Source organism: Helianthus annuus, chromosome 8, assembly GCF_002127325.2.
Source record: "Helianthus annuus cultivar XRQ/B chromosome 8, HanXRQr2.0-SUNRISE, whole genome shotgun sequence".
NCBI classification, from domain to species: domain Eukaryota; kingdom Viridiplantae; phylum Streptophyta; class Magnoliopsida; order Asterales; family Asteraceae; genus Helianthus; species Helianthus annuus.
In genome coordinates this window covers 137886134-137958222 of record NC_035440.2, presented here as the reverse complement: position 1 = coordinate 137958222, position 72089 = coordinate 137886134, and the positions used below count along the sequence as shown (strand labels likewise).

At 38.0% G+C, this 72089-nt stretch overlaps 1 long non-coding RNA gene and 1 pseudogene across 1 annotated transcript; both read right to left on the bottom strand.

Moving 5' to 3' along the window:
* Positions 1–30801: 30801 nt before the first annotated feature.
* Positions 30802–32810, bottom strand: LOC110905199 (annotated as a pseudogene).
* Positions 32811–33230: 420 nt separating this feature from the next.
* On the bottom strand, positions 33231–36732 carry LOC110907925. Its single transcript, XR_004865291.1, has 8 exons — positions 36573–36732; positions 36449–36493; positions 36299–36380; positions 36092–36200; positions 34658–35846; positions 34051–34582; positions 33724–33939; positions 33231–33636 (listed from the first exon to the last, which is right to left on the bottom strand). It is a non-coding gene; the product is annotated as an uncharacterized LOC110907925 (long non-coding RNA).
* Between the last annotated feature and the right edge of the window lie 35357 nt (positions 36733–72089).

The following is a 72089-nucleotide window of genomic DNA, read 5'->3' as shown; positions in this document are numbered from 1 at the left end:
CTAAAACATTCAACTATCCGATTTACATGAGCATGTAGCCGATCAACATAACCCTATTCACTAGCACATCAACAAGCTAATAGTCTGAATCATATATTGTAACAACAATTTAGCAAGCATCATCGAATCAGTCTTTGGTTATTCTCATGCAAATCCGACCACAAGAGTATCGATATCAGTTTACATCATTAACAATCATGCATTCTCTGATTACATTTATCATCATTCTATTCGGTTCATAGCATATCATCATATAACTCAATTCACAGGAACATCGCTACATAAACATCATGCAAAACACATAGATCATAGCCTCAACAACATACAATCAAAAGACACAAGAACTAACCGATTAGAAGGAGGAAAGGGGAATCGGCCAAGACAAGAGCTTCGAGAGGGAGAGAGTTGTGGCTGCCGTCGAGTTCCAAGCAAAACGAGAGAGAGGGGGAGAGAAGAGCTAGGGTTTTGTGTGTGTATTATGTTTTTGTAAAAGTGTGAGGTAGTTGCCCTACCCTAAATGTATACGAGTAAGGGATGGGCCGGATTCAACCATGGGCCACCTTTATGTCCGGTTACAAGCTTTACGGCCCAAAGGGCTTGTGTGATTCGTGGTTGTTGTGCGGTCGAGTGGGTGTGTGGGTTGTTGTGCGATCAATGAGTCTTATGCGATTACCACATATATACAAGCATTAAATCATAACATTCAATAAAAGTACATATCCCATGATCACATATAGTAAAACATAACATTCATACATTCATTTAGTTTCACGTAAGCACGTAGCGTTACACAAAAGTAGGTTCGAATTACGAGTTGTCACATAGTATCTCGATCGGAGATAATAGACACAGGTATGCCATGTAAGGCTACAATCTTGTCAACGTATAACTGGGCCAAAGTGCCGGAGCTATAAGTCTCCTTGATGGGTAAGAAATGAGCTGACTTAGTCAGTCTATCGACTATAACCCATATCGTGTCATTTCCTTTGCTCGTCTTGGGTAACTTGGTGATAAAATCCATAGTTACACATTCCCACTTCCATTCAGGAAGTTCAGGCTGTTGTAGCAAGCCAGACGGCTTTTGATGTTCAGCCTTGACTTGCGCACAAGTTAAGCATTTGGCTACATAAGCGGCTACAGACTTTTTCAAGCCTATCCACCAATAATTTGCCTTTAGATCCTGATACATTTTATCTGCTCCAGGATGGACAGAATATTTGGAACTATGGGCTTCCTGGAGGATAACATCTCGTAGTCCTCCATAAATAGGAACCCATATTCGCCCATTCAATCGCAAAATTCCATCCTTGTGAAGAGTTAACTGCTCCTCAGTTACTCCCAGCTTCTCCTTAGGATAGTTAGCTTCCAACACAGCTTCTCTCTGTGCAGCTAACACCCTTTCAATCAGATTATTCTTTACTTCAATGCTCTTAGCATTGATCCGGATGGGTTTCACCCTTTCTTTCCGGCTCAGGGCATCAGCGACTACATTCGCCTTGCTGGGATGGTATCTGATCTCACAATCATAATTATTTAAGGTCTCCATCCAACGGCGTTGCCTCATGTTTAGCTCCTTCTGATTAAACAGATGTTGAAGGCTCTTGTGTTCTGAATAGATCACAAACTTGATTCCGTACAGATAATGCCTCCACAGTTTTAGTGCGAACACAACGGCACCCAACTCCAAGTCATGGGTGGTGTAATTCCTTTCGTGCACCTTTAACTGTCTCGAAGCATAGGCAATCACCTTGCCTTTCTGCATGAGCACACATCCCATGCCCGTGTGTGATGCGTCGCAGTAGACTACGAACTCCTCGGTACCTTCCGGTAGTGTCAGCACAGGAGCGTTGCTCAGCCTCTGTTTCAGAATATCAAAGGATTCTTGCTGCTTAGGGCCCCAAACAAATTTTATCTTCTTCTTGGTTAGAGAAGTTAAGGGTGCAGCAATCCTTGAGAAATTTTCAATGAATCTTCTGTAGTATCCTGCTAACCCCAGGAAACTACGGATCTCTGTGGGCGTCTTTGGCTCTTGCCAATTCATGACCGCCTCTACCTTAGCGGGATCCACCTGGATACCACGCTCGCTTACGACATGTCCAAGAAATTGGACTTCTCGTAGCCAGAATTCGCATTTAGAGAATTTGGCATAGAGTTTCTCGCGATGCAGCAATCTGAGAATACAACGAAGGTGTTTCTCATGGTCAGCTTTGTTCTTTGAGTAGATAAGAATGTCGTCGATGAACACGATGACGAATTTGTCTAAGTACGGCTTGCAGACACGATTCATGAGATCCATGAACGCAGCCGGTGCATTTGTGAGCCCAAAAGGCATCACTAGGAACTCGTAGTGACCGCAACGAGTCCTAAATGCTGTTTTATGTACGTCTTCATCTCTGACTTTCAGCTAATGGTAGCCCGACCTCAAGTCGATCTTCGAGAAGTAGCTAGCCCCTTGCAACTGATCAAACAAATCGTCGATCCTTGGCAATGGGTATCTATTCTTTATCGTGACCTTATTAAGTTCACGATAATCGATGCACAGACGCATCGATCCGTCCTTCTTTTTAACAAACAGGACAGGTGCTCCCCAAGGGGATGAACTCGGTTTAATGAAACCTTTAGCCAGCAGTTCATCCAGCTGGGTCCTTAATTCCTTCATTTCAGTTGGTGCTAGCCTGTAGGGTGCTCTAGCAATAGGAGCTGCTCCAGGGATGATATCTATTCTGAATTCCACTTGCCTATCTGGTGGCAACCCAGGTAGATCTTCGGGGAAAACTTCTGGATACTCCGAAATGACGGGAATGTCTTCTATCTTTGGTTTGGGCTCTTCAATAATCACTTGTGCCATGTAGATGACACAGCCTCTTTTTAAACATCTTGAAGCCTTGAGCATAGTTACGTTTTCGGGCAATCCATACTGCGTAGCGATTCACCAGTCGGTGTCTTTAGCACTATTTGTTTTCCGTTGCAGACGATCTGGGCCTGGTTGTGGGATAACCAGTCCATACCCAGAACGATGTCAAAACCAGCCAGTTTGAAGGGAAGTAGAGATAGTGGAAAAGAGTGGTTCTTAATGGATATCACACATCCATCTAGTATAGTGGAGACGGTTTCTACTGTGCCGTCTGCTAGCTCTACCTCGTAATTCATATTTAAGGTTTTGACAGGTATATTCAACAGTTTGCAAAATTTTTGGTCTACGAAGGATTTATCAGCGCCTGAATCAAAAAGTACTCTTGTAAAGATATTATTCACGAGAAAAGTACCTGTGATTACGTTGTCGTCTTGCAAAGCTTCCTTCACGTCCATCTTGAAGCCTCTAGCATTGTTCTTCTTGGTTTCTTCAGTCTTCTTGGCGAGCTTGGGGCAGTTGCTTTTAATGTGCCCCTTCTCACTGCAGTTATAGCAGGTTGCATCCTTTATTTTCTTGCAGTCCACAGTCTTGTGGTCCTTGGACTTGCACAGTCCACAAGTATGCGACCTCGACTGGGACTGTGAGTTCGACCCAAGCCTACATTTCCCAAAGTGGAATTTCTGGCAGTTTTTGCACTTGGGCTTCTCTCCAGATTGTTGCCCATCTTTCTTCGACTCTGTCCCTCTCTTGCTATCACCGTTCCCACGGTGTTTCTTGCCCGACCTTCGTGAGGTATCGTCCTCACGCTTCCTCTTCTCGGCCTCTTTGTTCCTCAGCGATCTCAGTCGGACCGCGTCCATTGTGAGGGACAAAGAGAGGTCAGTTACAGACCTGAAGGTCGTCGGCCGAGAGGCCTTCACACTTGCCTTTATTGCGGGTTCTAACCCCCCGATAAAACGAGCGATTCTCCTTGGCTCCGGGGTTACCAGATATGGAACCAACCGAGACATCGTGTTGAAGCTCGTTAAGTAGGCTTGGCAGTCCAGGTTTGTCATCACTAATGATACAAAATCGGACTCTATCTTCTCCACCTCATGTTGAGGGCAGTAATTTTCTTTGATGAGAGAAATGAATTCCTCCCATGTCATGCTGTAAAGCACAGTCTTTCCCGAGGCCTGAACCAACGCCCTCCACCAAGCCAGGGCCTCGCCCTTAAACGATTGCGACACAAACTTTACCACATCCCTTTCCGCACAGCCACTGATGTCCACCACAGTGTCCATCTCATCCAGCCACGTCATACAATCGACGGCACCTTTCTCCCCCGTGAAGTCTCGGGGTTTACAAGACACAAAGTACTTTTAGGTGCAGCCCCTGGCACGGGACGCATCAGTATACTCCCTTTCACGACGAACACTGTTTTCATTGGACGAGTGGTTATCGTCATCCTTCTTGGGCTTGGATAGTGGTTTGCTGTGGGATTTTGAGTGTGTCTTCGGCTTGGAGGGTGGTTTGGAAACGGTTCTGCTTCGAGATTCGGTATATTGTCGATCTAGAGCTGCCTGAACAGCGTTGTCGACGAGAGCTTTTAATTGAGCGCCCGTTAAATGTACTTGGGCATTATTATATTCATCTTCACTCGTATGACTATTTTCTCCATTAGGATCAGCCATAGTAGCTTGTATCTGCTGCAGAAGATAATGAAAATTCTATTTAGGAGTTTATTATTGAATTGTCTTTTATGGCAATTCATTAACCATGGTAACGAAGACCACATCCGGTTAATTTGTTACTCACTTTTTATTTAGGATTTGAACATACTTATCCTAATTACAAATAATATTGCTAGTGGCATAAAAGCCTAGTCACGAGGACGTTATTATAATATTAGCCGAGATTTCGGAGAACCAAGGTATGAAGGTTTGAACCGTAGTTCTTTTATCCCTTCTGACAGGGAGTCATAGACCACCACTGTCTTTTGTCTTATCATGACAATAATTATGGCCCATAGGCACTACATCACTAATGGATGCTTAATAATTCGGCCCGTAGGCACTACATCGCTAATGGATGTTTAACAAGTGATCATCTTCATTGATGATTTAACCCATGATTTATTATATCATTGATTTGGGCTTTGGAATCCTTAGAAGGGTTCTTATATAAGAATGACGTGTGCGATTTTAACGAATCACATCTGCCATGATTGTTAACATGCTTACAGAGGTTAACAGGGAATCGGAATCTTTTAATTAGGTCTTACCATCTTGGCCGGATCTTAAAAGACACCTGGCTAGGTTTCACTCTTAAGATTCTTTATTTAGGCAGATCAAATTAAAAGGAATGATTTTGATTTATTTCATATATAGTAATAACAAAAATGAAATTCAAAACATAACATTCCATAATTTCGAATACGATTACACGCTGCCCTAAACGGGACTTTTAAACAAGTACATACCTACATAGAGGTTAAAATAAGAGACAAGTCCACGCAGGGACTAATACAAGATATATGTCCGCGCAGGGACTAAAAGATAAGTCAACGTAGGGACTGAAATACGATAAATGTCCACGCAAGGACTTTATTTAAAATAGACATTACATTTAGAACATATATAAGAACTAATGGTCACGTTTCTTCTTTTTGCCTTTCAACAGGTTCGCTAGACCCTTAAGAAATCCTCTGTTGTTCTTTCGTTCTTCCTCGAAATCCCGTTCCACACGAGTTAAGCGGTGGAGGATTTCTTCTTGTTCGGGCGGAGAAAAACGTGGTTGTGGCGCCGGTTGCGGAACTGGAGGTCTAGGAGGTGCTGGATACCCATGAGCTGAGTAGTCCGGTATCCCCATGTTTCCAAAAGCTCCGTCGGGATAGCGGGCATTATACCTAGCCGCTACCACATATGGGTCGCGCTCATAGTTGTAATTGTAATGTGCATGCGACGACGGTTCGAACGGGTTGTATGCCGTTGGACCTGTGTACGCAGGTATTGGGTGGCCATACCCAAATTGTGGCGAAGATGGTGCAACTGGTGCGGAGTTCGCCTCCTGTACTGGACTTGAAGGTCCTTCTTCTTGTAGTGGCGGGTAGTGGCTACTACTAGAGTGTCGAGGGGTGCTGAAGTGGAATTCCCCTCCTCGGGTGGACATACGAGCACCCGATCTCCTACGCCTTGGCGGATCAGGCATTGCTGGCTGAACCGGTGGCGGAGGTGGTGGCGTAACTGCCACGAAACGTGGATCCTCAGAGGGATCTTGTTGTTGTTGCTGCTCGTGTTGCGATGTCTGATGAGATGGCGTGAAGTACCACTCATGTTGGTTGAACAACGCCTGGAAGCTATCTGGGCCCTGATAAGGTGTGCCATGAAAAGAAGATCCATCAGAGATCTCGATAGGATGTGTGGGCGTACCACGAGCAGGTTCGATTGGATCAGTGTCCTCATCCATATGGTCTTCTGAGAAGTGATCCTGTGGTCCTAACGGGACAAAGCCTGCAGGTTCCTGAATGTAATCTGCGGGGTTAAACTGGCTCCTGAAGTAAGGAGTGGGATCGTCAAAAGCACGGTGCGATACCGAACGCTGTAGAGGCATGTAGGAGGGTTGAGGGTTGTTGGGATCATTTTCGGAATTTGGCCCGAACGAGTGCCGGTACGATGGTGTCGAGCTATGCGAGGTAGAATGTCTCGCAGGTTCTAAAAGGTCTCTTCGCCTTTGCGGTTCTTCACTCCTTGTGGTCGAAGGAGCTCGCGTATTCGATGGTCCAGCTTCGTGATCATGGTGAGTAATGATCTCTCCTCTTCCTCTTCTTCCGCTTCCTCTTCCTCGGAAAATCACAGGTGGCATTTTTCCTGCTTTTTAAAACTTTAAATAATAATAAACAATAAAAAGACAAACTTGGAATAACAATTCGAATTTGTCCTATGTTCTTGTCTAGACTCAAGTATGTGCAATTGTGTCACTGAGATTAAACACATTAGGATAGTGTTTAATTCACTCAATGTTGGCTCTGATACCAACCTGTCACACCCCGATTTCCACGTGTCTCACCGGTGGGCCTGGTGGGGGATTATCGTGACGTAGTTGGCAACATTATAGTCAAACCACACAATATATGAATGCACAGCGGAAGCATAAAGATAATTATAATTCAACCATTGATTGTAATATCGAATGTATAACAAATAGTCGAATGGTATCCACAGGGGATCAAAATAATAATAAAAATATTGTTCAACAGACAAGGCATCAAAGCTTGCGAGACTCTTTAAGACGCTAAGGAGCTAAAGCCAGCCGATTTCGTTTAGTACCTGCAGTTAATCTTTTTGGGAAAATACGTCAGTTTACACTGGTAAATACATTCAACCGACACTTTGTAAAATGTTTATTAAAATTGATTTGAATGCACAAGGCACAAATTCTTTTATAACTTGGGATAATTTATAATTAAATCTTGTAAAGAATTACATGTTTGCTATGCGTTCGGTCGCCCGGGTCGTGCCGGGTTAAAGTTTAATAGACACACCACATTGCGTAAAACCGAGGTGGGTAAACCAACGGTTACGTCTTTTATTAATATAGACATAATGCCGGGTGTACGCCTACACCGGGATGTCAAGGTCATGGCCATTCGTAAATGCTGCCAAGGATATCCGGGACATGGTCATTAAGCCCCCAAAGGCGTTAAGCCAACAAAACAAGTTTTTAAACGGGTCACATTGATAATACCCAACTACAAATGAGTTGGGGTCAATCGCCCGACCAAGCGGTATTTTAGATACCGTAACCCAAGCCCGTAATACGGAAAATAAGTTAAAAGTATTTACCTTTGCAAGTATTGTCCTTAATTGATTAAATCACAATATCTTTTACTGGGGCTCCTATTCTGGAACGAAGGTTTTAAAATAACCTATTAGAATCCTAACGGGTCTTTATATTAGCCGTAGCCTAGACCGGTCAGTTTCAAAGGATAGATACGGTTTAATCGCGTGAAAGGCGAAAACCGAGAATGGAATGTGATTCTGACCCAACAAGTTCGAAGACTTGTTTTATATGGGTTTAATATTCACACTCTGGATTTTGGGGTCAAAATAATATGGTTTAACCCGTATCGGCTAATTTATGTAAACTAGTCACATAAGCCGAACCGTGCGCGCAATAGGCGCAACGGGTAACCGTAAGAGTCCTACACTTGTTTCCTAAGTCAATATGCCTTAAAGAGGTTGTGGTATCAGTAGGATACCTTCCGTGATGCCCGTAACGAGTTTAAGTTTATTATACGCCCCGTAGGGGTTTTCCGGTCATTTTAAGGACTTTTAAAAAGGGTTTTAGAGTTCTACAGGAAATCTGAGTTTCCCATTCAGTTTATAAAGTCCAAAATACTTTATTTATTATTTAAAATCAGTAGCAACTGGAATCGGGTCAAAAGACCTTATAGAACTCAATTTATGGTCAAAAAGGGCGTATTCGGTATTTACCGAACCGATGCCATAACCGCAGGTTATGAGCAGGTAAAAAATAATTAAAAATCTTTAAAATTCTCAAAATATTATTTTACAACAGTGAGTAAAAGGTTTGGTGACGAAATCTTGGTTTAGGTAGGCGTTATGCTAATCGCGCCGTTTATTACAAAAGTTTCCTTTAATTGCGCTATTTAGCATAACTCCTTTTCTAGACCTCGGATTGGCGTGAAACTTTAGGGACATGCTTAGAATTTAGTAACCAAGGTTATGGTCCCTTCACGTGTCCGAAATACTCGTTTTATTTTGAAAAGGGCGTTACGGTCAACTTTTAAGCAATTAACGGAAATGCGTAAAAGACTCGGACAAACAACGAACCGGTCACAGAGGGTGATACCGTCACGTGACCTGGTCCTAAGAGAGTCCTAAGGCATATCTACATTGCACTAAAACGGGTCAGAACTGAAGTCAAAGCAAAAGTCAAAGTTTTGCGACTTTCGGCTCCGAACCGGGTCAATATAGCAAATGGCCGAATCAAACGAGCTTAGACAAGTTAGTATACTTATTATCATGTTTTATGAGTGTTCAAACAGGTTACATATCACCTATATTACAGATTATGCAAGAATCACAAAAATGGCTTTCTGTTGACTTTTTAAGTATATGTTTGACTCGACATTTGACCTAGTTAGAGTGGTGATCAGGGGGAACCCTTTTAGGGGTTTATTACCCACATAAATACCAACACATAACTACTTTTGATTCGACAATTCACTGGACCATTCGTGATTTATCGCAAAGTCAATCGTTAGTTACGACGGATTGACTTTTAAGCTAAACTAAGCAAAAACAAGGCCATAGAAGGTTTGGCATACTTACAGAGACTTAGTGCACGACTTAGGATTATAGAAGAACACTTGGGAGCTTCAGGAATGATCAGAAGATGTGTTTTGAGGTGTGGTGAACTTATGCACAATGTAGGCCTATTTATAGTGAAAGAATGGCCTCTAGATCATTACAACTCAGGCTACAAGTGAGTATGGATGTTCAGCAGGTGGCCCTTGATGCTAGGAGGCAAATAGGGGGCGCCCATGCTTCACTTATTGCACTTTTGATCGTTCACAACTTCAAACAACAAGTCTGTCCAAAGTTTCTGCATCTGGGTGGTTCACGCGGCCCGCATGGGAGATCAGGCAGCCTTGTACGTGGGCCGCCTGAGTTTTCATATCAGAACGCGTAACTGCAGGAGGCTCACGGCCCGCATCAACTTACCCATGACCTTTACGCGGCCCGCATTAGGTCTATTTTTCAAGATTTTTGAATCTTTTATAATCATTGCCTAAATCTTTGTAATTAATAACGAAATCTTCGGTAATTAATAACCTGACCTTTCGAGTTTGAAGGGGTAACTTTTGCGATTTGGCCCTTGATTATTTACAACTAAAGGCCTCGTGTTATTTACCCGCATTGTTAAGTCCCCGGTTAGTTTGTTAGTTATCCAGAAAGCCTTAACTTTCATTGTTGACGCTTTTAACCCTTCTCATACGAATTTGATCATAACTTTCTCGTTTTAAAACGGAACTTCGCGGAATTTGTATAGTAAATTCTAGTGAGCGTATTTTACTGTTACAAAGCCTCGGGTACGTCAAAGGGTCACTCAGAGGTATAATTAAACATGTTGACACAGTTAACCCCTGCAGCTCGTAATCTCTCACTTTCTTCCGCGTTTCGCTTCCGTACGATCCATGATTTATTCGTTCGAAGGTACGAGCATCGTTTAGGGTTATTATACAGTATATTTACCTTTTGTTGACATTATAACCCTCGAATTTACATACTTTCAAGGTTTGTCAACTTTAGTCCTTTATTTAAATATTAAATGCCACGTGTAACTCCAGACACGTGTCAATACATTATTGGACTCAAAATTTCGAGGTGTTACAATATATGTCGTGTATTACGTCTATGCATGTGGAAATTCGCAGCACTTTCAATCTATTATACTATTACATATCAAACCTGTATACTCGCCAATACTTTTGTATTGACAATATTTTAACGTATGTTGCAGGTTTAGTTGAAGTCTTCATCAAATCAAGCTAGGAAGTCTAGGAACTCACCTAAAATCTAGGTTGTCGGATTTGAATTGTTCGAGAGGACAAGAAATCTGTGATGACTTATGTGATTGTATTATTTGTTAGTATGGGATAACGAATGTAATAAATATTATCGCAATATAGTTGCTATGGATTCTCTTGAGCAATCTGATTCGCCCAGCGCCGCACCCCGATGATTCCGCCATCGGTTGGGGTGTGACAACGTGGCAGCTGATGTGGCAGTCTACGTGGCATTTTTGATGACGTGGCAGCTGATGTGGTAGTTGATGTGGCATTTTTGATGACATGGCAACTGATGTGGCAGGTGACGTGGCAAGCCACATCAGCAAATTTTTAACCTAGTTAGTGTTTTTTTTAACTGGGAGTATTTTACAAACAAAGGTGAATAGTTCGGATTATTATTGGTGATTAAATGAGTTGGAATTATTATTGGCCAATAACAGTGAGTTGGGATTATTTAAATCCAATTTGTCTAAAATAAATGTAAGTGTTAATCACACATTAAAAGAAAGTACCATTGCATATAATTAAATACATTAAAATTAAGATGGACTAATTGAATTTACATTTACCTTCAAGTGAACATTCTGAATTTTCATACTCTGGAAAATGTTAGATGTACCTGAAAAACTTAACTCATGAATAAATATTAAAATATGACCATTGGACCACTAAACGAAAACAAAATGGAAGAGGCAGTACATGAATTTAGGCTTAATTTGTGTTTGTCATTGTTATGTGATTCTGATCCATCTTTCATGAGAAAAAAAAAAGGAAATGTTGATTACATTTATAAAGCTGAAATTTATCGTTGAAGGTTGATCTTTTGTTTTCATAAGCTTTTGCTCTTCTCAAGTTATCTTTAAATTGCCATCTTCCTATAAAGCTCATAATATGACAATTAAATCAAAAGTAGAAAATAGGCCACATGAACTTTAACTTTGTCTTTAGGAAACGTTTGTCATCTTCAATCAAAACTAAAATGATGTTATGCTTGATCCATACGAGGTTGCTGTTGAGATATTGGAGGTGTTGATCAGACAAAAAGTATGTCCCTGCTCCCCTTTATATAGGAATATAAAGAAACTTCTAGTAACCATATAGGAATATAAAGAAACTGCTGGTAACCAACCAACTACCCACGAAACTGCATTTGTTTTTTTTAAATTGCTTCCTTTTTTGTCGGAACTGATTTAAGTGGAGAATGTGGACAGAAAATCATGGGGAAACTAACTAATTAGCAGTCTTTAATTAGTTTTATAACTTTTTTGTTAGATCGTGGACTGTTATCTCCTATTTATTAGGCTGACCAGGTCAAAGTGTCCCTGAACTGTTTCAATTCAGGTACTAAATTTCCCGTACCGGTTTTTTCGCTACCGATTCGGTACCCACCTTTTGACGTTTTCGTTACCGGTTCAGTACGGTACTGCTATTTTGGCGAATTTTACATACAAATACCAGTACCGGTACCGTACCGAACATTTTCGGTACGGTACCATATTTGATAATTTTCGGTACCGATACTGGTATGAGCTGATCCCTAATTTTCGATCCTCATTGGGAATATCTTTAACTTCCATCTCTTCCGGCCTCTAAAAATACATAATTCAATTTTTTACGATCTCTACTCTAATAGATAAAATACATATTATAACAAATGCTACAAAAGAAAGTATAAAGAAATGTAAAAAGAAAAGAGAATTAGAGAATACTTTACCATCTCTACTCTAATAGATAAAATACATATTATAGCAAATGCTATAAAAGAAAGTATAAACAAATGTAAAAAGAAAAGAGAATAAGAGAATACTTTACCATCTCTACTCTAATAGATAAAATACATATTATAGCAAATGCTACAAATAAAAGTATAAAGAAATGTAAAAAGAAAAGAGAATAAGAGAATACGAATGCGGTGCTTAATCTATGGGTAAATTACTAAAATAGACATGTCAACCAATTTTTTTTCAACACAGACACCATTTTGTAGCCTTTTCAAAACTATTTTAAACTAAGCTCCATTGACCTAATCGGCTAGCCTCGGATGTTACTTTTTGGCGAAAGCGCCGACTCACCCCCTGCTTTTTGGCGAAAGTGCTGGTTCAGCCCTCATAGTTGGATGTCGGCGCTAAGACTACTTTGAATAATGTTGAAAATCATAGTCTATTTTGGTAATTATTGGTTAGATATATACAGTCTGGTCATTTTTCCTAATCTAGGAGCATATCTCAAGTTTTAAACGATGTGTGTAGCAAGTATAAAAAACAATTAGATTGTAAATCTCAAACTACAGGTAATCATGAACTTCAATTGAGACAGTTGGATTGTGATTGATTTCATTTGTGATCCATATCTTCGCATTAGCGAATTGTTTCTTGGCTTCATAAGCAATCTGCATAGGGGTGCTGAATGGGGCATGTTCGTGGGTTCAACCAGACCCGAACCGAAAAATTTTAGACGAACCCGAACACGACCGAAACCTCAAAATCGTGTCATAATTGTGAACCCGAACATGACACGAATATTAGCGGGTTAACCTGAACACGACCCGTTCATCCCGAATTTTTTATTATATTTTTTTCTGTAAATTTATATATTAAAGTTAAAATTTACTAAAAACACAAATATATATACTACAATTACATTTAAATTATAAAATCTTATGCTAATTTTTCTTTTTAAGTTATGATTATGGCATAAACCTAATTTAATTTATGGCATAAAACATATTGTAAAAAATATAATATAATATAATATAAATGGGTTAAACGGGTCAACTCGCCAACCCGACTAGGTTGACCCGAACCTAACCTGTTCAGCTAAACGGGTTCCCGAGTTCAACCTGAAACTGACCCGAACTCGTTTAGACTAAATCCAAACCCGCGAATTTGTGTTAAGTTCGTGTCGTGTCAGAAATTCAACCTGAAACTAACCCAAACCCGTTTAGATTATCTGTACAGCGTGCCAACACCCCAACATAGACCATAAGCTTCTGTAAGCATTTACAGTAACATTAGCCCACGCAAATTCATAGTTATATATATCTTCAAGAATGGATTGTCCACAATTTTTTTTTTTTCTAATTTATGTTCTAAAGGTAAAGTAATTCCAAGTATATATCTTCAAGAATGGATTGTCCATAATGTATTTCCTAATTTATGTTCTAAACGTCAAGTAATTCCAAGTAAAACAAATAACACATCATCCAAACCCTTTACCCTCGGGTTTAGTTGTGGTAATATTACAATTAATTCAAATCACTATATTAGATAAAAGGCAAATTGGATTTAAATAATCTCAACTCACTGTTATTGGCCAATAATAATCCCAACTCATTTAATCACCAATAATAATCCGAACTATTCACTTTTGTTTGTAAAATACTCGCAGTTAAAAAAATACTAATTAGGTTAAAAATTTGCTGATGTGGCATCTGATGTGGCCCTTTTAGCTGATGTGTCATATGACATGGCAGTTGATGTGGCATTTTTTGATGACGTGGCAGCTAATGTGGCAGTCTACGTGGCATTTTTTATGTCGTGGCAGCTGATGTGGCAGTCTACGTGGCATTTTTCGATTACGTGGCAACTGGTGTGGCAGGTGACGTGGCAAGCCACATCAGCAAATTTTTAACCTAGTTAGTGCTTTTTTAACTGGGAGTATTTTACAAACAAAAGTGAATAGTTCGGATTATTATTGGTGATTAAATGAGTTGGGATTATTATTGGCCAGTAACAGTGAGTTGGGATTATTTAAATCCAATTTGCCTAGATAAAATCATATAACATTAACGTAAAAACTCTCCGATCAAGTAACCTCTGTTTCTTTCTTTCTTTTTTTTTTTTTCAGATGACACCTTTCATATCAGTACTGATCCTTCAAATCGTCAAAATTGGGAACTCGTACCGGCATTGAAATGCTTGGTTCGATACCGGTAGGGTGCAGTATTTGAAGGTAAAAATCGGTAAAATCCCAGTACCGAACCAAACATATTGATCCCAAAAACGCCAAAATGTGAGTACCAAATTGTTATTCGGTACGGAAAATTTGATACCTTTACAAGTACGAGACTGGTGCGAAATTTGGTAACGCTTACACATCCTATTTTCGGATTGTTTATTTTTAGCTATATTATTCATCCAAAACAGTTATTCAACTAATACACATAATTGGATTTAGGGATCACTCATGTCCAATACCGTCTCGAATCGAACCGTTTCGACCGTTTCGTAGGGATGAGCAAATGGTACCCGGTACCGGTACCGAATTTACCGAACCGGGTACATTTTCGGTACCGATTCGGTACCGAATTTTGACATTTTCGGTACCGGTCCGGTACGTACTTTTGGGGATTTTCGGTACCGGTACTTTCAGTTCCGGTACCGATTCGGTACCAAGCTCATCCCTACCGTTTCGAATCGAATCGTTTCAAATCGAACCGTTTCGACGCGTACCGTTTCGACGCGTACCGTTTCGACGCGTACCGTTTTGTACCGTTTCGAATAAATGATTAAACAGAGATTAGGCATGATATGTCAAGAAAAATCAGCTAATCAACACATCTAAAACTTATGATTAAACAACTTTCGTTTCGTACCGTGCCATTAACAAACGATTTGCTTGTTTGTTTAGGCATGATATATCTTGACATAGTATTTTGTGCATACCTTAAGTAAGGGGAATTGGCCTGTAATAATCTCACCTAGACCTTATTGGCCATTAATAATCCCACCTCAGAATATTCCTCCCACCAGTCCCACATTTCACCTATTTTTCCTATAATGGTCCCTCGTTAAAAAAACTCAACGGAGTTAAGCTTTTTTCCAAATTACAAATAGATTCTTTAGGGCTTTCGATCAGAACAATGATACGAGTCCATTGATGTAAAACTTACTTCGAAATGGTGCTCCAAGTGACTTGATTTTGGTTAATTGGAAATTTAAACACCCGAATTGAAGCGTCGTTTTCATTGTTGGGAGCACCGTTTCGAGGTAAGTTTTACATCAATTGACTCGTATCGTCGTTCTAATTGAAAACCCTAAACATTTGTTTGTAATTTGGAAAAAAACTTAACCCCGTTAAGTTTTTTTAACGGGGGACCATTATAGGAAAAATAGGTGAAAGGTGGGACTGGTAGGGGGAATATTCTGAGGTGGGATTATTATTGGCCAATAAGGTCTAGGTGAGATTATTACAGGCCAATTTCCCCTTAAGTAATCATCTGATTTGTTTGTTTGTTTGCAAAATCAGCTAATCAACACATCTGAAACATATGATTAAACATGCGATTCGAAAGATCTAGGCATGTTTAGTTCTGAGTCGAAAGTTGTTTTAACCGTTTCGACGCGTACCGTCTCGACGCGCCCGTTTCGACACGTACCGTCTCGACGCGCCCGTTTCGACGCGTACCGTTTCGATGCGAACCGTTTCGACACATACGTTTCGACGCAAACCGTTTCAACCCGTATCATGTTCCAAGAAAATAAGTTCCTCTCATCCATTTCAATTCATCAAACAACATTCGACGTCAATCATAATCTCACACTTTCAGGTGACACTATAACCACTTGTTTAAAAGTTGGCATTTTGTCAATCTATTAATTAGTTTTTAACTTTTAACCCGACAAAATTGCCCCTTGATGTACAGTCACTTTTTTTTTAAACATTTTTTTAACCAACCCGTTCCGACCCGAACCCGTTTTGACCCGAACCCGTTTTGACCCATGACCCTACCCGACCCGACTTTTGTATCCCTTCAAGTCTGCCTTAAATTTTGAACTTTTACATTTTTCAGGATTTTATTTTTAACTGTGGGGGTGTATCAGTAGCTTTCATTTTCATGATAAATTACGACTGCAATAATCCGAGGCCCATTTTCAGCAGGTAGCTGGACATTTTGTTTTTCATGTAGCTCCATATCATATATCTTAATTTTATGTTAGTTGATACAGAGCTGAAAAATTGAAGAGTTAGTTTGGACATCTGTATGTATGTGGTGGTCATCCTTCCAACAAAGGAGCAGAATGACTCTTTTTTGTACATTAGGTGATCATAAAAAACTGTGACACTGTCAAAAATGGTATATATTCTCAACACATAATACAAGAAACAACATTAACACAAAATAAGCGACAAAACGTGGAGAAACTTTTATTAACCCAAACCAGAAAAAACCCCCAAAATACCCAAGATCTTACAAGAACAGTAAGACCAGAAGAATACAAGATCCAAAGATCAAACGATAATCATCAATAGATGATTATCTATAGAAATACAGACACAAATCTCTCACAATACAGCTGAGAGATTCACAAGAACAACTACACAATTACAAACCCTAACAGCTGGGTCGAACAGACTGAGCAATAACACAATGAGAGAGAAGAATGTAAGTGATAATCGACTACACATAAACTTATCTGATTTGCCAGCAGAACGATAAGGAGACAAGAGCAAGAAAGGATGAACAGCAGAATAAAACCCTAGAAGTCTTCTTATCTTCTGGAACGAACATAAAAGCTATTATCTCTTCAGACTCTAGATAGAGAAAATATCTTGGTGAATAATTGAGAAGCATCTGGACTTTCTCTTAAATATCGCTCCAACTAACACTTTATCCGGGTTGATAATAACCCGGCTTCAACTGACAAGCCCATCTTCACACGAACATGCTTCTTTTAGCCCATCTTCCTATCTTCATGCTTTATAAAGCCCAACTCCATTCAGCCCATGCTCCATAGCCCATTCGTCCAACATACATGTGACAAACACCATAAACATACATTATATTATAATGATATTAAAACTGATCATAAATGTACATTTTAACATCTCCCCTCAGTTTTAATATCTAAACAAATTCATTACCAAGCACTTACACAACTCAGTATGTGACTTAGGTTGAAGTGTGCACAACAGCTAATCAAAGACTTGTAATCTGAACACCAATAAGTCTTTTATACTCGTTACAATTTCCTGGACATACACCTTAAGCCCCTTTGCTTCTAGACATCATACTGTACAACTCCAACCCCTAAGCTTTTTAACCAAACAGCCCTTTAGCTTGCATAGACTTTCATAATCAGCTTTCATAATCAGCCCTTCATCTTATTTATTATTCTTCAATAAGAATAACAAATACAATAAGCAATTAACTTTACAAAAATAGTAAACAACTGAATTGAAAAGAAAAGAAAAGAAAACATAGCTTAGCTACTTTTAACATCCCCCCTCAATTCAGTTGTCAAACATGCTTGATAACCCCAGCGCACTATTGTAGCAAGGCCCACAAGTGGCAATACGTTTCTGTTACTGAACAAACCAAAATCTATATAACAACCAAGCACTCCTTTTTATTGTTGCAGCTTAACCATCCTAAAGATGTAATGACTTACTTTCCTTTTTTTTAGAAGAAGACATCAAAACAAATTATATAACATATTGATATACGATTACAACAGCCTTTTTCATCACAGATTTTTAACCAACATATGAACATTAAATCCACCACTGAGAATCAAAAACACAAGACACATACCAACACAGTATACAAAGTAAATTTGTCATACAACTCGGTAAACCAACAACTTTCAAATGAATAGTGAACTTTAGATCCACATCAAAAAAAAAAATCATTAGCGAAAAATAACTAACAGACAAAACAACTTCTAGCAACAACCAAAAAATCAACATTTCTGAAAACATATTCCAACTAACAAAGAATCATATGATTCTACAACAAGATCAAATTCACAAATTTGATCAAACAAGACACCACAAGATTCCAAACAACAATCAGAAATAACCCAAATTTCAGAACCCGAAATCTGAGACCAAGATATATGATTTACCCATAGGCTGAACCAAATACAAATTTTAGACAGATCTAAAAAACACTTTCCCAGATCAAAGACATAAAACTCATCAATACGACAAGATCTAATTCCATACACAAAACAAATTTATCTAACACTGAAACGAATATCCAAAGATAACAAAGACATGAACTTGTTTGCAAGAGAATAAAAAATCTAGTAAAACAATGACTAAAGATTCACAAGGTTCTGTCACAATACCAGATCCATATAGAATAAAACAAAGACTCACTAGATTCATTAATAGTATCAGAAACATATCTGACCATACAAAGATTTACACATCACGGAAACATACGATTTTAAAATCAGATACACTCATACATATATGATGAAACATAAAGTCACACGACTTTTAAGACTTTAAAACCATTTCTAAATGACAAGACTTGTGAGGAACTTAAAGACTAATTTGATTCAATCAAAAACTTTTACAACCTCTCAACAAAAAATGAACCACACGATTCAATCAAAACTATCAGAAACATATCTGATAACACAAAAGTCACACGACTTCTAAAAAGGAATCACAAGATTCAAGAACAAGTCTGATCATAACGAGAAGTACACACTTCTACACCAGACAACAATTACAGCCTATACAAACTCTGGTAAAATAGAAAATCACATGATTTTAAGACCAGAAAAATATCTCTTACACAAGAGAAAAAACACAAGGCCATCATCATAAACATTCAAGAAATAATCTTGAGAAATACAACTAGTTAAACGATTAAAGTTGTAAACCACATAACTCAACAACCAAGAAAACAGATTTATGACTAGATTAAAAAAAACTTTTCACGAAATACTGAATCATAAGAATCATACCAAGACTGATAAACAAGAAGTACAAAATCACATGATTTAATATCTCACGCACAAGACAAAGAATAACAAGACAATAAGACATAGCCAAAAATATCTCACAAGAGATTACATATAAGGCTATCACATATACAAAATAATCTTGACAATACCATTAAATAAACATGAACCATACAGCTCAAGCTAATCATACAAACAAGATCATAGACAAGTAAACATCAAGACTACAAATACAAGACATTTAACAACATTTAGGACAATGATCCCCATCATACAGATATCATAGCTAGGCAGACACAAATATCAAGAACAAATAGCATTTTAGCAGTATTCAAGACAAACCACAAAATAAACTGCAAACAAGGCTGCACAACATATTCAAGAACACACTTGACAACACAGCTGGTTAGAAACACACGAACCACATAGTTCGACTAACCATACCACACAAAACAATAAGACATACGGCTATGCACAGAAGACACTTTGACAGCCAAAAAAAAATCAAATCACCTGATCCAAACCAAATATCACATAAAACACATAAAAAACAGATAACATGATACCCACAAGAAAACATAAACAGATTAAGACATAGCACACAAACCTTTTAAATTTTTTATTTATTTATATGGACAGTGAAAAGAAATCAAACCTCCATTTAACAATTTTAATAGTCATACAGGAACCGATTCTAAATAACTCCTTTACCATAATCCACAAAACATTTGAAGAAAAAAAATACAACTCATATGAAAGACATACATTTCGATTGTTCTCAACAAGAGACATTGAGCAGTCAATCAAAAAATCTTCACATAACAAATAACAATTATATCCTAACATAGAGTTAATGAACATAAGACCTCAACAAATGCTTTTATGAATCTATGCTTAGACAATTTAGCAATTTTAAACCAAGACAAAAAACAAGTAAATGAACACTATATACAAGAAGGAGAACACAAGTTAACAGACGGACAACTACTCACAGAAACAACAGTCAACTTATATGCAACCAAAAACCCTAAGGCGAAGCTGTATCAGTGTCCAGATTCCAGGTTCATCACTTATAGTGCCTGGACAGGTCTTAATACAGGAGCCACACTCTAAGACAAGGAACCAAAACACAACAGAAAATATACAAGTAATCAACAAGAAAAAAAAACAGATAACAACAAGCAACAAAAGAACAGATAACCACAGAATAGACAAGAATCAACAATAACAAACAATCAAGGGTGCCGGTCCTCACTACCCCGACTTCAACTAACCAACAACGAGAAAAAAAATGGAAAGATCTTACAGAGGGTGCAATATGCTCCAAAAAAAGATCAGAACTGTAGTTTTCGAGAACTACAAGAACTGACTAAGCCACAAACCAAAACCACCTGGTCAGTTTGCCCTGAACCTTCTAGGGTTCAGAGACCAACACAGGTCTTGAGAATAACAGATGATAGAACACCTCCTTGACCTCCAACAAACCCTAACTAGGATTTGTGCCATACCAAAAAACAACAAAACAGATTTCACCAGATGCGAGCCTGCACACACTCCAAGAAACAGGTCAAAACGTACCAGACAAAGAGAAACCCAAAAAAAAAATGAAACATACAACACAAAAAACACAAAGAACAACATGACCGAACAAAACTTCACCAGATTTTAACAAATACAAACACGATCTTGATTAAATTACCAAGAACATTTAATAATACCAGAAAACAGAGCTTTATAAAAAAATTCTAAATCCAAATCAATAACCCACAGCGGAAGAACCATAAAACGGAGCTTTATAAAGAACTCCCACAATCAAACACCAGAATCAAATGGCAAGGGACAGATCTAGAGACACTACAGAAAACAATCAGACTTCTTGCATACAAATACGACGATTAATTTTCATAAACCTGAACCACTGTACACAACTAATGTTTAGCAGATTAAATGTAAACCTTTCTTGACAGCGGAAGAATTTAATGATAAAAAAACCTAACCCTATATATGAAAAACCACCCAGAATCAACGAACCGATAAAAAAACTACAAATTATGAGCCTTACGGCTCTGATACCATGTCAAAAATGGTATATATTCTCAACACATAATACAAGAAACAACATTAACACAAAATAAGCGACAAAACGTGGAGAAACTTTTATTAACCCAAACCAGAAAAAACCCCCAAAATACCCAAGATCTTACAAGAACAGTAAGACCAGAAGAATACAAGATCCAAAGATCAAACGATAATCATCAATAGATGATTATCTATAGAAATACAGACACAAATCTCTCACAATACAGCTGAGAGATTCACAAGAACAACTACACAATTACAAACCCTAACAGCTGGGTCGAACAGACTGAGCAATAACACAATGAGAGAGAAGAATGTAAGTGATAATCGACTACACATAAACTTATCTGATTTGCCAGCAGAACGATAAGGAGACAAGAGCAAGAAAGGATGAACAGCAGAATAAAACCCTAGAAGTCTTCTTATCTTCTGGAACGAACATAAAAGCTATTATCTCTTCAGACTCTAGATAGAGAAAATATCTTGGTGAATAATTGAGAAGCATCTGGACTTTCTCTTAAATATCGCTCCAACTAACACTTTATCCGGGTTGATAATAACCCGGCTTCAACTGACAAGCCCATCTTCACACGAACATGCTTCTTTTAGCCCATCTTCCTATCTTCATGCTTTATAAAGCCCAACTCCATTCAGCCCATGCTCCATAGCCCATTCGTCCAACATACATGTGACAAACACCATAAACATACATTATATTATAATGATATTAAAACTGATCATAAATGTACATTTTAACATCTCCCCTCAGTTTTAATATCTAAACAAATTCATTACCAAGCACTTACACAACTCAGTATGTGACTTAGGTTGAAGTGTGCACAACAGCTAATCAAAGACTTGTAATCTGAACACCAATAAGTCTTTTATACTCGTTACAATTTCCTGGACATACACCTTAAGCCCCTTTGCTTCTAGACATCATACTGTACAACTCCAACCCCTAAGCTTTTTAACCAAACAGCCCTTTAGCTTGCATAGACTTTCATAATCAGCTTTCATAATCAGCCCTTCATCTTATTTATTATTCTTCAATAAGAATAACAAATACAATAAGCAATTAACTTTACAAAAATAGTAAACAACTGAATTGAAAAGAAAAGAAAAGAAAACATAGCTTAGCTACTTTTAACATCCCCCCTCAATTCAGTTGTCAAACATGCTTGATAACCCCAGCGCACTATTGTAGCAAGGCCCACAAGTGGCAATACGTTTCTGTTACTGAACAAACCAAAATCTATATAACAACCAAGCACTCCTTTTTATTGTTGCAGCTTAACCATCCTAAAGATGTAATGACTTACTTTCCTTTTTTTTAGAAGAAGACATCAAAACAAATTATATAACATATTGATATACGATTACAACAGCCTTTTTCATCACAGATTTTTAACCAACATATGAACATTAAATCCACCACTGAGAATCAAAAACACAAGACACATACCAACACAGTATACAAAGTAAATTTGTCATACAACTCGGTAAACCAACAACTTTCAAATGAATAGTGAACTTTAGATCCACATCAAAAAAAAAAATCATTAGCGAAAAATAACTAACAGACAAAACAACTTCTAGCAACAACCAAAAAATCAACATTTCTGAAAACATATTCCAACTAACAAAGAATCATATGATTCTACAACAAGATCAAATTCACAAATTTGATCAAACAAGACACCACAAGATTCCAAACAACAATCAGAAATAACCCAAATTTCAGAACCCGAAATCTGAGACCAAGATATATGATTTACCCATAGGCTGAACCAAATACAAATTTTAGACAGATCTAAAAAACACTTTCCCAGATCAAAGACATAAAACTCATCAATACGACAAGATCTAATTCCATACACAAAACAAATTTATCTAACACTGAAACGAATATCCAAAGATAACAAAGACATGAACTTGTTTGCAAGAGAATAAAAAATCTAGTAAAACAATGACTAAAGATTCACAAGGTTCTGTCACAATACCAGATCCATATAGAATAAAACAAAGACTCACTAGATTCATTAATAGTATCAGAAACATATCTGACCATACAAAGATTTACACATCACGGAAACATACGATTTTAAAATCAGATACACTCATACATATATGATGAAACATAAAGTCACACGACTTTTAAGACTTTAAAACCATTTCTAAATGACAAGACTTGTGAGGAACTTAAAGACTAATTTGATTCAATCAAAAACTTTTACAACCTCTCAACAAAAAATGAACCACACGATTCAATCAAAACTATCAGAAACATATCTGATAACACAAAAGTCACACGACTTCTAAAAAGGAATCACAAGATTCAAGAACAAGTCTGATCATAACGAGAAGTACACACTTCTACACCAGACAACAATTACAGCCTATACAAACTCTGGTAAAATAGAAAATCACATGATTTTAAGACCAGAAAAATATCTCTTACACAAGAGAAAAAACACAAGGCCATCATCATAAACATTCAAGAAATAATCTTGAGAAATACAACTAGTTAAACGATTAAAGTTGTAAACCACATAACTCAACAACCAAGAAAACAGATTTATGACTAGATTAAAAAAAACTTTTCACGAAATACTGAATCATAAGAATCATACCAAGACTGATAAACAAGAAGTACAAAATCACATGATTTAATATCTCACGCACAAGACAAAGAATAACAAGACAATAAGACATAGCCAAAAATATCTCACAAGAGATTACATATAAGGCTATCACATATACAAAATAATCTTGACAATACCATTAAATAAACATGAACCATACAGCTCAAGCTAATCATACAAACAAGATCATAGACAAGTAAACATCAAGACTACAAATACAAGACATTTAACAACATTTAGGACAATGATCCCCATCATACAGATATCATAGCTAGGCAGACACAAATATCAAGAACAAATAGCATTTTAGCAGTATTCAAGACAAACCACAAAATAAACTGCAAACAAGGCTGCACAACATATTCAAGAACACACTTGACAACACAGCTGGTTAGAAACACACGAACCACATAGTTCGACTAACCATACCACACAAAACAATAAGACATACGGCTATGCACAGAAGACACTTTGACAGCCAAAAAAAAATCAAATCACCTGATCCAAACCAAATATCACATAAAACACATAAAAAACAGATAACATGATACCCACAAGAAAACATAAACAGATTAAGACATAGCACACAAACCTTTTAAATTTTTTATTTATTTATATGGACAGTGAAAAGAAATCAAACCTCCATTTAACAATTTTAATAGTCATACAGGAACCGATTCTAAATAACTCCTTTACCATAATCCACAAAACATTTGAAGAAAAAAAATACAACTCATATGAAAGACATACATTTCGATTGTTCTCAACAAGAGACATTGAGCAGTCAATCAAAAAATCTTCACATAACAAATAACAATTATATCCTAACATAGAGTTAATGAACATAAGACCTCAACAAATGCTTTTATGAATCTATGCTTAGACAATTTAGCAATTTTAAACCAAGACAAAAAACAAGTAAATGAACACTATATACAAGAAGGAGAACACAAGTTAACAGACGGACAACTACTCACAGAAACAACAGTCAACTTATATGCAACCAAAAACCCTAAGGCGAAGCTGTATCAGTGTCCAGATTCCAGGTTCATCACTTATAGTGCCTGGACAGGTCTTAATACAGGAGCCACACTCTAAGACAAGGAACCAAAACACAACAGAAAATATACAAGTAATCAACAAGAAAAAAAAAACAGATAACAACAAGCAACAAAAGAACAGATAACCACAGAATAGACAAGAATCAACAATAACAAACAATCAAGGGTGCCGGTCCTCACTACCCCGACTTCAACTAACCAACAACGAGAAAAAAAATGGAAAGATCTTACAGAGGGTGCAATATGCTCCAAAAAAAGATCAGAACTGTAGTTTTCGAGAACTACAAGAACTGACTAAGCCACAAACCAAAACCACCTGGTCAGTTTGCCCTGAACCTTCTAGGGTTCAGAGACCAACACAGGTCTTGAGAATAACAGATGATAGAACACCTCCTTGACCTCCAACAAACCCTAACTAGGATTTGTGCCATACCAAAAAACAACAAAACAGATTTCACCAGATGCGAGCCTGCACACACTCCAAGAAACAGGTCAAAACGTACCAGACAAAGAGAAACCCAAAAAAAAATGAAACATACAACACAAAAAACACAAAGAACAACATGACCGAACAAAACTTCACCAGATTTTAACAAATACAAACACGATCTTGATTAAATTACCAAGAACATTTAATAATACCAGAAAACAGAGCTTTATAAAAAAATTCTAAATCCAAATCAATAACCCACAGCGGAAGAACCATAAAACGGAGCTTTATAAAGAACTCCCACAATCAAACACCAGAATCAAATGGCAAGGGACAGATCTAGAGACACTACAGAAAACAATCAGACTTCTTGCATACAAATACGACGATTAATTTTCATAAACCTGAACCACTGTACACAACTAATGTTTAGCAGATTAAATGTAAACCTTTCTTGACAGCGGAAGAATTTAATGATAAAAAAACCTAACCCTATATATGAAAAACCACCCAGAATCAACGAACCGATAAAAAAACTACAAATTATGAGCCTTACGGCTCTGATACCATGTCAAAAATGGTATATATTCTCAACACATAATACAAGAAACAACATTAACACAAAATAAGCGACAAAACGTGGAGAAACTTTTATTAACCCAAACCAGAAAAAACCCCCAAAATACCCAAGATCTTACAAGAACAGTAAGACCAGAAGAATACAAGATCCAAAGATCAAACGATAATCATCAATAGATGATTATCTATAGAAATACAGACACAAATCTCTCACAATACAGCTGAGAGATTCACAAGAACAACTACACAATTACAAACCCTAACAGCTGGGTCGAACAGACTGAGCAATAACACAATGAGAGAGAAGAATGTAAGTGATAATCGACTACACATAAACTTATCTGATTTGCCAGCAGAACGATAAGGAGACAAGAGCAAGAAAGGATGAACAGCAGAATAAAACCCTAGAAGTCTTCTTATCTTCTGGAACGAACATAAAAGCTATTATCTCTTCAGACTCTAGATAGAGAAAATATCTTGGTGAATAATTGAGAAGCATCTGGACTTTCTCTTAAATATCGCTCCAACTAACACTTTATCCGGGTTGATAATAACCCGGCTTCAACTGACAAGCCCATCTTCACACGAACATGCTTCTTTTAGCCCATCTTCCTATCTTCATGCTTTATAAAGCCCAACTCCATTCAGCCCATGCTCCATAGCCCATTCGTCCAACATACATGTGACAAACACCATAAACATACATTATATTATAATGATATTAAAACTGATCATAAATGTACATTTTAACATCTCCCCTCAGTTTTAATATCTAAACAAATTCATTACCAAGCACTTACACAACTCAGTATGTGACTTAGGTTGAAGTGTGCACAACAGCTAATCAAAGACTTGTAATCTGAACACCAATAAGTCTTTTATACTCGTTACAATTTCCTGGACATACACCTTAAGCCCCTTTGCTTCTAGACATCATACTGTACAACTCCAACCCCTAAGCTTTTTAACCAAACAGCCCTTTAGCTTGCATAGACTTTCATAATCAGCTTTCATAATCAGCCCTTCATCTTATTTATTATTCTTCAATAAGAATAACAAATACAATAAGCAATTAACTTTACAAAAATAGTAAACAACTGAATTGAAAAGAAAAGAAAAGAAAACATAGCTTAGCTACTTTTAACAGACACTCTTTTATCTTTCACATAATCCGGGTTTAAATGATTACTAAAAGCATGAAAGTGTTCTTGTTTGATTTAGATATGGTATGGATATCATCGGTTGGCCACCTTTTGTTGACGGCCTTTCATATAATGTTTTAGCGCAATCAACAATAACTTGACAAAATGTTTGCTGAATATTAATTAATTTTAAATAAGATTCTTGAACTGACTAATAAACCTATACACCTCTGTTCTGTTCTACCCAATGTTATAACAGCACTTGTGCTATTAGGTAATATTCCGATTTCAAACCAACCACCAATTAACACGAACCTGCAATCGATTTCACAAAACACCATCAACACAGACCTGCAAAATCGATTTGTGAAGATGTAATTGAACCCAAAAACAATATTTAACCCAGAAATCAAACTAATAAATCAATGATCGATCGTAGAAACTTAATAATACTTGCGAAGGAATGTAACTCAACAGAATTTAGATATTACCTGACTTTCCACACTTATTTTCGCTAATACTTCAAGTGTAGGGGCTGGAAGTTTCTCATCAACATGCATACACACCACTCGATTAACTGTATAATACAACACATTATCACCATCCGTTTGGATGATACACACTATTTTATTCCATTTGCGAGACCCCCGATGTAAATTCACCAGGTCCTTTGCCCCAAGTGCGAATACCGGGTTCAGCCTCGTTACATAGTCCCAAACTGCTTGAGAGAGACTACAAGATGCGAATACCGGGTTCAACCTACACCACCTCGCTACCTGTCACTCTAGAACTGAATCGAGGTACCAAAAAAAGAATTCTTAAGGGCTTGCAGTTAGAGGAGACCACTGGTTCAAGCTGTGTTTTATCTTTAAAATCCAAACAATCAGCCCAAAAGGAACCATGCCAACGTTTCCAAATGTTCGATGCAAAATTCTGGACCGCTATCCTTGTCATCGTTTTAAACTGGTAATGATGACATGGCTACATCCCCAACTCGCCTCTATCAGGTTCATATAAAGAAATATAAGTTAAATACAGTACATAATAGTAAATGTTAACATGTGGCATAGTAACTAAGGGGCTCACGGCCTAGCTCAGTCAGGGCTAGAAAAAAATTACCGGCAATTCGCTAACTACGGTAAAATGTCAACCCAAACCGGACAGGTTGAATGGCTTTACCAATTTGATTGAGCTAAAAAAATGTATTAAAATAATCAATTCCAAGTTCCAAATAGTTTGACCAGACGGTTAAACATCCAAAACCGAACTGTATATATCTCAAACCGACCGACTTGCTTTGATTTCAACAGTCTATAAAACACTCCTGATTCTAATTGTGCTTCCGGAATACCCTTATGCCTGCCTCTCTTCCGCCTAGTCCCTTCATTGTTTGAATGCAGTCAATGTCAAATATATAGTTGTTTTCAATGTTGGAGTCAACATCATCCGTCTCTTTGAGAACTCCTATGTACTCACAAACAGGTGTCTCTGAGGGTATAGAGTCCCAAGATCTAATTGCCCAACCCTTTTTTGGAGTCTTGAAACTTATTAGTTATGTAAAAGCTTAATATATAGGAAAACAATAAGAAAAAAAAGTATATAGATCACTTACGATTACATAGGAGAAGACGATTGATTGACGGTGGTAAAGTGTTCAGATTGTTTGTGACCTGTTCAGGAGACATGTGGACCATAAACCCGTTGATAAGATGCATGTAGCCGTATACTTTCGTGTATGTTTCATCTTTAAATACTAATTCAAGAAGTGCATCATGCCTCGTTTCAAGGTGTTGACTGCGTACAAACCAAAAAAGTTAACAAATCCGTGTTTTTGCAGTTCCAACAGTTTTCTCTACTTGGTTTTTTAATAAGCGTTTTTCTGTAAATATATGTACATATATATTCCGCTGTGTGCCTATTTTATTACGTTAGCTGCGGTATTCTGATGTAGGACATATGTATTAGGGTATCATAGAAGAAAAGGAAACAAAAGAAAAACGCAGCGGCAGCAGCAGCGAACTGCTGCTGTTTGGCTTGCGTTTGATTTGACGATAAAGTTAACTTCGTTGATTAATTTCAGACACTCGAAATATTGGATCACACTCTCATAAGTTTCTTTCCCATAGGTTAATGCTAAAAAAATTAAACTTGATCAAACACAAGGCATCATATATAATAAAACTTATATATTTCTGTCACTTTTGTTTCTTACTGCATAAAGTACCATAACCACTTAACTCATGTCCCTAGCTTCATCTCTTCTCTCCACAACTATATTCTTATACTTCTAAGCACAAGAAACAAAAAACACAAGATTAAGAGCAGTCAACGCCCACCAACACATACTGAGGTGTTTGCCAAAATATGCTTAAAGAGCTTGTTTCTTTTGGGCCTTCACTTGCATATTTTAGCCTGTGATGTTCCACTACACCTGCTGTGATGATCGCTGCTGTCGCAATAGCAAGCCCGATCTCCATTCGTTGCAGCTCGCTTGGCGGGTTGGGCTTTGGTTTGGTTATTTTGACGTATAGTGGGAGAATGAGTTTGTCATAGTAGATAATGAAAACTGATGTGCTTATTATGTCGAAAACTGTCATGCTTGCAGGTGAGATGTAGAAGTTCGAGTTTTTTCGGTTCATGGTTGCACCTTGTTCGACAAAAAGTGAAATCATTTGGATGAATACTATTGATAATAATATGGTGCATAACCATATTGGGAGTAGTCTTAGGACACATTTTACTTCTTCGACTTGCGTGACGGTGCATAGTTTCCACGGGTGTGGATTTTCGCCGTCATCTGGGGTCATGATCGATGCACGATCAAAAAACCTGTAATAACACAAGCGTCATGCGGGTCAAAATGGGTTCGGGTCATAATGGTCATACTTTTAGTACGGATCAAAACACGTTGGATCGAGTTGGGTTCACCCACAAATGTTTTTCTTCATTTTAAGTAGTTATAAATACTTGATGCTGTAGTTATGATTGCAAAAAAAAAGAGTCTTATTACGATATAAATCTGAATCTTTGAATAAAATGATTTAGAGGGTTATACGTTTCTAATTTGACTCGCTTGAGATCGAACACAACCCAATATTACCATATTGCCCTTCCGCTATATCTTTAACAAAAAAATACCTTAAGTGGTACCCATTCTACGTAAATTCGATACCCATTTTGTTGAAATATTTATTTTCTATAACCTTTCTTGCGTTGCGAACCGAGAAGCTGCCATATGGCAGCCATACCCATCTGTCATGTCGTCTTCAAACGGGAACACATCCACTGCCGCAATAAGATCTGCCACTTTAGCCAGCTCGGCTTGCCTTAGCGGTTGTCTAGCGCTTTCAAAATGCACCTCAGCGGTTGTCTGGCCCTGTCACTTTGACCCGCAAACACTTTTTGTTCCTTTTCCTATAAATGATTAATATAATAGTTATGATACAAAATCAATACTGTTTAAAAAATAATCTGCATATTAGAGGTGTTTTGTAGTACGGGTCGGGTCGGTTTGACCCATAAACACTGTTTTTTTTTACATTTTTTTGTACTAATATGCCAATTAAAATATCAAAAATTATGCATGTGCTTTGAAAGTAGATTTTAAATATCATTTAGCATGTTCAACCAGCTAAGCTAATTTTTTAATTTAACCCGTTTGAGATCAAACACGACCCAAATCACTTTCATAATCAAAGAAGTCGAACCGTCACAAATTGTGTTTGTAACATAATTACCTGCCACTCTTGCAAGCCTTCCACACTCTCAGAATTCAAGTTCTTGATAACACTTACATTACCTGCAAAAAAAAAATAAATAAATAAATAAATAAATTTAGCTAAGTTGTAACCATATATAATCATTAGTATTTAATGTGCATTTCCAATTGATCTAAATAATATATAGGGAAAAAGGCGAGAAAATATAACACAATGTCAAGCAATATAACACAATACTGAGAAATATAACACAAGGCCGAGGAAAAAAGACACAATGGATTGCAAACTATAACACAATGTCGAGCAATAAAACTGGGAAACCATTTATAAACTCTCTAGCCACATAGCATATTAGTATCGTTAAAACTCGATTCAAACCGCTAACGGACTCTGGATCAGATGAGAAATTCGGCTTGAACTCAGTTTTTGACGAACCCAGTTCCAAACGTTTTCAAGTTTTAAGTCCAGTTGGGTCGGTTTTTTTTACCATGTGATGGGGCATAACATAGAAAAACAGATGCAAACATAGGTCAATCGATCAAGCAAACAATCTACAATGCCTTGTTACACTACGCAAATATCACCTGCTTCAATTGTTGTTTCTTTGCGAATTCCGTATCCAAATCTAAAGAAACAAATAAAAACATACTACTTTACATCTATGCAAATCTATTATAGACAAACGATGAAAACACACGACAAAGAATTAGTTAAAGTTGTATGTCTATCGTCGTTTTCCTTTTCCATCAGACAGACAAACTGAATGATGGGGGCTGCGACAACCAATGGTGCTTCAGGTGAGTCAGTGACTGCGAATTTATCATGCATGAATCGGATTTCGATGATGGACTCATTTCTGGTCATGAGTTTCTAGCAGTAACAACTTTTGAGGCCTTGTTGATTCCTGTAACACTCATGTGCACTGTTCTTCACTTGCTGGAAATCCCAAATCACACTGAATTTTCCCACAGTTGCAACCAGATAGCGTTCTTATTTACCACTTTCCGTCACATGAAAACAGAATTTTATAGATGTTCTTCACATACTAATAATGAAAGAAAAGGAGGGAACCTTACCCATGAAAATATACCACTGTGGAACTTATTTTGCTTCCCCGCCGTATGCGAATCTACAGGAGTTAACTTTCGTCATCTTGGAGCGGGTATCTTGTTACCCATTCAACCGCTAAACCCCGTTTGTCTTCCCGTCTTTATCAGTAAACAACGTACAAGGCAAAATCAAGCAAGTATCAGTGGTTCCCAACTGCCCAATATCCACTTCCGATCGTAAGTAACATCAACGTGAGCAATTGGTGAACCAAGCCCCGGAAAAGCAGTCTTAGTCTGCCTCAAAGAACTCGTCGAGTATAACCGAATCTTCCTGTCTAACGGACCTACCACAATCGAACCATCACCAGTTGTGGCAAAACACTGGAAATTCGTACCCCTAGAGAACTGATGCCCTTTAGTCCAATGCAAAATCGGAGAATTTGAGTGCGCAATGTTCTGAACCATCCCTCTTCTATCTCTCATATCCCAATGAGACAGCTGATTATCATCCAAACCCAAGAAAGTGATTCAGAAGGATCCAATTGTGACCCCTTCGTATCGTTTGTGACTTCCCTCATCGTGATATCAGTTCCGTCCTTTTCGAACTTCCATTTGGTTACTATCTTTCCTGTTTCTATATCCAACTGGTTTACACCACTCGAATGCGGCTTCCCCTCATTTTCCGGACACATAAGCAACATATTGGTCTCACCTCTCGTCAACAGAGCCTTCTGCGGGTTTAGATTTGAACCCGAAGGTCCAGAACCACCATTATCAAACTTAACATAAACACATTTCCCATGACTAAAATTCTTAACAACCTGCATATCGTAATCATTCACCAAAAAACTATCATCCAATGCACCTACTGCCAAACTCTGTATTCCACCGTCATTCGCAGCCTCTTCAAACTCCTCCAACAAATCATTAACAGGTGTCCTCCACACCTCACCATCTTCCTCCTCCCAAACCGGATATTAGAGGTGTTTTGTAGTACGGGTCGGGTCGGTTTGACCCACAAACACTGTTTTGTTTTTTACATTTTTTGTACTAATATGCCAATTAAAATATCAAAAATTATGCATGTGCTTTGAAAGTAGATTTTAAATATCATTTAGCATGTTCAACCAGTTAAGCTAATTTTTTAATTTAACCCGTTTGAGATCAACCACGACCCAAATCACTTTCATAATCAAAGAAGTTGAACCGTCACAAATTGTGTTTGTAACATAATTACCTGCCACTCTTGCAAGCCTTCCACGCTCTCAGAATTCAAGTTCTTGATAACATTTACATTACCTGTGAAAAAAATAAAAAAAATTAAATTTAGCTAAGTTGTAACCATATATAATCTTTAGTATTTAATGTGCATTTCCAATGGATCTAAATAATATACAGGAAAAAAGGCGAGAAAATAACATAATGTCAAGCAATATAACACAATACCGAGAAATATAACACAACGCCGAGGAAAAAAGACACAATGAATTGCAAACTATAACACAATGTCGAGCAATATAACACAACGCCGAGGAAAAAAGACACAATAGATCGCAAAATATAACACAATGCCGAGAAATATAGCACAATGCTGGTGAAAAAAAGACACAATGAATTGCAAAAAGACACAATGACGAAAAAAACCACAATGACGAAAAAAAACACAATGATCTAAAACAAATTCTAAAATCTACAAGCTAATAATCCAAAGCGAAACCAGTGGGGCTGAGATGTCCATTACTATTTTTCCTTCTATTATATTGAAACGTTGAGGCCAGTTAAGCATCAAGCTTCTGGTTTCATCTGCCGATAGGTGACTACTATATGTTACATGTTATTATATAAAATTTGAAAGTAAGATACTGTGTAAAACCATTGAAAATGACAAACCAAATAGAAACCAGTCCAAGCTTTTCTTAGTCATGTACTCACAAATCAAAATCAGTTCATTTTGATGAATGCAATATCCAAGAAGCTTCACAAGATTCCGATGCTGAAGTTTTGCAATACATTACAGATGACTTCATTCTTGAACTCATGAAGCCCTTGTTGAGATGTTTCTGAGAGTCGCTTGACAGCTATTTGTCTTCCATCCTTCAACACACCCTAAAAGAATACAATTATGATTATGATAACTTGTAATTCTGAAGAGTTTACACTTTTGATTCATGATAGGAATAAGCAATGCATTTTGTTTAAGAAGCATAAAGAAGTTACCTTGTAAACCGGACCAAAGCCACCTTGTCCAATCTTATTGGAGACACTGAAGTTACCTGTGGCCCTGGCTACTTCATATAGGCTAAAACATTGTATATCATCAAGCTGTTCCATCTGCAAACTTGTATTCTTTTCATCATGCACATTCCACTTTCGTAAAAAGGATTTTACTATTTAAATTCCATATCCTATAAACATGTAAGAGTACTAACGTTACTTGCTACTTGGTGTTACCTTGACCTTTCATATGCCTTTAATGGGCTGTATGCTTCCTGATTGACAGTGAATGCCTTCAAATGAGTATGCTTCCCGATACACGCCTTCTTCTCCCATGATTTCGTTCCATGACAGCCGATATACCACCAAGAACCCCCAATTTCGTTTCTATGACAGCCGACTATACCACCAAAAACCCCCAAAATCAGAGCCCTGATTTTTTTTGAGAGAACTAAGAGAGGATATTGAATGATTCTGGATTTGAGAAGAGGATTTCTTGTGTGAGGTGATCGAACAAAGAAGACATATCAGAACTCTGCTAGATCAAATGTGAAAATTAGGTCAAATTAGATAAAATCACAACAAAATTTGATAGATTAGAATAAATTACTTGAATTGCCGACTTAGTGCAGTGATTAGAAGTAACATTCGTTCCCAAAATTGATTTCCCTATAGCCTTTCAACACAACCTTCAACCATACACAATTAGAGCAGGGGTGGCTGCAAAATCACGGTTGCTTCATGGTAAAAACATCAGTTTCTGCCACGAGCCCTCCGGATTTTACACTGCCAAAAGTCGATGATAATCAAATTGATGATGTTCTGGATAGAAATTAGGGTGAAGGTTGTAGTTGGAGGAGGATTTGCAGATGGTGGCGATAGGTTTATGAAAATGAAGGAGCATATGAGAGAAACATCTGCAAAACACCAGTTGAATCAGAGAAATTTTAGAGAGAGGAAGAAGATGATTTGAAAGTGAATGAGGAAGCGAGTGTATATGTATAATTGTAGGGCAACGGTTGAGGGAGCGTACCCACGTAGCGAAAAACATGCAGAAAACACAGGAAACTTTAACTGGCGTTGAAAAAAAAAACTGTTTTTTGGGTTTGAACGGATGAGATTAAATCTTGAAGATAACCGCCTGAATTATTACGGTCGGGATCTACTAAAACATGGGTTTGACCGACGGTTTCTTAGCTGTGAACGATTTATTAATAATGCAATTCTAACTTGCATTAAAAACCGTGTAAGATTTGTAAATTGGCATTTGTTCACCTAATTAACAAGTCTGGGCGGCATGATTTGTAAGTCATATTTTGGATACACATGGTTAATAACATTAATAATAATCCTATAATATTAATCTATTATACACAAACGATATACAGCAAAGTAACATACAGTTTTTTGTCCATCTTTTTTAGCTAAAAAAGTACTTATTGCCATAATCATAAAACTCAAAGTAAAGAACTTCCACTTTTAAAAATTTCATATGAATTTGATACAGTTCATCTTTGTACCCACATCCTTCCATGTATATCATTCTGTCAAAACGCCTATAAAATATCCCTATCCCACAAGCTTACAATATTATCCACTCAGGAACGAACTAACAGATCAACAATAAACAAAAAACGCAACGAATTAATCAATAATATCAAAACTTAACTCAACAAAAAACCCAAATCGATGATCAATTTACCCAAAAAAGAAGCACACCCAAACACAACATTCCAACCAAAACCATAAACCCTAGCTTCTCAAACCCCCAAACTTCCTCAAATCTCCAATGTTTCATTCTGTAAAACAACCAAAACAATCAGAATCAAACGCTCGATCTCGTGAACACGTTCATCAAACAAATCATACGAACAAAATTTTCTAAATCTCGACTTGAGTGAATACAAGTTTTACGTTTTAATAAAAAGACCAGATTCAATTAATTTCAAAACCCGAACCACTATTTCTGGTCCTTTTGAAAACGATACCGGAAAATTGTAACACCTATACATCATAAAGAAAAATAGATTGATGGTTGTCATACTTAATAACCCAGACCATATATCAAACTCTTTAGTATTTTGAACGGATTCTTGGGAAGTTTTAACCATCTGACTGGTCACACCAAGATTCGAGCAAAGACACATCTGGATCTACATCAAAATGTGGACCTCTTAGAATTCATTAGGGTTTGACAAAGAAGTTGAAAAGGATAGCAAACCAGAATTTATAGGAAACATAGATTTATTACCTTAGTTGTTGAGTATCCAGAGAGGATTGATGAAGAAGAGATCGTTGAATGGAGAGAATATAGAAATCGCTGAATCTAAACCCTAAAATCGGCTGGTTATATAACATAGAAAAACAATTTGAAAAATAAAGTAAAAAATATGAACCATACCTGTGTAGAAACGGTGTTGATGATGAAGATGCCTAATAAAGATACCTAAGTAATCAAGCTTGAAGAATTATCAATATATATTGCAAAATTTATGTTGGATCTACAAAGAACATATTTGATTTACCTTGTCAGACGTTTGAGATTGAGAGAGGAAGAAATTTATGTTGGATCTACAAAGAAAACACTGAGTTTTTGTTGAATCGCACTGAAGATCCAGAGAGAAGAAACCCTAGCCATTTGAAAAGATAAATGAGAAGAGAGATTATAAAGGAAAAAAAGGGGACGGAGTACTGTTGGGCGGGGAAAGTGATGCCCTAATTTAATGACACGTGGCCCAAATCACCTTTCATTTATTATATACAATAGATGTATTTTCGCATGCTATTATTTGTTTATATTGTTAGCATTGAATAGAGCAACAAAACCAAAGTTGTGGTTTATTATAACTCTCATTTAAGAGTATATATATGTTTATATATGACATCTGAGGTACCACACTCTCCGAATCTCATTATCAAGTTATAAATGATCGTAAGATGTTAGACCGATAAATGTTAGTAGACTCGAACATTTATTTACTTCTCAATTGGTGTATTGTAAAGAGAATATTATTTACGAGGAAAATGTTGATAAAAAAATTGTCATTTGTCACATTGTGATATACTCCTGAAGTAGCAGTGTCATTAGAGAGTATATGAAAAGTTTAAAATGATTTTACATTTGTGTGACCAATAAATAAAAGCCATAAAGCTTGTTTCGGCTCAACCACCTTCACTGAAGCGAATGTGATTTTATATTGTTTGGTGTGAAGGTAACGATCATGGAGACAATATTAAGGGAGTAGTTACATGAAAATAAAACGTGAGAAGCATGAAAGTGATAACATGATGGTTTGAAATGATAAGACATTGTTCTCTTGTATATTATGTCTTGCATTGGCATAAGTGTAACTAGTACATAGACGATCATAAACTAGAAGTTTATAGATCATAATTATTTAATTAGTTGGCATGACCAGTTAGACCACGCTGAGTCGATGTTGTGAAACATAATGAAGAACTGCTAGATTCTTCAAGCTGATAATTAGTATGTAATGTTTACTCTCAAGAGAATTTATATATTTGCCAAATAAAGGAGGGTGTGTAACCCTAAATATTATGGAGATGATTAAAAGATATACATATCCTAATATGATACCATTTAGTGTTTTAATTCAACGCATCGTCTAAATGGTTATCAAATCCACAACCTGAAGTTTGTGTGATTGTGGCTTAGCTAATGTGATAGCAAGCATATTAATCCAGATTAGTGTATTTATTTGGTAATAATGAATTTGATTCTTAAGTTATTAACGATCATTGGAATAAGTGTTACTGTTGAGATGATCACTAAACGTCTACTATTGATTACAAAGCCAATGATTAGGAGAGGAGAAAAAGTTCATTTAGGTAGATGTAATTTTACATATAGTAGCATTAATTCACATCAAGCCAATAAGTTATAGTTCTCCTCCATACAGTTGGTTTTTGGTCAGAACCAAAGATATCTCATCAAAGATTTTGGTTGTGCAACATATATTGAAACTCATCCACCACACCATATAAAGATGGGACTTCAAAAAGATTGAGAATATTTTGTGTATAAACAATCCTCTATGATTGAATACTTAAAGCCATTAGTGAGAAATTTGCTTATTGCTCATTGGTTTTCACTTTAGTGAATGAATGTTCCCAATATTATGGGGAGATAACAAGCAGTTGAAAAGTGAAAAGTGAAATGAATTATCATGTCATCTTGATCCTCAGACTATAAACAATGAACTAGAAGTTTAAAGTATAATTATGTTTTGGTCAAAAATTACCTAAGCAATTAAGTGATCAAATTAGTTTTGTGAGGTAGTGTGCTAGTAATACTTTGTAAAAAATATGTTGGTTTGATAGTTTGCGAAAACACTTTCAGGATACGGCTCAGGATATCGAGCTGTATCTATAATCAAACAATGAGCAAAAATGTAAAGGTTGACACGTGATGTACGAGGAAAGCCCTTGATCAATCTAGATCTCCGGCATAAAACCTCGGGAGCTGACAATCGTCGGCTGCCTTGTTCTTCTTATTGCTTGAATACCAAGATACAATGCAGGATATGACACGGATCAACTAAGTGTTACAATGCGATTCGAGTACAAGTGTTTGTGTTTGTGAGTGGTTACAGGTGGTAGAGAGCAAGAGTGTATGAGAAATTGTGTGTGTGAAAGTCGTGTCAACCTATGATCTGATCACTCCTTTATATAGTAAAAGGAAATAACTAACTATGCTAAAAATCCGGGATATTATGCTAAAAATCCGGGATACTTTCCTTTCTGAACGTTGGGGACTGTTTCTACTCGTTTTCCACGCGCATATTAACCATAATTCCGGGATTTAAGCTTCCATAACCGTTACAACATTAATACCATTGACCAATCATCCATAATTCCCATAAAATACGCCTTTCTTCAATGCTGACTGTTACAAGAGCTATTCTTCCGCCATCAACGTCCTTATCCTGACCAATTTGAGCAGGTTTTCAGGATGACTTGGTCTTCATGGACGTTAGTCCTTTGTAACCAACGTTTATAAGCAAATTGTTAATAACAGTCAGGATACCGCCTCAGGATGTTACCAATATCCTGGTCTGGTATCCTGATCGTAATCAGCTATCATAAAATCAAGATATAGTATCAGGATATGGGCTCAGAATTTCACCGATAACAATTGTCCCCGATAATATAACTGTTGGATATCCTGATTCCAACGGATATATTTTTTAGTCATTCCAACCAGCTCTAAGCCCTTTGCTGCTGCTGCTGCTGCCAAAGGTTTTTCTTATGATGACCTTGGCTTCACGGAATCCATCGAGCACATGACATCCTTCCCCAATAAGGTAAGTATGCAGATCATGTATCCCGTTCACATATACTGAACCTGTATCCTGGTTAGTTTGTCTTTAATGATACCTGTATTTTGTAGGGTCTAAATCATCTGGTCGTCCTGCACTTAGAACAATTTTAATTTCCTACAAGTGGAATAGTTTGATAGTTGAAGGCAGAGGGATCCTGTGTTTCCAGGATGAAGCCTTCAACTGTTTATGTAAATATGCTTTAAAAACTTAATTATGTTCTTGGTGGATGGGTCTCTTTTGGAGACGTAACCAAGAATACAATCTTTTGGACTAATAATAATAAACTGACCTTTTAGTCTTATTTATTATGTTTTTATTTTGAAAGGTATGTTTCGAATATCCTGATCAAATATCCTGGTCAGGATACTGATGAAATGTCTCCTAAATGTTAGACAAAACTTGGTTGAATATGACTTTTTTGAAAACTTAGATCATTTAGATAAGGTTTTCGAGACTTGAAGAATAATAAATCATACCAGAAACACTTAGGCAATAATTTCCAACCTCAACCTTTGAATCCTTTGCAATGTCCCCAGCATGGATGTCCCCTGTCTGTGCAGGATATTGCATCAGTGCATGACATACTTGAGTATTTCTTCACTTAGTGATTAAACTTCGTAGCTTCTTATCCACAAAGAACGTGTGTAATCACAGCTTGTCATATCTTTGCAATCTTGTTAAAAACTTTAGTTTTACTGGGGATAAACCCTTACTGTACTGGGGATAAACCCTTAGTATCCTGGGGAAAATCCCAAATTTTTGTGCGCTACAGGCGGGAGTGTATAAACTCCAAGACTTAGAAAGGTGAAAACCTTTAAACCTTAGAGAGTATGAAAATACCCTTTCGCGAGAGAGGATGATCAATCCTCATATACCTTAAGGATCCAGGGTATAGCCAACAGTAACGAAATTGTCAGCTACTTTTACATGAACTGGTCCCGCCACCTTGAATTATCCCTGGATAACTTGCGCTCCAGGCGGGGTGTTTAAACCCAATTCGTGAGAAAGGTGAATACCTTTAAACCTGTGAAGGGATCAGGATCCCTTAAACGTGAGAGAGGGGGCCAATCCTCTAATCTTTCGAAGTATCCTGAGTGTGTATCCTGGAGCTATATCCCGAAGCATATTCTGCAAAACAACCTTAAACTAAGGTGGGTGTTAGCTTGGCTAACACCCCTCCGATGCTTAAGTTAGTATTGGGTTCAAGTAAAATAAATTATATTTAAAAGAGACAGAATTCATACCATCTTGAGTTAGAAATTAAATTCTAAACTCACTTGAAATAGGCTTTGAGATGTATAGCATTCCAGGATCTTGGAAGTATATCCCCCTCCATATTCTTAAGCTGGTATGCTCCTTTTCCGGATTCCGATTCAATCTCATAGGGTCCTTCCCACTTTGGAGCCAACTTTCCATCAGCAGGATTTGTAGTATTCTGAAAAGCTTTCCTTAACACCCAATCTTCGACTTGGAACCTTCTAGTCCTTATATTCTTGTTATATGCTCTGGATATCCTCTGTTGATATGCCGCCATCCTTAGCTTTGCTGCGTCTCTTGTCTCATCAACAGTATCCAGTTCTTGACATAAGATTTCAGGATTTGATTCAGGATCCCGTAGGCTTGATCTAGCTGTCGGTATCACCATTTCTGTCGGGATCACTGCTTCTGCCCCAAATACCAAAGAAAATGGGGTTTGGCCAATAGCATTCTTCACAGTTGTTCTATCAGCCCATAGGACAAATGGTAGTTCCTCTGCCCATTTTCCTTTTTTGGCACCTAACCTCTTCTTTAAATTGTTGGCGATTATCTTGTTCGAGGATTCTGCTTGTCCATTTGCTTGAGGATGCACTGGTGGAGACGTAATCATCTTAATTCCCCAACTCTTGCAAAATTCAGTAGTTCTTTTGCTGATGAATTGAGAGCCATTATCACAAACTATCTCAGCTGGTACCCCAAATCTGGTCAGGATATTCCTCTTTGTTAGGGCTGGATTTTTACTATGAATGATCCTTATACGTGATCCTAACCAGTGATCCTTATTTCTTTGGCAGGCAGTGATCCTCAGCCGGACCTCAGGATCAGGATCACGGGACATTGAGGTGATCCTATTACTAACGGTCATTTTCGATTACTACAATATTATTTTGCAGGAATATCTAGCAGGATATGCCCTACATATCATGATCCAGGGACGCGCTTTTACAAATATGGCAAGAGCTGAATTGAAGATGAACGTTGCGCCGGATATGGAAACATGGCTTGATCTAAGGGCAGCAATTTAGGCTAGATTATCTTTATTTCTAAAGGGGTAATGAGCTGATTAGTAGTCTATCTACCTAAAATAAGTTACCTACACATGTATAAATACCCATCTTCCTCATTCGGAAGAACACACACAACATACGACACAACTCTCAACACTTAGACACTCAGTGATCCTTGTACTCAGCTCATTATCATCCGAAGTTGTAACTACATTTTTATTATATTGAAATTGGTGATCGGTAGTTGCCATCACCCGAGGTTTTTTATGCCGGAGATCATACATTGATCAAGGGCTTTTTCCTCGTATAAATCATTGTGTCTTTGCATATTCATCACAGAAGTGATCCTTTACTTTTATAGCTAACCAAGCATCATACCCCGTTTACATAAAGTTTGGTTACATTATCCTTGTGTGATTTTTGACCAAAACAGTTTGGCGCCCACCGTGGGGCAATTGGTGCTTCATTCATAAAGAAAATCCTTTGTTCAAAATCATTTCAAAGAGTTACATGGCTTCATCATTGAAGAACACTTCCACGACGATGTCTGCAGTCACCTCAGCACAAACCACTCTACCTCCTCCACCGGCAGGATCCCAGAGAAATGCTGAGAAGAGACCAACCCCTTCTTTCTCTAAACCTCCATCTTCTTCTGCTATGAATTCTTCTATTCCCAGTACTAGTGATGTGTTTGCTTTAATTTTGCAGATGAAGGATCGTATGCAGCGGCAGGATGAAACTAATGACAGGATCCTCAGGGAGATTGGAGATCTCAAAAGACAAAAGAAAGCGGCAGAGGATCATTCCCCACTGATGCCAAAATCCTTGAGTTTTGAGACTCCAATGGTCACCTCTCAGCCATCAGGGATCCCAGACGTACAGATCACAGGGGAGACGAGAGGATTACATCTCAAGTCAGCAGCAATGACTCAGACATCGGGCTCGTATTTTCAGCCAGCAGGATCCTATCCTCAGTATATGGGATCCTTCATGAATCCGGGAGCCTATCCGGGGGCACAGCAGTTTCAAGGATCCTACTTTATTCCAGGATCGTTCCAGGGCCAAGGATCCTCCTTTGTTCCAGGATCATCCCAGGTTCAAGGATCCTCCTTCGTTCCAGGATCATCCCAGATACCAGGATCCTTACAGCTGCCAGGATCCCTAAAAAGTTTGCAAGCAGGGAATCTAGATGTCCATCAAGGGGACTTCATTCCAATGCAGACCATTGCTTCCACTGGTCCCTCCGTTATTCCAGAATCCCAGCAATACGGATTCCCTAACTTGAACCCAATGGGAGGTAACACTTTAAATAATTATCCTACCACTAACCATGGATTCATGCAGGATACAGGTACCAATCACGCTATGGCCAGGGAATTACAGAAACTAAAGGACATGATCTCAAGTGTTCCAGGGGTAGTCAAGCCTATCCCAGAGATTGCAGATGGAAGCCACAAGGTATCACGCTTTGCACCACCAATTTGTGATGCAGAGGTGCCCAAAAGGTTCCATATCCCTACCATGAAGCTGTATGATGGCACGACGGATCCAGAGGAGCATATAGCACAATACAGGGAAAGGATGGAAATCAATCCTATCCCAGAAAAGTTAAAGGAAGCATGCCTATGTAAAGGATTTGGATCCACTCTAACTGGATCAGCTCTTAAGTGGCTGCTAAGTCTTCCCCCTTACTCTATTACTTCATTTGCTAATTTAGTTAATTTATTCAATAACCAATTCTCTTGTAGTAGAAAATTTGAAAAATTAACCAGTGATTTGTACAGGATAACTCAAAATAATAATGAATCATTAAGGGATTATATAACTAAATTTAGTAAAGAATCCTTGGATATTCCCAACTTGGATATGGCTACGGCTGTTGAAGCCTTCAAAATGGGACTTCTTAAGGATTCATTATTCTATGATGATCTTGTTATGACACCTTGCAGGAATTTAGATGAAGTAAGAACTCGAGCACTCAGGTTTATCCGGCTAGAGGATGACAAGAGGATCCAGGAGAGACAAGTAGGATCCTCAAAACAAGATAAGCAAGGATCCTCCTTCAAAAACAACCAGTTCAAATCCTACCATAGAAACGAGAACAAGAATGTGCATGCTGTCGACCAAGAAGAGGATGATGAAGAATATCCTCCAATCTCAGAATATTGTTTTTCCGTTGACAATCACGAACTAATCCTTGCAATGCAGAATCTAGGTGAAAAGGCTAGGTGGCCCAGGAAGAATGATAAACCATCCGGGACTAAAGACAAGTCCAAATGGTGTGCATACCATGAGGATTTCGGCCATCTAACTGAAGATTGCATAGCCTTAAGAAAAGAAATTGGATACCTGCTAAGCAAGGGGCATCTAAAGGAATTGTTGGGAAGAAAAAAGCAAAGGACCCAGGATCCTGAAAGGATCCCTGAAAAGGCTCCAGCACCTCCGGCAAATGCACAAGTGATTAACTTCATATCCGGAGGATCAGACATTTGTGGAACATCCTTCTCAGCGGCCAAAAGACATGCAAAAGAATCAAAAATGGATAATGGAGAAAGGCCTATTAGAACCTCAAGCGTCTCAGAAGGAAAGATGATAACATTTGATGAGGATGATCGCATCAACATCCAGGATCCTCATCATGATAGTTTAGTTATCACTCTCTTTATCTCTAACCATTTTGTCCGCAGGATCCTTATCGATGGAGGGAGCTCAGTGAACATAATCCAGCTTGATGTCTTGAAGAAGATGGGAATCCCAGAATCAGACATCACACCAAGATCCTCCGTGCTTGTAGGATTCAGTGGAGAAACGAAGAAAACTCTGGGGGACATCAAACTCCCAATCTACGTGGAAGGATTACATAATTACCAAAAATTTTGTGTTATTGACTGTTTATCTTGTTGCAACGTTATCCTTGGCAGGCCTTGGATACATGACATGAAAGCAGTTCCATCTACCTACCATCAATGTGTGAAGCTCCCTAGCCCATGGGGGATAATCAAGATCGACAGTGACCAGCAAGAAGCTAAGGATTGCTATACCTCATCCATGAAGCCAACCTCGAAGCCAAGGGAGCAATAGCAATTACAGTATCCTCCGAGGAACGTCTTGGAGGCAAGGGAACAAGATGTAGATGAAATCCTCTTGGACCCTAGTGATCCTGAATCAAAAATCTATATCGGATCAGGGATCCTTGGCAAGATGAAAGAAGACATGATATCCTTCCTCAAAAGAAGAAAATCTACCTTTGCTTGGAAACATGAAGATATGACAGGTATATCTAAGGATATTATTACTCACAAACTTGGCATTGACAGGTCTATCAAGCCAATCCATCAAAAAAGGAGGAAGTTTGCACCAGAAAGGAATGCCATTATCCAAGAAGAAGTAGAGAGACTACTTCGAGCAGGTATGATCAGAGAGGTAAAGTATCCTAAATGGTTAGCCAATGTGGTTGTTGTCCAAAAGAAAAACGGAAAGTGGAGGGTATGTGTCGATTTCACTGATTTGAATAAGGCATGTCCCAAGGATCCTTTCCCATTACCCCACATTGACTCCATGGTGGATGCAACAGCGGGGCATGAACTGTTAACTTTTATGGATGCATCATCCGGATTCCAACAAATCCAGATGGAACCATCTGACCAAGAGGATACAGCCTTTATGACCCCAACCGGTTTATATTGTTATATTGCCATGCCTTTTGGACTAAGAAATGCAGGTGCAACCTATCAAAGGCTGGTAAATATGATGTTCAAAGATCAAATTGGAAAAACTATGGAGGTGTACATAGATGATATGGTGGTCAAGTCAAAGAAAGCTGAGGATCACCTAAGGGACATGGAAGAAGCATTCGATATCCTTGATAGTTACAACATGAAACTTAATCCTTCAAAATGCCATTTTGGTGTTAAGGCAGGAAAGTTCTTAGGATACATGGTAACCCAGAGGGGCATTGAAGCAAGCCCGGAACAAATCAAAGCATTAATAAATATCAAGTCTCCTGCCAATGCCAAGGATGTTCAAAGACTAACAGGCAGGATAGCAGCTTTGAACAGGTTCATATCGAAATCCTCAGAAAAGTGCAAAGAATTCTACGATATCCTAAGGAAGAATAAGAAGTTCGAATGGACTGAGAAGCATGAAAATGCTTTACAAGCCCTAAAAGAGTATATGTCCTCAGCACCAGCATTAGCAAAACCGGAAAAAGGAGATGTGTTATCCTTATATCTGGCGGTATCCTCAACCGCTGTAAGTGCTGTCCTCGTTAAGGATCACGAAGGTACACAATATCCTATCTACTATGTAAGTAAAAGTCTACTTGATGCCGAATCCAGGTACTCACACCTCGAAAAACTCATCCTTGCATTAATCATGGCATCCACGAAGTTAAGGCATTATTTTGAAACTCATACTATTATTGTTAAAACTAATTTTCCAATTAAGAATGTCCTCAGGAAACCGGATATGTCAGGGAGAATGGCTAAGTGGGCAGTGAAGCTTAGTGCCCATGATATAAGATACGAACCAAGAACAGCCATTAAATCTCAAGCACTAGCTGACTTTGTGGCTGATTTCAGTAGTGATCTACAAAAGGGAGCAGAATTGGAGGTCCAGCAGCTGGATGAGACCAAGGATCCTTGGATACTACACACCGACGGATCCTCAAATATCAAAGGCACAGGGCTAGGGATCCTACTAAAATCGCCACAGGGGGACATAATACCCCACTCTATAGCTTGTGAGTTCCAGGCAACTAACAATGAGGCTGAGTATGAAGCCTTAATTGCTGGCTTACAAATTGCTAAGGATATGGGGGTAAAATATCTCGAAGTATATGTAGATTCATTATTGATCACCAATCACTTTAATGGATCCTATGCTGTTAAAGGTGAAAAACTAACCAAATATTTAGAGATAGTCAAAGAATTGGCACTCTCTTTTGTTTCTTTTAGCTTAACACAGGTACCAAGGGAGGATAACACGGAAGCTGACGCATTGGCCAACCTAGGATCATCTTTGAAGATTCCAGAAGATATAAGTATCCCTATCATCCATATCCTGGCTCCTGCTATTGAAAAACAGGTGGCCATGGAAATAGAAGAGGATACTGCAATGATCCCTAGTGAAGAAGCCCAACCTAATTCAGGATCATGGATCTCACCGATCATGGGATATTTGCAACACGGGGAGATCCCGATGGGAGAAAATCCTAGAGCTTTCAGGATTAAGGTATCTCAATTCACAATTCTGAGTAATGTATTATATAAGCGATCTCTTGCAGGACCATATTTGAGATGTATCGAGGATCCTGAAATTGAAGAGGTGTTGAAGGATTTCCATGAAGGAGATTGTGGAAACCACACTGGGGGCAGGGCATTATTCTCAAGGATCCTTAGAACAGGATACTACTGGCCAACCATGAAAAGGGATGCTGTAGAGTATGCTAAGAAATGTGATCCTTGCCAAAGACATAGCAATATCCTTCACCAACCAGCTGAATTACTACACCCCATACCATCCTCTTGGCCATTCATGAGATGGGGAATGGATATAGTTGGCAAGCTCCCTAAAGCACCTGGTAGAAAAGTATTTATGCTTGCCATGACTGACTATTTTTCCAAGTGGATAGAAGCTGAAGCCTTCGCTCAAGTCAGAGAAAAGGAAGTCATATCCTTCATTAAAAGAAACATTATAACCAGATTTGGCATCCCCTCTGAAATTATATGTGATAATGGTTCTCAATTCATTGGAAGGAGAACCACTAACTTTTGTGACAGTTGGGGAATCAAGATGATAACATCAACACCAGTTCATCCACAAGCCAATGGTCAAGCAGAATCATCCAACAAGATCATCATCAACAATCTGAAGAAGAAGCTAGGATCCAAGAAAGGAAAATGGGCAGAGGAGTTACCTTATGTGCTATGGGCTGATAGGACAACTCCCAAGAATGCCACTGGCCAAACACCTTTCTCTTTAGTATTTGGGGCAGAAGCAGTGATCCCAACAGAGATGGTGATCCCAACTGCTAGAACAAGTGCTCGTGATCCTGAAGAAAATGCTACAATCCTAGCTCAGGATTTGGATACTATTGAGGAAAACAGGGATCTAGCTAGGATAAGGATGGCAAGCTACCAACAAAGGATGGCTGGTGCCTACAACAAGAATGTCAGGATAAGGAAGTTCCAAGTCGGAGATATGGTGTTGAGAAAAGCATTTCAAAACACCATCAATCCTGCTGACGGGAAGCTAGCACCAAAATGGGAAGGTCCCTACTTGATTGAAGCTGAAGCAGGAAAGGGGGCATACAGGTTGCTAACCATGGAAGGAAACTTGTTACCAAGAGCCTGGAATGCTGTTCACTTAAAGAAATATTTCATGTGAACATGATCCTTCCTGCATGTGATCCTTACATTGAAATATCCTTGAAGGATCCTGGAGATATCGTTGATCCTTACTCAGGTAATATGCTTATCCTAAAACTATTGCATTTTCTTACCTTTTGCCTAAGGATAAGGATCATGTATCCTTCATCCTCTACTCACAAACCATTTGAGTTATGATAGTTCAGGTATCTCCAGCATATCATCAAAGATCTTCAAAAGCATCACAGATCCTCGGGTCCAACCCCAGTTATCCTTGGGATTATCCCCAGTTTCCGCCAGCAGCGCACGATGATCCTGATATAGTTCATGTCTTTGGGATCAGTACCCATTTTCGGGGCTGGCGACCTCATCGTACTGGCTATACTTGGGATCCTACGTATAATGGTGGACGCACCATACATCCGTTCCTAAGGTTTCTAACGTTTTCACGTTAGCTAAGGTTTTGACATTTTCATGTCACTAAGTTTGGATAGTTGCCAGAAAGGGCCATACTCCAGTTTACATACGATCCTTTGGGCTTGTCCCCAGTTATCCTTTGGGCTTGTCCCCAGTTATCCTTTGGGCTTGTCCCCAGTGATCCTCCGGGATCATCCCCAGTTATCCTTTGGGCTTGTCCCCAGTGATCCTCCGGGATCATTCTCAGTTATCCTTTGGGCTTGTCCCCAGTTACTAACTTATCTTTTATATTGGCTTAGTCCCAAGTTATATTCCATTTTTTCAGGTTTTCGAAGTTAAACGATTAAGGATCCTTAATCCTTATTATCCATTAAAGTTTTACCTATGGTAATTTCGATTAAAGGTTAGGATCCTAACTTGGACCCTCAGGTATGATCCTTAACTACTTTTAATTTCATTATTCATTTGAATAACCTTTAGACCTTGATAACTGAACCTGTGATCCTTAAAATAAACTATCTTGGAAACTTTCGATTATAGGATATTTGATCCAGGATCATATCCTAAATTTCTAAAACATAATTTGCTCAAACTTTTCAAACAAACATGTGTCAAAACAATTGAAAATCAAAAAGGATAACAACACAAGATAAGCGACAAAAGTTTAGGATTTTATTAAACAAAAGGATCTTTAACCCTTTCAAAAAGTTGTCAAAATTACCTACCCAAAGCATCTACCAGCAATACGTGGCCCGTCCGCTGGGGTAGGTAAAGGGTGTCCGTGATAATAGGTTCAAAAGTATTGCAGGGAAATTAAAAGGCGGCAGGATCACAACGGCTTCATCCCCCAAACAGAGGATCCCTCCCCCGTGTGTAATCCTACCTATTGTTCAAAGGATCCAGGATCCTTAACCCTAAAGAAACTACTGTTCAGAGATTACAGACCATAATTGTTCACAAACCACAAACCACTACCAAAAAACCTAAAAAATTGGGCTCCGGCCTAGTCAACAATATCCATCATCGCCCAATCATGCAGCTTACTTCTCCGCTGCTCCATCTCCACCAGCATCTTCACTTTGATCCTTGCCAGCATCATCTCCCTCCAGCATTGGGATATCCTCAGCATCATCGTCATCTTCCAACTCTGCTAGCCTTGCCTTCCAACCTTCAACATCCCATGTGCTCCTGTCAAAGGAAGGATCCTGGGCCTCCATAGCCATCTGCAGTTGTATCTTGTACATGGTTACCGCAGCAGAGACCTTAGCATCTTGGGTAATGTCATGCTTCTCATAATCAAACTTGATCAACGCTTTAACAGCCTCATCTTTGACTGCCCGGATCTCCTTCTCAAGATCGGCAATCTTAAGATCCTTCAGCCCACACGTCTGTTGAAGGTCAGCAATTTGACGATCCTGATCCTCAACCTGATTGACGTAAGTCTCCATTTCGGAGAATTTCTAAAAAAAAAAACCACAGGAAAGCAACATCAGACACATGTGATCCTCGGACTTGTCGAAGACAATTAACAGGGGCAGTGATCCTAACCTCATCAAAATAATCAAGGAATTGCTGACGGAGAAGAGGAAATCCTTGAAGGTCATCTGAAGCTTTCCTCTTTTTCCCTTTGCCTCGAGTAGGTGCTTTAGGGGCTGAGACTGAAGGGCTGGCAGCAGGAGCCTTCTTCTTCTTAGAAGACGTGACATTGGCAAGGTCACTTATCCCAAACATGGAGGCGGATTTAACAGACCTGGCAGACTTTCCGGCACCTACACCATTCAAAAAAAAAAAAAAAGAGATAAGTTCCCTTGTTAAATTAAATACTTTCACATAAAACTTATTGTCTATGAGGATACTTACTTGACATTGTGGCAGATGCAGAGGATATCTCTTGAGAATCTTGGATAATAACCTGGAAACTTCGAACTTCAGGATCAAGCTTCTTGAAAGCTAACACTCTCTCTTTGGCAGCAGGGGTCAAGTTTAAATGAGCAACGGAGATAGCTGCATAAAAAGACAAAAAAGAAAAGATATCAGTGATCCTCATCATACGAGACAGGACTGATAGTGATCCTTCAAGGATCCTCTACCCTACCATGAGTGACCCATTCCTCGGGCAGATCCTTCCCATCCGGGATGGAATCCCTCTTAACAAAGAAAAACCGACGTTTCCAGTTTTTATCATTCTTGGTAACTTTGAAGATAGGGTGATCCTCCCCAGATTTCCGTTTCAACAAGTACCGGTGAGAACCAAAGGTGGTGAGATCATAGAGCTCAGCTAACTCTGACATCCCCAAATCAATCCCTTCTTGCTCGATGATCCTCTCAAAGGTATATAGAACCCTCCAGATCATCGGCATAGCTTGGATATATGAGATGCCGGTAAGAGAAAAGAAAGATTGGGTGAACATCGGAAAAGGATATGAATACCCAATGAGGAAGGGAGTAGCAGGAAAAGCCACCCAGACATCTGAGGCAAGATCGCTCAAAGCAGTAGGATCAAAGGGTTTGAAAACAACATTCGCTGGGAAACAATGGCGAATCTTGTCTATGTGGATATCAGTAAAGCAGCATCTCTCCACGAGAGAATCCTTGATAATTCCCTGGCTCTTTAAGGGACTCTCCTTGGGACTCTTGTGCGGAGAATTACGGAGCAGCATATTTTGAACGAAAAACAGAGTAACAGCACGAAAGAACAGAGCAAAGAAGAGAAAGAGGAAGATGATACCTGATCAAGAGTCTTCAATGATGGTTATAAAGGGAGATACTTCGAATTTAAATACAAAATGATCCTAACCCTATCTCCTATTTATAATGATGATTTGCAGGGATCGTCACATCAGTGACGTAAATATCACAACGGCTAGTCCATATGTAACGGCTAGTAACCCGGAATCGTCCGTTAGAGATAAGCTCAAAACAAAATATAACTCATCCATTTACATTTAACTCCTTATATTTTGGGGGCAATTGTTAGGGCTGGATTTTTACTATGAATGATCCTTATACGTGATCCTAACCAGTGATCCTTATTTCTTTGGCAGGCAGTGATCCTCAGCCGGACCTCAGGATCAGGATCACGGGACATTGAGGTGATCCTATTACTAACGGTCATTTTCGATTACTACAATATTATTTTGCAGGAATATCTAGCAGGATATGCCCTACATATCATGATCCAGGGACGCGCTTTTACAAATATGGCAAGAGCTGAATTGAAGATGAACGTTGCGCCGGATATGGAAACATGGCTTGATCTAAGGGCAGCAATTTAGGCTAGATTATCTTTATTTCTAAAGGGGTAATGAGCTGATTAGTAGTCTATCTACCTAAAATAAGTTACCTACACATGTATAAATACCCATCTTCCTCATTCGGAAGAACACACACAACATACGACACAACTCTCAACACTTAGACACTCAGTGATCCTTGTACTCAGCTCATTATCATCCGAAGTTGTAACTACATTTTTATTATATTGAAATTGGTGATCGGTAGTTGCCATCACCCGAGGTTTTTTATGCCGGAGATCATACATTGATCAAGGGCTTTTTCCTCGTATAAATCATTGTGTCTTTGCATATTCATCACAGAAGTGATCCTTTACTTTTATAGCTAACCAAGCATCATACCCCGTTTACATAAAGTTTGGTTACATTATCCTTGTGTGATTTTTGACCAAAACACTCTTTATGAAGGATACCACTTCTTGATCCCTGACTTGAACAAAGGCCTCGGCTTCGACTCACTTGGAGAAATAATCTGTCATTGCCAGCATAAAAACCTTTCCTCCTGGAGCCTTTGGAAGTTTTCCCACTATGTCCATTCCCCATTTCATAAACGGCCAAGGGGATACGATAGGATATAATGGTTCTGCAGGCTGATGCAGGATGTTGCCGTGTCTTTGACATGCATCGCATTTCTGAGCGTACTCTGCGGCATCCTTTCTCATGGTCGGCCAGTAATATCCTGTTCTCAACACCTTCGAGAACAGAGATCTGCCCCCAGTATGGTTGCCACAGTCTCCTTCGTGTATATCCTGAAGTACCTCCTTGGTTTCAGGATCTTCCAAGCACCTTAGGTACGGACCTGCAAGGGATTTCTTATACAAAATATTATTTATAATAGTAAAACGAGATACCTTCATCCTAAAAGCCTTAGGATTTGCATCCTTTGGGATATCTCCTTCTTGAAGATACTTCACAATTGGAGTCATCCAGGATTCAGGATCCTTCTCAGGATATCCATCACCAGGATCCTGGATACATGCTACTTCTTTATCCTGAGATTTGAAATGTTCTATTGCAGGATACAAGATGTGCACTATTGGTATCTGAGTTCCTTCTGGTATCCTGACAGTAGATCCTAAGTTTGCTAGAGCATCAGCTTCAGCATTCTTTTCTCTTGGTACCTGTTCAAGTATAAAAATTTCGAAATATCCTGCTAATTTTTTAACAATTTCAAGATATTCAGCTAACTTTTCGCCTTTTACTGCATAAGATCCATTGAAATGGTTAGTAATCAACAGGGAATCAACATATACTTGTAAACATCTAATATTCAAATTTTTAGCCAATTCTAATCCTGCTATCAAAGCTTCATACTCAGCTTCATTATTGGTAGCAGAAAATTCACATTTAATAGCCTGGGGTCATATGTCCCCCTGTGGCGATTTTAGTAGTATACCCAAACCTACACCTCTTACATTAGATGCACCATCAGTATATAGTGTCCAAGATTCTATATTTTCTTCGAGTTGTTGCACTTCTAGGTCTACTTCATTTTGAATATCACTACTGAAATCAGCCACAAAGTCTGCTAGAGCCTGAGACTTTATAGCATTTCTAGGTTCATATATTAGATCATAGGCACTTAATTTTACTGACCACTTAGCCATTCTACCCGACATCTCAGGTTTCCTAAGCACATTCTTAACAGGATAATTAGTTTTAACATGAATCCTATGTGTCTCAAAATAATGTCTAAGCTTAGTTGATGCCATAACTAGGGCTAATATCATTTTTTCTAGATGAGAATATCTAGTTTCAGCATCTAATAAACTTTTACTAACGTAATAGATAGGATACTGCTGACCTTCATAATCCTTTACAAGGACAACACTTACTGCATTCCCTGATACTGCGAGATATAGTGATAATGGTTCACCATCCTCGGGCTTCATCAATAGAGGTGCGGTTGAAAGATATTGCTTTAATTCCTGTAGGGCTGCTTCATGCTTTTCTCCCCACTAGAACCTCTTATTCTTCTTCAGGATATCGTAAAATTCCTTGCATTTTTCTGAGGATCTTGATATAAATCTGTTTAATGCTGCTACTCGCCCTGTTAATCTTTGAACATCTTTCATATTTGAAGGTGACTTGATATCCAAGATAGCTTTAATCTGCTCTGGGCTTGCTTCCATCCCCCTTTTAGTCACCATGTATCCTAAAAACTTTCCTGCCCCCACTCCAAAATGGCACTTGGCAGGATTTAGTTTCATATTTTATACTGGTCCAGGATATCAAATGCTCCTTTAATATCCTGGAGATGATCCTCAGCCTTCTTGGATTTTACTACCATATCGTCAATGTACACCTCCATGGTGTCCCCCAGTTTGTCTTTAAACATCATGTTCACCAATCTCTGGTACGTTGCACCTGCATTTTTTAAACCAAAAGGCATAGCAGTATAACAGTAAATACCTGTTGGTGTCATGAAAGCAGTATCCTCCTGGTCTGAAGGTTCCATTTGGATCTGCTGGAATCCTGAGGATGCATCCATGAAGGTTAACATTTCATGACCGGCAGCGGCATCCACCATCGAGTCTATATGAGGCAAAGGGAATGGGTCTTTAGGACATGCTTTGTTCAAGTCTGTGTAATCTACACAAACTCTCCATTTCCCATTCTTCTTTTGAACAACCGGCAAAAATAATTGGTAATTCCATACAACCTAAATACTTGGTTTAATGATTAATTACGTTCATTACGATTTAATTATTGCATGATTAGGTCGTACAAAGTCTAGCAATCATAGGGCATGGTTAAATATGTCAAACAACAATAATACAATCGCCACGTCGCGAGAAAACTGCAAACTATTTCTTAATATGTTGGCAAAATGCTGAAAACACTATTCACCTGAGCACACTATTCATGCCAGCAAGTTCCGAAAACTGTCTGAGCGAGCGAAGAAGGGCATGAACGCACTTGGTAGATGAAATACAAATAAAAATCCCTAAGTAGGGACCCTAATAACTAAAACGCCTTAACTTTCCGGTAAACGCTCATAAATGCACTTTGTCCGTTCTGCGCCAAAACTATAACAAAATAAATCATCCGCAACACTAAAATACATCATTTTAGTGTCCACAGAACTTGTAAATAATATTTTACACCTTAAATAAGCTTGGAGATATCAATGGGATATCCGAAACACAAGCTACCGGCACAACGTCGCTACTTGCACAACTTGTCTGTTTTTTTTATCCGCCGGACTAGTAAACGATATTTTTATCACCCTAACTCCTAAAGGAAGCATCTAGTGAACTAGTGAGCAATATTTTGGCGTCATAAACACCTTGAATAGACGCCATAACATCAACGGTAAATTAAAAACCATAGCTCCCGGTATTAAACTATAACTTTCATATAACACCCGATATCGAACCGGTGAGCGAACTAGTGGTATTTTTACCATCCAAAACTTATACCAACTAAACTAATAAACTAATTAGACTTTATTTAAAACCCTAAACTATCATTAACACCCTAATTACCCTAAATAAACTAATGACCAAAATATCTAGCCATTTAACATTTTGTCACATGTTATATGTTTATAAAAAAAAAAAAAGAAATAAGAAACCACCATACCTTTCCCAATATTTCGGCCATAACCTCCTACCTAGACTAGATATCATGATCTTGAAGTATGGTGACTAGATCCTGCTTTTTGACTAACCAATTCTTGAAAGAAATATAACCTAACATATCTCTATTATTATTCTACATTTTCACAAACCAAAACACTTCCTTTTCCCCTCATTGGTTTCGGCCACAACAAGTGCCACACTAGCCACCATCTTCCACTAATAAACACCCTAAAACTACACCATTTTAAGCCATATCAAGTAGGTTTGAGGAGTTTGCAAACTTGGAGAACCATTAGGGATTATTTTGGAGCTTTCTTATCATCCTAATCTTCATCTAAAGCTCATGAAATCATTTGCAAAGTTGTAAGATCATCTATTTCTAATTTTAAGCTTATTATATTATGTAGTTTACTAAAGTACAAGTTGATCATCTAGAACCCTACAACAAAACCAAGCTTAAAAACTCTAACCTCACATAAAAAGTCTACTAATGTGATATATTATGTGTAGATTATGTTGGTTTGTGCTAGATGATACTTATGTTTATGTTGATTATGTTAAAGTAGGTTATTTACATGAATGATCTTGCATGTTTAAGAACAAAAATAAAGATTTAAACATTTTGATGTTTAAATCTAACCAAGATCATCAATCCTATGATCCATGAACTTTACTACAATCTAAAAACAAGTTACAACATATATGTGATTTTTGTAGAAATTAAAGACCATGATTTTTACTAAGAATACGTTAAAAAGGGTGGTCTTAACAAGTTGTTTAAAAGAAAGAACAACATGGAAATTTTCTTAAGAAATAATATGTTTTTTTAGGATCTTGTTAATATAATCTAAAATGACACTATATATTTTTAAAAGTGTGTTTAAAAATATACAAAAAGTTCATGGAAATAAGGATATTATTAGTAGGATTCTTCATGCAAAGTTGATGGAATGAAACTTGGTTTGGATGGATCATGATTAAGGGTGCTAAACATGCTTAAAAACGCGTTTTAAAACGTGGGGAAAACGCCATAGTTTAGGGGAAACTATGGCGGTATTTTCCTAAAATATTAATTGTGTTTAAAAAGAGATTAAAGGGGTGATTAACATGGTTAATCGTGATTAGTAAACTTAATTGTGATTAACGACCCTAATCATGATTATACAAACCCTAATGACGATGGTTAAGTCTTAACCATCCAAGAGTTTATATAAACTCAAAAAAAGATATTTTTATAACATAAAAGAAGTAAAATTATAAGTAAAACAAATAAATATATTTTTTTAGAAAATTATATGTATAAACTTCAAATGCTTTATTTGGTGTATAAAGTGTGTATATTACGTGTATGTACTAGCTTTAGGAATACATACAAAAATCTTACATATAATGCACATGAAAAATATACACTTACACCACGACGAAAACCTCACGAATATTCGCGAATATAACAACGGTTGCGAACCTTCGCTCTTACTAAAAATATACACTTGTGTTATACCAAAACGCAAGGCGCGAACAACGGATGACGAATCTGGAATGACGGACATCAGATGACACTTTATGCTTCGTCGGCGAAACGAGCAATTTCGACACAAAAGTTATTTAAATCGAACATTATGACAAGTCTAAAATAAAATATTTTAGACACTTAACATATAATACCGACAACGAAAAACCGGGAAGTTTAATGCGGAGATGACACTAAGTGTAATTATAAAAGTTACTAGCATAATTAGTAAAAGATTACTAAGAATGCATGAAAATAAATATTGGGCTAAAGTATATAAAACATTGGGCTTAAAATAACATAAATATTGGGCTAAGTCCAATATCCTAAATACATGGGCAATAGCCCGTTTCCATAAACACTAAAATAAGCCCACTTATGAAAAATAACATGGGCTAAGCCCAATAACTTAAAGTCATGGCTAGGCCCAATGACAAAATGCAAGAACTAAGCCCAATGACACAAATGGTGGGCTAAGGCCCAATGAAAAATACATATATTTTTCTTTATAAAAATATGTTGTAAAAATACGTTATAAATACGGTATACCTACACGTATAAATATGGTATACCTACACGTATAAATACGGTATACCACATGTATAAATACGGTATACATACACGTATAAATACAATATAGCACAAGTATAAATACGGTATACCAACACGTATAAATACGGTATACGTATACATATAAAGCTACACAAATATGTAGCGATGTACTCATATACACTTGTTAAAGTGTACACTCACAATAAATACCGTACATGTACATTAACATATATACGATGTTAAAAATAAATATTTTTAACAACTATATCTTAAAAAGATATACATATACATATACATATATATTTGTGAAACAAATATATACCTAAAACAAATCGATCATACGTATACATGTGAACGACGTTCACCAAACTTAAAGATATATATTTTTGAGGAATATATATTTCATACAACAAACATGCGTCGTGCACGGCACAAAGACGCTATTGGACTCGGTCCACTTATACTTGTACGACACAAGGACTTATACATGCTAGACCCACATATACTCGTGCGAAGCACGGATACTTACAAAGGGCGATGCCCGTTTTAACACATTATGAACTCAAGAAGTGTGTATATATATATATATATATATGTACATTAAACAGACATACTAAACAAATGCCAACATATCTAAAATACACAAGGGTTCCAAATACAATAATGTTCAAGATGAGCAACATGTACATAAATTAACATAAACCCAAGTGTCTAATGAGTTAGAGCACTTGTAGGTTATTACGCGCAAATTGGATACCCGACTTGCTAGCATACATACGGATGCAAATTTGTGAGTTCATGTCCCCCTTTTCTTTTAAACGTTTTCGGTTTTATAACTCTCGGGGGGAAATACATGTTACTATGGTATGGTTAAGCTACAAAATGAATTAGTAGATCACGTGCGAATAGGCTGATACTTAAAGCACCATTAATCTTGTTTAAGACCACGGAACAAAGGGGGTAGATCTATCGGGTACAGGGCGAGCCCCACTCACGAGTCCTTGTGTGACCACATGGAGTTTCCTTTGTTACCCTCGCCGGGTGGACCGGTACTAAATCGCTTACAGGTTGGTGGCTTCCTAGTCGGCACACATATTAATGTCCTAGCTACACATTAATGATCAACATGTTCATTTACGCTTTACATACCGGATTTCGATACTTAAAATTTCAAATGTTTTACAGATTCATTTGATGCTTACGAACCTAAAACACATGAACTCGCTCAACTTTTGTTGACGTTTTCAAACTTACATGTATTTCAGGTAACTAAGTGGATCTTGGTGCAACGAATTATGAAGTTTCAAGTTTATTATGAAGACGATGTCATCCGTGTTTTGGAGGGTTTGATCCATATATCTCGTCTTCGAATGGGACATAGGATGCAAAACCTCGTTATTTCAAAAACTTTATTTTGAACAAGTCTTGTTTGTAAAACTTATAAACTTATGTCGTCTTTTGCTACAAAACAACTTATGACTTGTATCTTTACATTATGGAATGGATGAACATCGTGTATGTTTTATATCATATAGTTTGTTTACTTACATCGTATGCTATGGAAACCGATTAAGTCACACTACGCGCTTCCGCCTTTGACACGGGTGTGACAGGTTGGTATCAGAGCTTCGATTGTAGTGAACCAGGATTCCTTCTCGAGTCTAGTCTACAATCACTAGGATCCTTTCATGAAAACAGTTTTACAAAATGCATGGTTTTCATTGCATACACAAACCACAAGATCCACTACCCAAAACATATTTCAAAAGTGAATAAATAAACAATGCAGGGACATTACTTGGGGCTTAGTCTATGTGGGATAGACTTGATAAGGCTAGATCAATTTGCACAAGCTAAGGTGGTTATATTCGACACATATATTTATACATACACATATATAATAAGTAATGAGATTACTTATGGATATATATATATATACACATACATACGTGTTGTACGGATTATTTTTGCCGAGGTACTATCGCTTCATCTGCTAGTATTGGTAGTTACGAGGACGCACTCGTCCAGACAAGGAAGATGAAGTACTCATCTTTAAGGTGCTCCTCTAGTTGCTATTGTTATGAATTCCCTCTAAGTCTATTTTGTCTAACGTCGTATGATTCCGCGAGTAATGATAACGGGCGTTCGCGCGTGGACCATCACGAAGGTCCACTCTTTGTTGAAGGTAAGTAGACATTAGTGTCCCCTCTCTGACTGATCATCTGCTTTGAACGAGAGAACGCGGGCCCACGTAATAACAACTTGTAGTGCATGGGAGTCCTGGCAGGCTCTGCGGGTCAAGTTAATGATCACTATCCATTCGAAATTCCTAAGATTGTTCAAGTTCCTATCTAGTAGAACATTAACCGGGGTAGTTACTGTACACCTTACGATACTGGAAGACCACACGTATTTGTTCGCACCGAACATTCGATCTGTATCAAGAGTCAGTTAAGACTAGTTATCTAAACAAACGAAACTTGTTACCCACCCAGGGAGTAATTTTCCTCAACATTCTAGGATTCTTGTACATGGGTTGGTTCCTTGGTGTCTATGGCACCTTACCCTGTCTTAGTTATTGGAAATAGTTAAAACAAACTCTGTCTTTTGACAGTGGTCTTGTCTCAAGGGATGGTATGGCATGAGCCATACTACAACTCTCCCTTTGCATTTTATTTGACATCTATGGAAATTATAGCAATCTCATTGGAGCTCGTGGAGCTCGAGGGATATCAACGTATTCGTCACATGGGATAAGGCAATGAAGGACTTGCCTACTCTGGACGATCGAGATCCAACAAGTATGGAATGCATGCTGTAAGATTTGAGACGACCGGTTGACGAATTATTTCTTTTCCACTTAGATATATGACCGATACACGTAAGAGCTACTATGAATTTAGGATTGCGGCTATTCACGTCAACATTATTTCAGACTTGCATGAACAATACGAACTTGAGGTTTTTTTTTATAACCGACTGCACTCTTAATTCTTATGTGCATGATAGACTATATAAATCCAAATATATGTCAAGGTTCTCTTAATACAGAACATTAAAAAGGAACATGGCGCTGAAAGGGAAATTCTATACCCAAAAAGGGGTTAGCTAATTAGCAACTCACAAATGAAGTCGAATTAGAGTTTTGATGGAACAACCCGAGGTTGCGGAAACTGCACAACATGAGATTATTAAGACGACACTAGTAATGGTACTGATGGTACCAGTAGATCAAGCGGTTCATATCCCAATAGACTGGGAACGAGTGGCAATGCCACACCCGAAGATGCGATCACACAAGGTTTAATTCTAAGGCTTTCCCGGACTATAAGTCGTGAGACCTCCTTGGTACAAGGGGTACGGTAGGTTCTGTCTGCTAAATATAACAATGAAGTGCCGTGCTAGTAAACGTACTCCGGAGTAAACGATTAGGTAAACGAGGAGTCTCCTGCTGAATATGACATTTACTTGGTGGAATCTCCAGGTACAAACTCTAAGGAGTGATACCGCAAAAAGGTTATCATGAGAAGGACTCTAGGATCTTATGCGAGAAGAGTATTTCTCGCTGAGTGAAATTCAAAGGTTGGAAACCGAATTCTAGAACTAGATCATGATGGGAGCCAATGTTATTGGTTACACTCAACGACTCCATGATCTCTTAAGGGTTAAATCTAATTAGTAACACCCGAATTCAAACTTATCGAACGCTACAGTTAGGGTTTAGCTCCTGAGATCCGAAGAAAGATCACATCACCCGACCCTACCTAGATTACTCAGATAGTAACCCTCATAGATAGTCTCACCAAGGAGGTGGTGAGGATGGGGAAATTGTCGAAGAAGGGTGCTAAGAGAAAGGAAATGCATGTGGAATCTACTGGATATGGGATGCAAAGGTTCTCACACCTTAAGAGGTGTTCGAGAGTGAGTAACAAATGAGAGTTAACTCCCGCGAGGAGCAAAACGAAGGCAATTGCTGCCATAGACAATGATGACACCCAGAAGTAAGCTGGTAACTTGCCAAAATCTTAAAGGTGATAAGTGAAACTTTCATCATGAGGGCACTCGCGAAAGTGCCAAGAGTAGAAGTGTAGTAAGACCGGGCATAAACCGGAAACTATTGAGGTAGTAATACTCAAGAAAGAACAAGGAGGTTTTAAGTGTGGCGTAAAGGCAACTTCAAACATGAACGTCTTAAGAATGAAAAACTAGTGAACAACAGTGTTTGAGTGATTAGCACTATGGATATTTCGCAAGATTCTGATGTCATCACGAGTACATTCTACCCTACTCGTATTATGTTCTTTTGATACCAACGCCAAGCTTAGCTAGTGTCTTTAGGTGTTAAGCATATACACAAATTAGAGTCATGAAAGTTGGACACACCTTACCCTATCCAGTTAGCTAATGGGGAATTAGCTGAATCAGGTAGAATCAGTAAGGGTCACCATTACGTTCCATATCACCCAACATTTCACATCCATTTCGTTCGATACCGGTGCCGATTTTTCACCTGATCTCCATAGAATTTAAAAATACACTTGGCCAGAGTCGAGTAAACTAGATGTCCCCTCATTCTATAGGATTGGAAAACGGTAAAATTAGTCGAGTCGGGAGAATGTGTAAAAGGATGCACACCTAAAACTTGGAGTGTGAAATTTCACTATAGATCCTTTACCCGTTCATTTACGTAGTTTTGACGTAGTGGTCGGCATGGGCTGGTTGCCCGAGAACTGGGCGGAAGTGGTTTGTCATGAGAAAACCATTTGTATCCCCCCCCCCAACCAAAAGAAGAGATGCTTAAAGTATATGGGAAGGAGCGCGAGGAACCTTATGGATCATAAACTGCGTGAAGGCACAAGAATGCCTGCGAAAAGGTTGCATAGCCTTCCTAGCCCATGTAGTTGACGAGAAAACCAAGGAGTCTAAGTTTGAAGATATACACGATATGAAGGAGTTCCTGAAGACTTGCCTAGATTACCTCCGCAACGACACGCCGGGTTTCGCATGGAGTTGGTGCCAGGAGCCGCACCAATGGCGAAATTTCCAAACTGAGTAGCTCCGTCAGAAATACAATGATTATCTACAAGGCTCAAGTTTTTACTCCAAGATTGATTTGAGATCGGGGTACAACCAGCTGAGAATACAGGAAGAAAGCATACCTAAAACGACTTTCAGAACTCGTTACGGGCATTATGAGATTCTTGCTATGCCATTCGGCTTAACCAATGCACCGGCCGTGTTCGTGGACCGCGTGTGTAAACCTTATTTGGATAAGTTCGTGATTGTATTTATTGACGACATTTTAATATATTCCCGATCGAAGGAAAAACACGAGCAACACTGCGAGCTATTTTAGAGCTTTTGAAAAAGGAACAAATGTATACAAAGTTTTCTAAATGCGAATTTTGGATTCGCAAAGTGCAATTCCTAGGTCACGTGGTGAACGAGAACGAGATACATGTTGGTCCGACTAAGATTGAGGCGATCAAGAACTGGGTAACGCCTACGAACCCTACTGAGGTACGACAATTTTTGGGATTAGCGGGCTATTACAGACGATTTATAAAGAACTTTTCAAAAGTTGCTCAATCGCTAACGTCCCTGACACAAAAGGATAAGAAGTTTGATTGGGGCGGAAAACAAGAAGCGGCTTTCCACCTGCTAAAAGATAAACTATGTGACACGCCTATTTTATCCTTACCCGACGGTACCGATGATTTCATGGTATATTGTGATGCATCACATCAAGCCTTAGGTTACATCTTGATGCAACGAGACAAAGTCATCGCGTACGTGTCTAGGCAATTGATGGTGTATGAGAAAAATTATACCACGCACGATCTTGAGTTAGGTGCGCGGTATTTGCGTTAAAGATCTGGAATCACTACTTATATGGTACTCGGTGTACAATCTTTATGGATCACAAGAGTCTACAACACATATTTGATCAGAAAGGCTTAAATATGCGACAACGGCAATGGGTCGAGCTATTGAACGATTTTGGCTGTGAGATAAAGTATCATCTGGGCAAGGAGAACGTTGTGGCAGACGCCTTAGTCGCAAGAAACGTGCAAAACCTCTAAGGGTGCGAACCTAAGAGATGACCATATAAATTAACCTCACTTCTCGGTTTCATGATGCTCAGCAAGAAGCGCTTAAACTAGAAAATATTCAAGCCGAATCCTTACGGGTAATGGAGGCACAATTGGTGCCAGAGGAGGATGGAACACTGTATTTTATGGGACGAATTTGGGTACCATTCTTGGGCAATTTACGAAAGATTATATTAGACGAGGCTCATAAGTCAAGGTACTCTATACATCCGGGATCGGATAAGATGTACCAAGACTTAAAGGACTTTTATTGGTGGCCTAAACTTAAAGGAGACATTGCTACTTACGTCGGAAAATGCCTTACATGCGCCAAGGTTAAGGCGGAATATCAAAAGCCTTCAGGTTTACTGCAACAACCTGAAATTCCCGTATGGAAATGGGAACAAATTTCGATGGACTTCATTACAAAGTTACCCCGAACCTCAAGAGGCCATGATATGATTTGGGTAATTGTTGATTGACTTACAAAGTCCGCACATTTTCTACCGATCAATGAGAAGGATAGCACTAAGAAACTGGCTGAAATATACCTCAAAGAGATTGTGGCATGACATGGAGTGCCGGTTTCTATTATATCGGACCGAGACGGTTGGTTCATGTCAAGGATATGGCGATCATTTCAAAAGGCCTTTGGATCACAACTGAATCTTAGTGCAGCCTTTCACCCTCAAACGGATTGCCAAAGTGAACGAACGATACAGACTTTGGAGGACATGTTACATGCTTGTGTGATGGATTTGAGTGGAAAGTGGGATACTCACTTGCCCTTAGTGGAGTTCTCATACAATAATAGCTATCACACTAGCATTCAGGCCGCCCCGTTTGAAGCTTTGTATGGACGAAAGTGTAGATCCCCTTTATGTTGGGCGGAGACCGGGAATAAACAACTCATTGGTCCGGAATTGGTCTAGGAAATTACAGACAAGATTATTCAAATTCGAGACCGTATCAAGGCGGCTCATGATAGACAAAAGAGCTACGCCGACAAACGACGCAAACCGTTAGCTTTCGAGGTCGGAGACATGGTATTGTTGAAGGTCTCGCCTTGGAAGGGCGTAGTAAGATTTGGTAAACGTGGAAAGTTGAACCCACGTTACATTGGACCTTTTGAAATCCTGGAAAAGATCGGAACAATCACTTATAAATTGAAACTACCAAAAGAGCTTAGCAGTGTACACGACACGATTTACGTGTCTAATCTCAAGAAAAGTTCTACTCAAGAAACAGTTGTCATCCCAGCAGACGAGATACATGCTAACGACAAACTCCAATTTACTGAAGAACCTGTTGAGGATACGGACTGGAAGGTCCATAAGACACGGAGGAGTCGTAGAAAGCTAGTGAAAGTTCGTTGGAACTCGCGCCACATTCCCGAGTACACGTGGGAACGTGAAGATCAAATCAAATCCAAGTACCCACATTTGTTTCAAGACTCCCCTGTAACAGGTAACACGACTTGAATTTCGGGACGAAATTCTTCTAACGGGGGGAGAATGTGACAACCGGCAAAAATAATTGGTAATTCCATACAACCTAAATACTTGGTTTAATGATTAATTACGTTCATTACGATTTAATTATTGCATGATTAGGTCGTACAAAGTCTAGCAATCATAGGGCATGGTTAAATATGTCAAACAACAATAATACAATCGCCACGTTGCGAGAAAACTGCAAACTATTTCTTAATATGTTGGCAAAATGCTGAAAACACTATTCACCTGAGCACACTATTCATGCCAGCAAGTTCCGAAAACTGTCTGAGCGAGCGAAGAAGGGCATGAACGCACTTGGTAGATGAAATACAAATAAAAATCCCTAAGTAGGGACCCTAATAACTAAAACGCCTTAACTTTCCGGTAAACGCTCATAAATGCACTTTGTCCGTTCTGCGCCAAAACTATAACAAAATAAATCATCCGCAATACTAAAATACATCATTTTAGTGTCCACAGAACTTGTAAATAATATTTTACACCTTGAATAAGCTTGGAGATATCAATGGGATATCCGAAACACAAGCTACCGGCACAACGTCGCTACTTGCACAACTTGTCTGTTTTTTTTATCCGCCGGACTAGTAAACGATATTTTTATCACCCTAACTCCTAAAGGAAGCATCTAGTGAACTAGTGAGCAATATTTTGGCGTCATAAACACCTTGAATAGACGCCATAACATCAACGGTAAATTAAAAACCATAGCTCCCGGTATTAAACTATAACTTTCATATAACACCCGATATCGAACCGGTGAGCGAACTAGTGGTACTTTTACCATCCAAAACTTATACCAACTAAACTAATAAACTAATTAGACTTTATTTAAAACCCTAAACTATCATTAACACCCTAATTACCCTAAATAAACTAATGACCAAAATATCTAGCCATTTAACATTTTGTCACATGTTATATATTTATAAAAAAAAAGAAATAAGAAACCACCATACCTTTCCCCATATTTCGGCCATAACCTCCTACCTAGACTAGATATCATGATCTTGAAGTATGGTGACTAGATCCTGCTTTTTGACTAACCAATTCTTGAAAGAAATATAACCTAACATATCTCTATTATTATTCTACATTTTCACAAACCAAAACACTTCCTTTTCCCCTCATTGGTTTCGGCCACAACAAGTGCCACACTAGCCACCATCTTCCACTAATAAACACCCTAAAACTACACCATTTTAAGCCATATCAAGTAGGTTTGAGGAGTTTGCAAACTTGGAGAACCATTAGGGATTATTTTGGAGCTTTCTTATCATCCTAATCTTCATCTAAAGCTCATGAAATCATTTGCAAAGTTGTAAGATCATCTATTTCTAATTTTAAGCTTATTATATTATGTAGTTTACTAAAGTACAAGTTGATCATCTAGAACCCTACAACAAAACCAAGCTTAAAAACTCTAACCTCACATAAAAAGTCTACTAATGTGATATATTATGTGTAGATTATGTTGGTTTGTGCTAGATGATACTTATGTTTATGTTGATTATGTTAAAGTAGGTTATTTACATGAATGATCTTGCATGTTTAAGAACAAAAATAAAGATTTAAACATTTTGATGTTTAAATCTAACCAAGATCATCAATCCTATGATCCATGAACTTTACTACAATCTAAAAACAAGTTACAACATATATGTGATTTTTGTAGAAATTAAAGACCATGATTTTTACTAAGAATACGTTAAAAAGGGTGGTCTTAACAAGTTGTTTAAAAGAAAGAACAACATGGAAATTTTCTTAAGAAATAATATGTTTTTTTAGGATCTTGTTAATATAATCTAAAATGACACTATATATTTTTAAAAGTGTGTTTAAAAATATACAAAAAGTTCATGGAAATAAGGATATTATTAGTAGGATTCTTCATGCAAAGTTGATGGAATGAAACTTGGTTTGGATGGATCATGATTAAGGGTGCTAAACATGCTTAAAAACGCGTTTTAAAACGTGGGGAAAACGCCATAGTTTAGGGGAAACTATGGCGGTATTTTCCTAAAATATTAATTGTGTTTAAAAAGAGATTAAAGGGGTGATTAACATGGTTAATCGCGATTAGTAAACTTAATTGTGATTAACGACCCTAATCATGATTATACAAACCCTAATGACGATGGTTAAGTCTTAACCATCCAAGAGTTTATATAAACTCAAAAAAAGATATTTTTATAACATAAAAGAAGTAAAATTATAAGTAAAACAAATAAATATATTTTTTTTAGAAAATTATATGTATAAACTTCAAATGCTTTATTTGGTGTATAAAGTGTGTATATTACGTGTATGTACTAGCTTTAGGAATACATACAAAAATCTTACATATAATGCACATGAAAAATATACACTTACACCACGACGAAAACCTCACGAATATTCGCGAATATAACAACGGTTGCGAACCTTCGCTCTTACTAAAAATATACACTTGTGTTATACCAAAACGCAAGGCGCGAACAGCGGATGACGAATCTGGAATGACGGACATCAGATGACACTTTATGCTTCGTCGGCGAAACGAGCAATTTCGACACAAAAGTTATTTAAATCGAACATTATGACAAGTCTAAAATAAAATATTTTAGACACTTAACATATAATACCGACAACGAAAAACCGGGAAGTTTAATGCGGAGATGACACTAAGTGTAATTATAAAAGTTACTAGCATAATTAGTAAAAGATTACTAAGAATGCATGAAAATAAATATTGGGCTAAAGTATATAAAACATTGGGCTTAAAATAACATAAATATTGGGCTAAGTCCAATATCCTAAATACATGGGCAATAGCCCGTTTCCATAAACACTAAAATAAGCCCACTTGTGAAAAATAACATGGGCTAAGCCCAATAACTTAAAGTCATGGCTAGGCCCAATGACAAAATGCAAGAACTAAGCCCAATGACACAAATGGTGGGCTAAGGCCCAATGAAAAATACATATATTTTTCTTTATAAAAATATGTTGTAAAAATACGTTATAAATACGGTATACCTACACGTATAAATATGGTATACCTACACGTATAAATACGGTATACCACATGTATAAATACGGTATACATACACGTATAAATACAATATAGCACAAGTATAAATACGGTATACCAACACGTATAAATACGGTATACGTATACATATAAAGCTACACAAATATGTAGCGATGTACTCATATACACTTGTTAAAGTGTACACTCACAATAAATACCGTACATGTACATTAACATATATACGATGTTAAAAATAAATATTTTTAACAACTATATCTTAAAAAGATATACATATACATATACATATATATTTGTGAAACAAATATATACCTAAAACAAATCGATCATACGTATACATGTGAACGACGTTCACCAAACTTAAAGATATATATTTTTGAGGAATATATATTTCATACAACAAACATGCGTCGTGCACGGCACAAAGACGCTATTGGACTCGGTCCACTTATACTTGTACGACACAAGGACTTATACATGCTAGACCCACATATACTCGTGCGAAGCACGGATACTTACAAAGGGCGATGCCCGTTTTAACACATTATGAACTCAAGAAGTGTGTATATATATATATATATATGTACATTAAACAGACATACTAAACAAATGCCAACATATCTAAAATACACAAGGGTTCCAAATACAATAATGTTCAAGATGAGCAACATGTACATAAATTAACATAAACCCAAGTGTCTAATGAGTTAGAGCACTTGTAGGTTATTACGCGCAAATTGGATACCCGACTTGCTAGCATACATACGGATGCAAATTTGTGAGTTCATGTCCCCCTTTTCTTTTAAACGTTTTCGGTTTTATAACTCTCGGGGGGAAATACATGTTACTATGGTATGGTTAAGCTACAAAATGAATTAGTAGATCACGTGCGAATAGGCTGATACTTAAAGCACCATTAATCTTGTTTAAGACCACGGAACAAAGGGGGTAGATCTATCGGGTACAGGGCGAGCCCCACTCACGAGTCCTTGTGTGACCACATGGAGTTTCCTTTGTTACCCTCGCCGGGTGGACCGGTACTAAATCGCTTACAGGTTGGTGGCTTCCTAGTCGGCACACATATTAATGTCCTAGCTACACATTAATGATCAACATGTTCATTTACGCTTTACATACCGGATTTCGATACTTAAAATTTCAAATGTTTTACAGATTCATTTGATGCTTACGAACCTAAAACACATGAACTCGCTCAACTTTTGTTGACGTTTTCAAACTTACATGTATTTCAGGTAACTAAGTGGATCTTGGTGCAACGAATTATGAAGTTTCAAGTTTATTATGAAGACGATGTCATCTGTGTTTTGGAGGGTTTGATCCATATATCCCGTCTTCGAATGGGACATAGGATGCAAAACCTCGTTATTTCAAAAACTTTATTTTGAACAAGTCTTGTTTGTAAAACTTATAAACTTATGTCGTCTTTTGCTACAAAACAACTTATGACTTGTATCTTTACATTATGGAATGGATGAACATCGTGTATGTTTTATATCATATAGTTTGTTTACTTACATCGTATGCTATGGAAACCGATTAAGTCACACTACGCGCTTCCGCCTTTGACACGGGTGTGACAGGTTGGTATCAGAGCTTCGATTGTAGTGAACCAGGATTCCTTCTCGAGTCTAGTCTACAATCACTAGGATCCTTTCATGAAAACAGTTTTACAAAATGCATGGTTTTCATTGCATACACAAACCACAAGATCCACTACCCAAAACATATTTCAAAAGTGAATAAATAAACAATGCAGGGACATTACTTGGGGCTTAGTCTATGTGGGATAGACTTGATAAGGCTAGATCAATTTGCACAAGCTAAGGTGGTTATATTCGACACATATATTTATACATACACATATATAATAAGTAATGAGATTACTTATGGATATATATATATATACACATACATACGTGTTGTACGGATTATTTTTGCCGAGGTACTATCGCTTCATCTGCTAGTATTGGTAGTTACGAGGACGCACTCGTCCAGACAAGGAAGATGAAGTACTCATCTTTAAGGTGCTCCTCTAGTTGCTATTGTTATGAATTCCCTCTAAGTCTATTTTGTCTAACGTCGTATGATTCCGCGAGTAATGATAACGGGCGTTCGCGCGTGGACCATCACGAAGGTCCACTCTTTGTTGAAGGTAAGTAGACATTAGTGTCCCCTCTCTGACTGATCATCTGCTTTGAACGAGAGAACGCGGGCCCACGTAATAACAACTTGTAGTGCATGGGAGTCCTGGCAGGCTCTGCGGGTCAAGTTAATGATCACTATCCATTCGAAATTCCTAAGATTGTTCAAGTTCCTATCTAGTAGAACATTAACCGGGGTAGTTACTGTACACCTTACGATACTGGAAGACCACACGTATTTGTTCGCACCGAACATTCGATCTGTATCAAGAGTCAGTTAAGACTAGTTATCTAAACAAACGAAACTTGTTACCCACCCAGGGAGTAATTTTCCTCAACATTCTAGGATTCTTGTACATGGGTTGGTTCCTTGGTGTCTATGGCACCTTACCCTGTCTTAGTTATTGGAAATAGTTAAAACAAACTCTGTCTTTTGACAGTGGTCTTGTCTCAAGGGATGGTATGGCATGAGCCATACTACAACTCTCCCTTTGCATTTTATTTGACATCTATGGAAATTATAGCAATCTCATTGGAGCTCGTGGAGCTCGAGGGATATCAACGTATTCGTCACATGGGATAAGGCAATGAAGGACTTGCCTACTCTGGACGATCGAGATCCAACAAGTATGGAATGCATGCTGTAAGATTTGAGACGACCGGTTGACGAATTATTTCTTTTCCACTTAGATATATGACCGATACACGTAAGAGCTACTATGAATTTAGGATTGCGGCTATTCACGTCAACATTATTTCAGACTTGCATGAACAATACGAACTTGAGGTTTTTTTTTATAACCGACTGCACTCTTAATTCTTATGTGCATGATAGACTATATAAATCCAAATATATGTCAAGGTTCTCTTAATACAGAACATTAAAAAGGAACATGGCGCTGAAAGGGAAATTCTATACCCAAAAAGGGGTTAGCTAATTAGCAACTCACAAATGAAGTCGAATTAGAGTTTTGATGGAACAACCCGAGGTTGCGGAAACTGCACAACATGAGATTATTAAGACGACACTAGTAATGGTACTGATGGTACCAGTAGATCAAGCGGTTCATATCCCAATAGACTGGGAACGAGTGGCAATGCCACACCCGAAGATGCGATCACACAAGGTTTAATTCTAAGGCTTTCCCGGACTATAAGTCGTGAGACCTCCTTGGTACAAGGGGTACGGTAGGTTCTGTCTGCTAAATATAACAATGAAGTGCCGTGCTAGTAAACGTACTCCGGAGTAAACGATTAGGTAAACGAGGAGTCTCCTGCTGAATATGACATTTACTTGGTGGAATCTCCAGGTACAAACTCTAAGGAGTGATACCGCAAAAAGGTTATCATGAGAAGGACTCTAGGATCTTATGCGAGAAGAGTATTTCTCGCTGAGTGAAATTCAAAGGTTGGAAACCGAATTCTAGAACTAGATCATGATGGGAGCCAATGTTATTGGTTACACTCAACGACTCCATGATCTCTTAAGGGTTAAATCTAATTAGTAACACCCGAATTCAAACTTATCGAACGCTACAGTTAGGGTTTAGCTCCTGAGATCCGAAGAAAGATCACATCACCCGACCCTACCTAGATTACTCAGATAGTAACCCTCATAGATAGTCTCACCAAGGAGGTGGTGAGGATGGGGAAATTGTCGAAGAAGGGTGCTAAGAGAAAGGAAATGCATGTGGAATCTACTGGATATGGGATGCAAAGGTTCTCACACCTTAAGAGGTGTTCGAGAGTGAGTAACAAATGAGAGTTAACTCCCGCGAGGAGCAAAACGAAGGCAATTGCTGCCATAGACAATGATGACACCCAGAAGTAAGCTGGTAACTTGCCAAAATCTTAAAGGTGATAAGTGAAACTTTCATCATGAGGGCACTCGCGAAAGTGCCAAGAGTAGAAGT